The following is a 72089-nucleotide window of genomic DNA, read 5'->3' as shown; positions in this document are numbered from 1 at the left end:
CTCATCTATTTTAAGAATGTCTGATTTTCCATATAATTAACTTCTGACTAAATTAATAAGATAGATTTATACTGTCGATTATAATAATTCATTTTATCTATAACTCAGTTAGGCGACTTTTTCATATATTACACTATTAATCAATATAAGTACTTATTGTAACCATGACTTGAACAATATTAAAACAGATACAAATAAACACAAGAGGCAATAATAAAGTTTTGGTTTTAGTTAACATGTATTCTAATGATACAAGTTAACATTATAATTAAAAAATTTATTATAAAACATGTATAATAAAAAACATAATTAAAATTAGTGTATAAAAAAATATTGAGAATTTTAAATTTATAAAAAAATGAGAAAAAATTGATGAAGGGACTAATTTGGTGCACGACATTCAATTTCAAAGACTAAAATGAGTCATTTGATACAAAGTAAGGGACCAATTTAGTGCACATGTAACAATGACATAGTGGATGACACGTGGACAAATAGCATTGCGACACATGGCATAAGCTAACACGTGGCAAAATAGCATTGTGACACGTGGCATACCCATCCATGTCAGCATGCCACGTGTCGTTGACCGACACGTCATTATACCGTTACACGTGGCCAAATCATGAGGTGATACGTGTCACCAAAAGTCCACATCATTAAGCCACGTTAGCGCGTCGTTAACGGAAAATGGGTCAGGGACTACTATGGTACAATTTTTTTAATCTTAGGGATATAATTGATGCAATTAGAATCTCAGGAACGATTTTAGTGCACGACGTTAATTTCAGAGACCACTATGGGATTTACTCTACTTTACTTGCATTGTCTATAATCACTTTTTCCTATAATCAATTATGTAATCACTTTGGTTGCCTAATCGGTCATTAATTACAATATTAACTACCGATTTAACGACTAACAATTTTATAGTTTAATTTTTATATTGGCTGCTAAATTTATCGTGAATTTTATCCTTAATAATTTGAAGTTTTCATAGCTAATATTTTTTGTCAACTACTAATGTTACCATTAACAAACTATTTAGGGACCAATTTGTTAATGATCGATTTAAAGACCAACCGTTTTCATAACTTAAATTCTTGTTGCTCACTAAATCGATTGATAACTTCTCATTTAACAACTAACTTAACCAAAAGTTTACACATTCTAATTTCCGTCATGATTACTAAATTTAGTGATCAATTAACTACAAAATAGTTTTTGTTGGTTCTTATTTCGATAACTTTTTATAGTGAACCATATGAAAAAGATATATTTTATAAAACAAAAGAATAAATTACTATTTCAGATCATGAAAAATTAAAGCATCGAGAGATCATAATCATGAAAAGTTGAAAACTAATCATAGAATTAGTATCTTAGTTAAAGCGGTTCAATAAAAAAAAATTAAAAAGATACAAGTCTTCAAATATAAATTGCATTTACATCGAGGATTTGTCTATGATAAAAAAAGAGAGTATAAACAGATTCTTTAAAAATAAAATTATAATGAATGAATTGAGAGATGGTCCAATAATACTAGTAATTTTACTGTATAAATTTAGTGGAAAAATGTGAATTTATTTGTAATAAATATATATTTACTAAAATTAATTTATTATATATATAAGTAAATATCAAATTTAAGTAAAAAAGTAATCGGTTGTCTCTTTATTTTTTATATTGATAAAAAAATTCGTATTAATTTTCTTTGCTTTGCTTTGTTTTATTAGTACCAAAAAAAAATATAGTTAATTCAAATTTTTTAACAAAATTATTAGTAAAAATAAATATCAAATTTAAAAGTCTTATTTATAAACAGTGTAATTTGTATATGAAAAATAGTAGAGAGTCGATAAATTTTATTATTTTTAGTTATTAGTAATTAGTCATTAATATTTAAAAATATGAACTAAAAGTATGTTGTTAGATTAATTAAAAAGAATTAGACTTATAATTAAAAATGTTAGTAAAAAATAATAAAATCTGCCCGTTCTTAAATTTTTTTTCTTTGTATTTATTCAAACTGAGCACTAAATATTAGTTACATAGGTCATGAGTAATACAAATATTAAAAATACAGTGATATTATTTAATTGCTCTATTTATTATTTGTATAATGCTATTAGTTAAGTAAATATAGTCAAGTCTTTAATTGTTTTAATATATTTAACATGAAAAAATTTCAACCTTTCTATGATTTTAAATTAATATATTAATTAAAAATAAAGAGATTACACATATGTTGATTACGGTCTAATTTTAGTCTTTCTAAAATTAACGAAACAAAAATATATTAGCTAAACCTACACTCTTAATATAAAATTTAAATGTTTACACAAACACATATATATATAAAATTAAATTTTTATATATATAAGTAGGTGAGTCATGAACGAATGAAACTTTGTTTAAATTAAAATGGGTTGAAAAAATTGTAAGGACGCCCACCATAAATATTTTTATAAAATTTAAAATTTTTTATTATAACATTTTTTTATATCTGTTGTAATTATTTGTATAAAGTTTAAAAATTTTAATTGTATTTATTATATTTCATAACAGGTACAACTAAGATAATGAATAAAATTGAAAATAATGAGCAAAAGAAAAAATTTTTGAACTTTATAAAGAAAATTAGTTGTAATTGATAATTTAGTTGTAATTGTTGTTTTAGTTTTATTGATAATCAAGATTCTAATATATATTTATAATTATTGTAATTATTTTTATAAAATTTAAAAGTTTTTATTGTACTAGTAGTTACAGTTAAAATAATGAGTAAATTAAGTTTTATTCAATTATGTGAATTTAAAGGAATTTTTTTAAAAACGAAATTAGTTGACAAATTAAAAAGATGGCATTTAAAATTTAAATACATGATTAACTATGATGTTTTAATACTATTTATATTTATACTTAGAATTGTGTATATCAATTTAAATTAAATAGTATTTAATTGTTAGTTATAATTTAGTAAATCTTTAGTAATGGTAAATAAGTAGTAATCAATTAAAATTGTTTATGACCGAAGTAATTACTAAATTATTTTAGTCTTGTACAAATAAAAATACAAGTATTTTTGTAGCAGTAAAGTACAAAAAAGTTTTTATTTTGTACCATAATAAACAAATTTTTAATAAATCAGATGGAGATATTTAATTTTTTGATGATGAAGAAATATGTTATATCTATAGATCAGCCCCCTAATTTTCTCTAATTCTTTTTTACACCAAGTCTTCTAAGGTCCAAAGCTCCTTACATCAATTCACCTTTACTATAAATAAAGTAATAAACTTTGAAGCATCTAAATAACTCTGTAGCGAACTTTTTTTTTTTTGGTAAACAGAGAACCTTTTTATATAAAATTATAAATACAACTAAAAGAAAAAGAACCATGTGAAAATTTCAAAAAAGAAAAAATGTTTGCAGATGCAATTTTATTTTTGGTCAACCATGTAGTTAAGGGGCTAGAGTGGCCCAAATGGTATCATTTAATATAAGCTCAAAGAAAAAAAATATAAAAACCTAACACCATAAAACACCCAACACCCCCACCAGAAAAAAAAAAAAAAAAAAAAAAAAAGAAAGCAGCAGCAGACTCCAACGCTTTTTCTCACGTACAGTTCTGAAATCAAGGATTAATTCGTTAAAAATGGCGGATTTTGATTTTCTCTTCGTTGTTAATTAAGTGTCCATTTTTAAATATTCATTATAAAATTTTATTCAGATTGAGAAAATAATTAGAATAAAAATTAATCCACAAAATTATTTTTACTACTAATAATTACTCCATTTAATTATTTTTGTTGTAAAATAAATAAATAAGAAAAAAATAAATATAAAATAAAAAAATACAAATAGAGGACTCTTGTATTAATATTCACCAATATTAATATCTCAATAGAATGCAATGATTCATATATATATATTGACTAATTATATATTGTGGCGTATAAAGAGAAGAGTGTTTTTATATATATTGTTGTTGTGTATATAGTCTTAGACTTAGCCTCCTATTTATAGCCGTACTAAGTTTTTTATTTTCAATTTTTATTAATGTAATCCATTTGAAAATTTAAGCATTCTCCTTTTTGAGAAAATGAGCTGCCCAAATATTAATAGGCATCCACATCCATTCTTATCACAATACTCTCCTTTAGATGTCCATTTAGAATTATGTTTCGTTAAAACCTTACGAAAGAAAAACTCATTAAAAAAAACTTTAGTGAAGGAAAAAGAGTACAATATCTTTTATGATGAGGACTACCTCGTTAAAAACTTTGTCAAAAAAAACCCAATAGCGATAAAAATATGACCAAGTTAAAAAGAGTATAGTCTCCCGCACTTGTCGACATTATTTAATATATTGAAATCGGCGCATCCCAATCTGATGTACCAATTTTTTAAAGGATGATTTTGGAAGTGACTTTGTAAATAAATCTGCTAGATTATCGCTTGAGCGAATCTGTTGGACATCAATTGTTCTTTGATTTTAAAGATCATGAGTGAAGAATAATTTGGGAGAAATATGCTTTGTTCTATCACTTTTGATGTATTCACCCTTAAGTTGAGTAATACATGCTGTATTATCTTCAAACAGAACAGTTGGAGCTATTTCTCTATCAGTCAGTCCACAAGATGATAGAATATATTGGATTAAACTTCTGAGCCAAAAACACTCGCGACTTGCTTCATGTATCGCTAGTATTTCAGCATGGTTAGAGGATGTTGTTGTTATCGTCTGTTTCATGGACCTCCATGATATAATTGTATCAACATATATGAATAGGTATCCTGTTTGAGATCTTCTTTTGTGTAGATCAGACAAGTATCCTGCATCTGTATAACAACTAATTGTGACTTGGATTCATATAGATAAAACAGTCTCATATCAACTGTTCCATGAAGATATCAAAAGATTTATTTGATTACATTCGAATGTCTTCTGATTGGAGAGGAACTATACCTTACTAGTAAATTTACAGCAAATGATATGTTAGGTCGTGCATTATTAGCAAGATACATTAATGCTCCAATAACACTAAGATATGGTACTTCAGGATAAAGGATATCTTCATTTTCTTCTTTAGGATAAAATTGATCATTTTCCACATCCAAAGACCTTACGATAATTGGGGTACTTAATAGATGTGACTTATCCATATAAAATCTCTTAAGATCTTTTCTGTGTATGTTGTTTGATGAATAAAGATCCCAGTTTTTGTATGCTTGATCTAGAAGTCGAGACAAAATTTAGTCTTTCTAAGATCTTTCATCTCAAACTCTTCTTTTAGAGCTTTTATCATTGTTGGAATCTCTTCAGGGTTCCAATAATATTTAAATCATCAACGTATACAATAATTATAATGAATCCATATGCAGATTTCTTTATAAAAATACATAGGCATATATCATCATTCTTAAATCTGTTTTTGACCAGATACTCAGTAAGACGATTATACCACATTCGTCCAGATTGCTTTAAACCATATAAAGATCTTTGCAATTTGACTGAGTATAACCCCTGCGAATATTTACTGGATAGTTTAGATATCTTTAGTCCTTCAAGAATTTTCATATAGATATCACGATCTAATGATCTGTATAAATAAGTTGTCACCACATCCATTAGATGCATATGTAGTTTATGGTTTGCGGATAAACTGACCAAATAACGCAATGTTATTACATCTACTACAGGAAAATATGTTTCTTCATAATCTATATCGGGTCTTTGTCAAAAACCTTGTGCCACATCGAGCTGTGTAGCGTACAACTTCATTTTTCTCATTTCATTTTCTCACAAATACACATTTGTATCCAACAGGTTTTACATCTTCTGGTGTATGGACTACAGGTCCAAAGACTTCACACTTTGCAAATGAGTCTAACTCAGTCTTCATAGCTTCTTTTCATTTTGGCCTATCATTCTTTTGTCGGCATTTTTCGAGTGTTCTTGTCTCAAGATCCTTACTTTCATGCATGATGTGTAATACCACATTATATGCAAATATTTCATTGACAATTGTTTTATTTTGGTTCTATTTTTCTCCTGTAAAGACATAATTTATCGAGATCTCATCATTTTCACAATTTTCACAATTTTTAGAATTTTTAGGTACTTGGACGTCTTCTGCCATCAAAACTATATCAGAATTTCAGACACTTGCTGGTGTCTTTATCTTTTTTAAAAGGAATACCATTTGTCTTAGTAATATCAAATGTCTCTCTTCTTTTTCGAGAATTTTTATTTTTGGAACAAATTGGTCTACTACACTTCTGACATGTACTCGTTTCAGTAGATATCTGTTCAACTGGAACATCAATTCAAATTGGGACATGTTTAGCTAGTATATAGGATTTAGTTATCCTTTTAGTATCAAAAAATGCATCAGAAAATTTATTTGTTATTCTTTGCAAATATATAATCTTTTAAATTTCTAGTTCATATTGCTCTAACCATGGGTCTAGATGCATTAACGATGATGCATTCCAATTAAGTTCTTTTTCAAGTGACTTATTCTCTCCCCCCAATGTTAAAAATATTGATTCATTAAAATGCCAATGTGCAAATCGAGCGTTAAACACATCTCTTATTTATATCTCAAGATACCTTACTATAGAGGGAGAATCATATCTAACATATATCCCCAATTTTCTTTGGAATCCCATTTTGGTGCGATAAGGCAGAGCAACTAGAACATATATCACATACCCAAATATTCTCAAATAGAAAATATTTGGCTGTTGGCCAAAAGCCAATTGCAGATGAGAGAATTGGTGATAGTATTGGCCTTAAGCGAATAAGTATTGCAGCATGTAAAATGGCATGTCCCTAAGCAGAGGTTGGAAGATTTGTTTTTATAAGTAAGGGTCTAGCAATCAATTGGAGCTATTTAATAAGTGACTCTACTAGCCCATTTTGTGTATGAACATGAGCTATTGGATGTTCAACACTTATATCATTAGCCATACAATGAGCATCAAAATCTTGGGAAGTGATTTTATCAGCACTATCAAAGCAATTTGTTTTGATTGGATTTTTTGAAAAATGTGCTTTTAATCGAATAATTTGAGCAAGTAATCTCATGAATGCCAGGTTGCGAGAAGATAGCACACATGGGACAATCTCGAAGATGCGTCTAATAGGGCCATAAAATATCTAAAAGATTCACATGGTGGATGAATAGGTCTACATATATTGCCTTGAATCCTTTCTAGAAATTCAGGAGACTCAAATCTAATCTTTACTCGTGATGGTCTTAAAATTAGCTTTTTCTGAAAACATGCAGCACAACAAAATTCACTAGATTTGAGAATCTTCTGATTTTTTAGTGAATGTCCATGAAATTTTTCAATAATTCTACACGTCATGGTTATTTTAGGATGACCCAATTGATTATGCCAAATTATGAATTCATTTGGGATGGTAAATTTCTGGTTTACAATGGCATGTGATTCGATAGCACTAATTTTAGTATAATATAACGCAGATAAAAGTGAGGGTAACTTTTATTATATAACCTTTATATTTGAATTATGAGTTGCGATATAAAAGTACTCATGATTTCTCTTATTCATTGTTTCAATATGATATCCATTTCGACGAATATCTTTAAAACTCAACAAGTTTCTTAGAGACTTAGTAGACAATAGTGCATTATTTATTATGAGTTTTGTTCCTTTAGGAAAAAAATTATAGCTCTTTCGGAGCCTTCTATCACATTACCTGAGTCAATAATGGTATTAACATATTCTTCTTTTGGTACAAAATGAGTAAAATATATATTACTTTTGAGAATGGTATGTGAACTTGCACTATCCGCAAGGAAAACATCTTTATTATATGTCCTTGCATTTTTTTCAAAGACAAATAATAATAATAAAATGAGTAAAAGTACATACATAGTAAAATTGTATTCCTGATTGAAATTTTTTTAAGAAGCACTGTATATAGGGATTTTTATTTAAATAAATAAAATAAAAGTATTAATTACCGAAATAAATAAATTTAAAAATATTTATCGATTTACGTTCTCCAGTCATATCTCGTTTACAGTGTAAACGAGATATGACACATCAGCTGCGTCATGGCTATCTCGTTTACACTGTAGATGAGATACATTAATTGTTCATCACGTTTACAGTGTAAATGAGATACTTGGAGTTGTGTCCCACCGGCTATAAAAGGATGTGTAACCCTTTGTATTCCTCACAAACTTTTCATATCATATTTCTCACAAATACAGGGCATTAATGGCCAGTAGTAGTCCGTACATAGTTGTGCTTGTGTATCCCGATTGCCGTATGAGAAATGGCAACAATGGGGTGACATTTGAGTGTGAGGATCCGATATTATTTCGCACTCAACGTGTGAATACGTTGTCGGATTTGAAGAGTATGATATTGAGCAGGCTCGGTGGAACATTAGCGAGGGAGATCGGAAGGGTGGCGTATAGGTTACTGGCCCCATGGGTAACGGAGTCTTCCGGTTTCGACTATTCTGACTACAAGGCGATGAGCATGTGCGAGTGATGTTCGACATCCATGGGAGGATCATGGTGGAGCAAGTGATGGAGCTATCTGCAGAGGTAGGACACAGTGGCGGTGGTCCTTCCGTACACTCGTCCTATGTGCAGGACGACCGACCCCTCGCACCACTGCCCATTCATGTCGTTATTCCATTGGATCAGGCCGAGGAGTGCGAGGAGGAGTCGAACGAGGATTACCTGGCAGACAGTGGTGATAGTGACTTGTCCGATAGTGGGATGAGAATGAGTGTGTTCCGGAGACACCCGTTTCGACTGCTGCCCGCCACGTTCTGCCTCCACCTCTTCCAATACCGGCGCTTTCAGCAGTTTCGTCTCACTATCATAGTCTGGATACCTTCCTTAGGTGTCAAATGTGATGCTGTACCTTGTCCGAAAGAATCACAAAGTCCCGTAACCCGCCTAAGCGTGTGAGACGCGGGTATGAGGGCTGATGAGTTAAGGTATGTTCTCTAAGATTGGAATCTATCCGTTGCAAACGGTTAAGCTGCCAACATTGACTTGTGAAGAGATTGAAGCTCACAGTAGATCTTTTATCTGGGGGTCTACGAATGAGAAGAGCCGAATAAGCATGATACTATACTTGACTGAACCTCCTTACGCCGGTTCAAATCACATAAGGGCAATAAGAAAGAGCGGAGCCACCCATTAATGGTAATGGAACTCTGCGCAAAGTTTTCTCACTCAATTCTAAGCTTGAAATCTTGACCCGATCTGGAAATGCTTATCTTATATGGCACCATAGGTCTTAATGCATGAGAGGACTACGTTTCTTGACACGGGTGAAGAGGATTACAACCTAGACGGCAGTGTAGAGTTTCGGATCGGCCATAAGTTTAGAAGCCAAGAGGACAGTATTCGGAGGAGTGCGGAGTACCGAGTGATCGAATCAGACCGGTTAAAGTACCATGTGCAGTGCTGTCAAGATGATAATGGGTGTCAATGGAGCCTCCGTGTGGCCCTTCATCAGAACCTTGGATACTGGTAAGCTTAAGTTTACCTGTGCCTTTCATTACTTCTATACGATATACTAAGTAGGTATACGACATGGCTGAAGCAATACTGTGTTGTTGTGTTCAGGGAGGTTCGGAGGGTGGGTGGAGTGCATAGTTGTCTAGCACCCACCATGTCTCAAGACCATTGTCAGCTAGACAGCAGTCTGATCTGCCGGGTCATCTTGCCGTTGATTCAGTCCAACCCATCTGTCAGCATTCTGGTTTTGCAAGGAGCGGTCCAAGCAAGCTATCAGTTTAAACCGTCCTACAGAAAGGTGTGGATGGCTAAGCAGAAGGCAATCGCACAAATCTATGGGGATTGGGAAGAGTCGTACAACAAGGTTCCCAAGTTGCTTCAGGTACTGCAGAGCTGTTTTCCTGGTACCATTTGTGACCTACGCATCAAACCATTCTACGATGGACACCTCCTAGTACGTGAATGCAGTATGTTCGACAAGGTATTTTGGTCTTTTCCGTCATGTGTCGAAGCCTTCAAGCATTGCAAGCCTTTTGTCTCTGTAGATGGTACGCATCTGTATGGCAGATATGACCTACAGTGTAAACGAGATAAGGGTCTATCTCATTTACAGTGTAAACGAGATAGCCATGACGTAGCTGACATGTCATATCTCGTTTACACTGTAAATGAGATACATGCAATGCCATCTTGTTTACACTGTAAACGAGATTTGACTGGAGAATGCAAATCGGTAAATATTTTTAAATTTATTTATTTCGGTAATTAATGCTTTTATTTTATTTATTTAAATAAAAAATTCCTATATATAGTAGTATTATATACTAAAAATTTTATTATTATTATTGTTATTATTATTATTATTATTATTATTATTATTATTATTTGACACGTTTAGTGATCATAAACATTAATATTTTATTAAACATTATTTATATACATCATACTTGAAATTCAAATACATAGAAAATAAAAATTAACAAAAAATTTCTTACATTATTTATTTACATAAGTACTTAACAAATTCAAATATTAAGCTTTTCCATCATTGATTAAATCATCAATATTTCCTTCAAGATCCTCAAAAAGATCAGATACTTCATAATGAGTGGTGTAATTTTCATCAACATCCCTTGAAACAAAATTTGCCTCCTTTCTTTTATCATTCTTTTCCAAAAATTCTTGATAAAGATCAACTAAGTGCCTTGGGGTGCGACAGGTATACCAATGGCCCTTTCTACTACAACAGAAATATTTATCCTCTGTTGGTTTATTTTTCCCATTATTTCTTTCTTTATCCCACTTCTGGTGAGATCTTGTGAAAATAATTTTTCTTTCTTCCATAACTTTTCTTATTACCAAAACCTTGTCATTTACCTCTTCTGGAATTATGATTTGCCACATTTACTTCAAAAAATAGGGCGGCACGCCGGCACCAGTTGGACGCACTTCATGATTTCTTTAAAGCAATTCATTGTTACATTCAGCAATAAGAAGGTAAGAAATTAGCTCAGAATATTTTTTAAATTCTTTTTCTCGATACTGCTGCTGCAGGAGTACATTCGAGACATGAAAGGTGGAGAAAGTTTTTCTAACATGTCATTATCAGTTATCTTGTCCCCACATAATTTCATTCATGAGGTAATTTGAAACATTGCTGAATTGTATTTATTTATGGATTTAAAATCCTGTAGACACAAGTGTGTTCACTCATATCGAGTTTGAAAAATTATCACTATCTTTTAATAATTATACCTTTTTTCAAGGTTCTTCCACAGATTTGCAGGATCTTTTGGTGTAAGATATTCATTTTTTAATCCTTTGTCAAGATGGCCATGAAGGAAAATCATGGCTTTGTCTTTATCCTTATGTGATGCTTTATTTTCAGTCTTAATGGTATCTCCAAGATCCATTGAATCAAGATGAATTTCGACATCTAATATCCATGATAAGTAGTTATTTTCAGATATATCAAGAGAATTAAATTCAAGATGAGAGAGTTTTGACATAATAAAAATTTATTACCTGAGTCTTTCTAAATTTTGACAGAATCTCGTATTGATAATGTGTTGTAAAATAAATAAAAATAAATAAATATAAAATAAAGAAGTATAAATAGAAGACTCTCATATTAATATTCACCAATATTAATATCTCAACATAATTGAGATGATTCATATATATTGACTAATTATATATTGCAGCGTATAAAGAGATATGAGTGTTTTTATATATATTGTTGTTGTATATATAGTGGGAGGTTTAACCTCCTATTTTAATTGTACTAAGTTTCTCATTTTCAATCTTTATTAATGTAATCCATTTGAAAACTTAAGCATTCTCCTTCCTAAGAAATTGAGCCGTCCAAATATTAATTGATATCCACATCCATCTTTATCACAACAATTTTATCCATATATACTTTGTATTGTTTATTATTAAGGGGTAACAACCATTGAGATAGAGTAAATAATTGGAAACTAAGTGCCTTAGGGTGCGACAGGTATACCAATGGCCCTTTCCACTACAACGGAAATATTTATTCTCTGTTGGTTTATTTTGCCCATTATTTCTTTCTTTATCCTACTTCTGGTGAGATCTTGTGAAAATATTTTTTCTTTCTTCCATAACATTTCTTATTACCAAAACCTTGTCATTTACCTCTTCTGGAATTATGATTTGCCACATTTACTTCAAAAAATGGGGCGGCGCCAGTTGGACGCACTTCATGATTTCTTAAAAGCAATTCATCGTTACATTCAGCAATAAGAAGGCAAGAAATTAGCTCAGAAGATTTTTTAAATTCTTTTTCTCGATACTGCTGCTGCAGGAGCACATTCGAGGCATGGAAGGTGGAGAAAGTTTTTTCTAACATGTGATTATCAGTTATCTTGTTCCCACATAATTTCATTCATGAGGTAATTTAGAACATTGCTGAATTGTATTTATTTATGGATTTAAAATCCTGTATACACAAGTGTGTTCACTCATATCGGGCTTGAAAAAGTATCACTATCTTTGTAGAAGAACCTTGAAAAAGTATCACTATCTTTTAATAATTGTACCTTTTTTCAAGGTTCTTCCACAGATTTGCAGGATCTTTTAGTATGAGATATTCATTTTTTAATCTTTTGTCAAGATGGCCATGAAGGAAAATCATGGCTATGTCTTTATCCTTATGTGATGCTTTATTTTCAGCCTTAATGGTATCTTCAAGATCTATTAAATCAAGATAATTTTGACATCTAATATCCATGATAAGTAGTTATTTTCAGATATATCAAGAGAATTAAATTCAAGATGAGAAAGTTTTGACATAATAAAAATTTATTACCTGAGTCTTCCTAAATTTTAACAGAATCTCGCATTGATAACGTGTTATAAAATAAATAAATTAAAAAAAAGAAATAAATATAAAATAAAGAATTATAAATATAAGACTCTCGTATTAATATTCACCAATATTAATATCTCAACATAATAGAGATGATTCATATATATTGACTAATTATATATTGCGGCGTATAAAGAGATATGAGTGTTTTTATATATATTGTTGTTGTGCATATAGTGTGAGGTTTAACCTCCTATTTATAATTGTACTAAGTTTCTCATTTTCAAACTTTATTAATGTAATCCATTTGAAAACTTAAGCATTCTCCTTCTTAAGAAATTGAGCAGTCCAAATATTAATGGGTATCCACATCCATCTTTATCACAACAATTTTATCCATATATACTTTGCATTGTTTATTATTAAGAGGTAACAACAATTGAGATAGAATAAATAATTGGAAGCATGAGAGTGTTCTCATTCACTGACGCAGAAAATAGAATTAGAGAAGAAGACTTGAGACACGGAAGTGAAACAGAAACTCATACATTGTAATTGTAGCATCTGTACTGGGTAATGGAGTAATACAACATATACATAGTAAAATTACCTATAGTGTAACAACAATCAAAACTAATAGAGAGTAACTAATTCACTTATATTCACTCACAACCCCCCTCAAACTTTGCAATGGGTTGAAGAACCATTATAAGTTTGTCTCGATATTTGTGAAATAAAGGTGATAAGAGGGGTTTGATGAAAATATCCCCAATCTGATCTATAGAGGGTATATGGAGGACATAGAGTTGCTTTTGATTCACCATCTCTCTTAGGCAGTGAAGGTCAATTTTCATGTGTTTGCACGTAGTATGAAGGATCGGGTTAGCAGCTAATGAGCAAGCACTTTGATTATCACAATAAATAGTAGGTGCCATTGGTTGTGGAATTCGAAGCTCCTTTAGAAGCTGCTGTATAGACACTAGTTTTGACTGAGATGCTGCCATGCTCCTATACTCTGCCTCAGTGCTCTTGCGACTAACTTTGGCTTATTTATTGCTTCTCCATGATACCAAATTGCTTCCTAAGTATACACAATAGCCAGTAATTGATTTTCTACCCTCCAAATTCTCTGCCCCGTCTGCATCTACGAATGCAAGTAATCTCAAGTAAGCACATTTTTGAAATTTAATGCCTGCTGATATTGTACCTGCAATATATCTGAGGATACGTTTGACAGTTTTCCAATGCTCTATTGTTGGAGAGTGCATGTATTAAGAGACTTTGTTCACAGAGAAAGGAAGATCTGGTCTTAAAATAGTCAAATACTAAAGTGATTCAACAATCTCTCTATACAATTTTGGATCCTGAAAATGCTCAGCACCATTTGATGTAAACTTTAAGGCTGAGACCATAGGAGTAGACATTAAATTTGCAGTGTCCATTTTGACTTTTTGTAACATATCTCGAGCATACTTTTATTGAGAAACTAGAATGGATCCATCTGTTAAATAAGAGAATTCTAACCCAAGAAAATAACTGAGTTTTCCAAGATCTTTAAGCGGAAAGATTTTATTGAGATCAGAGATAAGTTTGTCTATTTCACTAGTATCACTTCCAGTGACAACAATGTCATCTACATAGGCTAAGAGAAAGGTGGTAGATGTACTAGTGTGTTTAACAAACAATGAAATATCACTTTTGGTTCTGGTGAAACCAAACTGTAATAACATAGCAGTCAATGTATTGAACCAAGCTCTTAGAGCTTACTTCAATCCATAGATTGCTTTATTCAACTTACAAACCTGTGATGTATTTCCAAATTGATAACCTGCTGGTGGAGACATGTATACCTCTTCTTCAAGAATACCATTCAGAAAGACATTATCAAAATCAAATTGCCTTAGTGTCCATACACGTGATAGAGCTATAGTAATTACAATCTTCACAGTAGTAGGTCTCACAACTGGACTGTATACTTGGCTGTAATCTATACCTTCAACTTGCAAAAAAACCTTTGCAACTAACCTGGCTTTGTACCTAATGATGTTGCCTAACGGATCTCTTTTTATAGCAAATACCCATTTAGAATCAATAACAATTTTATGCTTTGATGGTTCAACTAAATCATAGGTGTTACATCTTACTAAAACCTGAATTTCAGCATCCATTTCATTTTTTTAGTGTAAACACTGAAAAGCTTGTTTAACATTCTTTGGGGTATTGTTAATAAAATCATAAGGTTATACTGAAGTTGCTAATGCTTGAGGTCTATTGTTTCTGATTTTTTTTATCTTGTGAGCATATTGTGAATATTAGAAGATGTAGTACAACTAGTGTTTGTAGCATTTTCAAAAGGTGGACAGATTTTAAGGCCTGAAATTAGGATGGAATGATTCTGATTGAGGCTAGTACTAGAAGAGGTATGCTCAGTAATTTAAGTGTCAAGGCAAGTAGTCGATGAGGGAGAATCTGAGATATCTAGAGGAGGTAGAGTTTGGGGAGGGTTAGAAGTCTTGGGTGAAATGTTGAATGTAAAAATTGGCAGATCTTTAACTGTATCCTGGTTCACTACTATATTTTTATTGTAAAATAGAGAATTGTAAGAAAATTCAGTTTCATCAAATATCATATGTCTCGAATAGAGAATTTTTCCAGCTTTAGTCATGTACTTATAACCCTTGTAGTTACTATTATAGCCAAGAAATAAGCACTTTTTTTATTTGAATGCAAAATTTACTTTGTTAGAAGATCTTAAATAAGGAAAGCAAGCACATCCAAATATTTTAAAGTCTTATAATCTGGTAATTTTCCAAATAAAGTTTCAAAAGGTGATTTATTTTCTAATGCAGAACTTGGTAATTTATTGATGATATATACTGCTGATGTAAAGGAGTCTTCCGAAAATAATATTGGTAATGCAGCAATAGCCAAAAGTGACAATCCTACTTCAGTTATATGCCTAAATCTTCTCTCTACACTACATTGTTGTTGATGTGTATAAGGGCATGAGATTATATGCATAATACCATGTTCAGTTAAAAATTGAGTGAAGGAGTGTGACATGAATTTCATACCTCTATCAGTTTGCAAAGCCTTAATCTTCAATCCTGTTTGAGTTTTCATAAACATTTTACAATTTTTCAATACTTGTAGTGACTGAGATTTATGAGTTAGTAAGAAAATAATTATGTATTTTGTATGAGCATCCACAAATGAGATGTAGTATCTATATCCATTTCTAGACATCATAGAGGCAGGCCCCCAAATATCAACAAAAACAAGGTCTAATGGTGCTTTATAGATTGATTCAGATTTTACAAAAGGCAACTGATACATTTTTTCCATAGCACAATATTCACATATTTGAACAAAATTAGAATCAAATTGAGCAGAAACTCTCCATGTTTTCAAGACAGAAAGTATAGTTTTTATTAAACTATGACCCAGGCATTTATACCAAAGGTCAAGGGTTACATTTTTGTTGCTTTGAGCTACAAATGTTTTCTTAATAGAAGAATCTGTAATGCTATGCTTACAAGAAACAGAATTATTCAAAGAACTATGCATTAAGGACTTATTAGGCACAGGAACAAACAAATTTTTAAAAGAGTATATGCCATTTCTAGCTTTGCCTTGGAGAAAATTTCTTGAGAGTCTTGATCACACACAATACAATCATAAGGCCAAAATTCAAAATAGACATGGTTATCTAAAGTAAATTGAGATACACTTAATAAATTCTATGTGATTTCAAAGACATAGAAGTAATTTTTTTAAAAGAAACTTGATTTCACTGTCTTTATCACAAAGAATTGAAGTTCTTTGAGCTAGAATTTTTGTACCTTGGCCATTACCTACAAACAATTGATCAGAATTTGGAATTGAAGAGTTGGAATTCAGCAAGTTGAGTGAATCTGGTGCGACATAGTGACTTGCTCCTGAATTTGGGTACCATACAAATTCTTGATAATTCTAAGGATTTGAGAAATAAGATCTTGGTTGATGAAACTATGATGATGGTGGTAGTGGTTGTGTGTTAGAGTAAGGGAATGTGGATTGTGGTGATTGTGAGCTATTTCCATAAGCTTGAAAGTTAGGATCGAATCTATGAAAGTAAGTTTGAACCACATGGCCTTGGCGACCACAAAGTTGACACTGAGGTCGATTACTTTGATTAGAAAAATGACCTCCTCTTCCAAATCTTCCCCCTCTTCCTCTTCGAATAAAAGAGCCTCTCTGAGATTGAATGTTATACGGTGATGATACTTGTGCCAGATTTGCCATAGGGATGCCACCTTGTGGTTTCTTGTATCTTTCCAACATATCATCATAGGCTTTGAGGAAAAACTCAACTTCAGGCACATTGTAGGTTGATAATTTTGACATTATAGAAGTAATAAAGACGGTATACTCCTCAGGTAAACCACCAAGAATTGCTGAGATATGGTCATCTTATTGAATTTGATATCCAATGGATTGTAGAAAGTCAACAAGATCTTGGATTTTTGAGAAATAATCTGGTATCAATCCAATTTTTTTTACTGATTTCAGTTGAGCTTTTAAGCTTTGAATTCTTGTGGTAGAGGTCTCAGCAAAATAGTCATTAAGTGCATTCCAAATTTAATAAAATTGATGGCGCTGAAGGATCTTGTTCTTGACGAACTTTGTGGCTAATGCAAGAACCCAACTTGATAGAGTAAGATCATCTAACCTCCATTGTTTGAAGGCTTCAGTTTTTGTTTTAGTCTTCTTAGCAGCATCTTCTTCGTATTGTTGTGAAATCTTGCTTTGGTACAAGACTTAAATTCTGAATTGTAAGCAAAGCTTGGTGTCTCCATGTATTATCATTGTTGTGATCCAACTTCTCAGAAATTGGGGAGATCGATATCTTGGTTGAAGATTCTGATAGAATAATTGATATTATAGAACACCAAATTGAAGAAATCAAGAAAGGAAAAAAAGGGGGAAGAATAGAGACAAAAGGGAAAAAAAATAGGGCAAAAATTGGGGTAAAATTAGGACAAAATTTGAAAGAAAATGAAAAAGGAATCAGAATTTGAAAAGAAGCAGGATCTCAGGCTCTAGATACATAACAACAATTGAGATAGAGTAAAGAATTGGAAGCATGAGAGTGTTTTCATTCACTGACGCAGAAAATAGAATTAGAGAAGAAGACTTTAGACACGAAAGTAAAACTGAAACTCATACGACATTGTGATTGTAGTACCTGTACTCGGTAATGGAGTAATACAACATATATAGTGAAATTACCTATAGTGTAACAACAATAATAACCAATAAATACCAACTAATTCACTTATATTCACTCACAAGGGGTATGAGTGAAAAGAAAAAAAAATATATTGATTTGTTAAGTAGATAAATATTACCAAGGTTCTGAAAATCGAACAGATTATTGAACTGTTCTAGTCACTAATTTTTTAATTTATTGGTTCAACCGGTCTAACCGTAGTTCAACTGAAAAAATCGTTTAATAATAAAATAATAAATAAATAATAAATAAACATCCTAAAATATTTTTCAAATTTAAAATCTTACATAAAATATCACCAATTAAATGTAATTAATCATCAAAATATACAAAAACTTGCTACAAATTTGTTGACAATTAATATAATTATACTTCCATAAAAAATAGTTGGATTGAATTATAATGAACAAGTTAAAAATAGAGAATATTGCCTTAATGTGGGTGAGTCAAAAAGTAAAACAAAAAATGATAGTGTTGCATAACAAACACATAACAGAGCCTAAACAAAAATACCACGGAACCTGAAATAAAAAGAATCCAACACGGAAGAGGGGCAGCGAGTCAACAGAAATTGAGAACAGGGACAGTGCAACCAAACAATGAAAAAAAATAATGAAAACAGAATTTTTTTTATGCAACAAAATAATCAAAACATGAATCATACAATCACTAATTGCAAATTTTTCTTCATAAGAACAAAATAATAAAAACATGAAGCATATAATAAATCAAAAGATCACCCATTGTAAAATTTTTAATAAGAACAAAAGTTAGAACGGTGGAATAAAAATGAAGAAAGATTAACAATTTTCAACTCAATTTTAACAAAGCTCATCACAATAATTAACAACAAAAAAAAAAGCAACGAAGAAACAGTGAATCAGTAACATAGGCAGTACAAATTCAAGAAACTTTAATAAAATTTAACTACAGAAACAGACAATAAAACAGTAATAGAGTTATCAATTTAAAATTTATCATCAAATACAATTATTGAGCAACTGGACATTCGAAAAAAAAAAAGAATGAAAAGAACATTTAAATCACAACAACAACACAACAACACCAATAGAAACATATAAAATAAAGCAACTAAAAATTATCTAAAATTCACCATTGTTGAAAACAATAATTTATATCTCAAAGAATTAAAATCTAAGCTTCCAGCAAAGTGAAGAATACCTAAATCACTAAAAATATTTATTTGTTTGTGGAAGTTTTTTAGTGAGAGTTATTAGAACCTCCACAATATTTTTTATTTGTAGCAATTTTAAAGAATTAACAAAAACTCCCACTGTTTATTTTCAACCCAATTAATTATAAAAAATCCAACCCAAACAAATATTTACCAAGCCCATACCAAAAATAAAAAGATAAAAGAGTTACTCGAGAGAGAGAGAGAACGAGGGAGAGTCTGAAACCCTAAGATCGTGATTCCATCGCAACCGTCGTTCATCTCCTTGCCGCCGTTGCCGCCAAGTCTCCTCCGTCAACGCATCACCCGCTGGAGTTATAAATGGTGGCCAGGTTCACACATTCATCCACTATTTTCTCTCTCTTTCTCTCTCTGATTTTTCGAATTTTTTTCTAATTATCGCTTTTCGTTGTTTGCATTGAGGCCAGCTCACGGAGGAAGAAGCTTAGACTCTTTCAAAGAGGTAAATAAAACGCTCTTTCTCTCAAATTAGATCTATTTTTAGGTTTTTTTTTTTTCTCTATTTTTGAGTTCTTCGTTCTCTGATCTGATTCGCCTACTAGAAAATGTGTTTTTCTTGTGTTTTCTTCGATTCCCTTCGATCTTTGTGTTATTCTTCAATCTTTGTGTTTTCTATTTTTCATTCAGTTATTTTCGTTCACTTAGTTGTACTTTTGTTATCTGAGTTGAATTTGTCAATCTAACTTTTACTTTTTCTTCAATGCAACATCAGTTGCTACAGATGGTTGAGAGCAGTGAAATTAACAGATCTCTGTTGGCACTTCTTGATGAAAACATAGCCGATGCACATAGGAGTAGCCAAGTAAATATATACCAATTGTGTTTCTGGAGAATAATGCTTGTTTTGACATAACATGTTTCCATGTTATTTTGTTGCAGAAACAAGCTGCAGAATATATGGAGAAGCTTCGCGGGGCTCTACTCAAGTACATTACAGTTTAGTGTGCATATTTTTTTTCTTTGTTACAAGTCTGTGAAAAATATTTGTTGTTGATAATTGTAGTACTTTATTATACTAAAGAATTGTGTTGTAGCAGATTTCTCCAATGGGATATGGTATCAAACAATTGTCAATTTTGAATTACAACTACGATTGGGTTCTCTAGTTGATCAAGTATGAAATCTAATTTGAAAACCACTTATGTACTTCATGCTCAGAATCTTATCGCAATGAATTTCCCTTAATTACTATCAATTTTTTTTCTTTGGTTATAGCAACTAGCCAACTACACCATTTTCGTCAGAACAAGTAGACTTCATATAGCAAAGTTACCATATTGACTGAATAGGCCAAGTGTGCTGATTTCATTGAAACCCATTGTAATAGGTTTGAGAACTTGATAAATGTTAATAGAGAAACTTCATTGACAAATAACAAGATTTATGTTATAATAAAGGTAGGCATAAAGGAGGTATGGCTTTTCTTTTTCTCTTTGGTCAAGATGCCATTGCTTTTTCTTCTTTTTTTAAGGTCACTAACTAGGCATGCTAGTAACTAACTGAGGCTGGCCCAATCATGCCTTGATTTGATGCTCGAATTCCGCTTGGTAAGTAGCTGATATGTCATCTTAGAGAAATTCCAAACTTGGTAAGGTTCTTTCCTACCGGTAGAAATTCTAGACTTGGAAATCTTGAAGTTGTTTTCAATCAAGATTCACAAGATATAGAACAATCCACCTTCAAATGGTTGGTTTCAGAACTTAATAAAGTTAACTCTGGAAAGTTTGTAATAGATTTTTATTATAATTTATTTATTCACTGATCTAGTTAGCCATATATCAATGCATTTTATTTGCTAATGTTCATCATTATTAAGTGACCCTTATTGAATGACTTTTTATTACATCAAAACAGGTTCGTATCTTTCCTCAGTTAGAGGAGATCCAATTGAGGAGAATGGAGAAGTTAAAAGACATATGGCCACATGAAGACGAAGTCAGTGCAGATTCATTTCCAAGTCTCATTTCTGTTGAATTGCTAGTTATATAGTTCAATTTTGATGTCACTGTAAAAGCAAATCAGTTTTGATCTCACTGTAAATTGATCAATTATATTGTACTTCTTGATTGTTTACTGTAAAGATCATATTCTTTTGCAGGATGGAAGACTCAAAGATCAACTTCGTAATGATAATTTTTCTTCTTTACAGGTAAGTCTTCTGCTGAGGTTTGATTTTGTGGAAAAATAAATGTATGTGTAGATTAGGATGACAACAAATAATAAATAGAGGTTTGATATGCTGTTGTGATCTCTTTCATTTGTTGCCTGCTCCTCTAGATCCCAATGAACTGATTTATATACCATGTTAATATTTATTACTTAGTGTTTAATTCCATGTCATTAATATTTTGGTATTTATATAAAGAATTTGTCATATCGCAGAGCATGTAAATTCCTTCTGATTGTAGGCCTCTTTTTTATGGCTAAAATTGAAACCTTGCCTATGAGAAGGTTGCATTTTAAATAATACATACATGAATTCTGTTGTCTTTTGATTTTTTATTTTCATTTATTTACTTTTATAGAGACAACTAATAGAAACAAAGGAGGCAATTGAACGTCAGCGCAAATTATTTAAGAAAATACAATATGGTATTATCCTATTACCCCTTCTCTATTTAGTTCATTGTTTCCTAAAGTTGGAGGGGAGGGCTTGACCGCTTGAGTGGATCAAATGTAGGGTTGTTTTTCATCTTACCATTTTTCATTCCCCTTCTTTTTTATGCGTACTAGTTATATGAACATATGATGGCTATGTGTCAATCAAGGCATTTAGTACTTTGTATTTATTGACATCTAATGGCTTTCATTATGTATTCACTTTTCAGATATATAAATAATAACTAATATTATGCTCCTTTTGACAGCACAATTACTTGTATAAATAATAACTAATTAATTAACATTTCAATTATTTGTATATACTTGTGTAGTTATAGTTGATTAATGGGCTTAGTAATGTAGAGTAAATAACGGTCTCTATTCTCATGTCCTCTCTAATTTTATTATGTTAAAGGATCTAACAAATCCAAATCAAAGGAGCCACCAGCCAAGAATAAAAAGTTAGATAATGTCAGTGTAATTATTATGTTTATTAATCTGCAAAATACAAATTGCATGGTTGATTGTCTCTGCATAAGGTGTCATCATATTTTCAAGTAACAGCTAGAATGCTTTAATCGGCCAAATTGATTTTAGTGCTTTGTATAGTTGAAATACAATCTTTATTTCATCCAATTAGGATGTGAAGGGGTTCTTATATTAGTTTACTACCCAGTTTGGTCGAGGTTATATTGACAGACCTTGTTTTATATTTCAAATTATTCATGTTAAATTTTGTTCAAATATGTAATATTTTAATTTCCTTCAAATTTATAATGTGTCTTATTTAAAGATTTCTTTTAAATGATAATTGATTAGTAGTATAATAATGTAATTCTAGTATTTAAATTAATTGTCTTAAGATTAATACTGACATGTTTGTGGAGGTTGAAACACCACATGAATGTCTTTTTTTTAAAAATATAAAATTCTTTTTATGGGGGTTCTAAACCGCCACAATGATTAACCAAGAATTGCCACAAAACACAAGCATAGAACCCCCACAAAAGGTATAGAAAACTGCCACTGAATGGAATTGTGGGGGTTGTGAAAAACTGCCACAAAGGAGCTCGTGGCACCTCAAATTTTGGGGGTTTCTAAAACTGCCACGATCCTTTTTGTGGGGGTTTGAAACCGCCACAAATAGAAAAAAAACCGTCACAAATGAACAAAATCCTTGTAGTGAAACCAAAGAACCTTCAATCACAGCTTAAACTAAAATTCACAATTTCCTCAAATTGAAGCATCAAGCAACTTGAAAATTAAAGTACAAAAAAATAATTTTCAAGTAAAAGATTCAAATCACCAATCCTAACAAAAAACAAAATCAAATTCTAAGAACAAAGCAATCTAGAAGCCTAGAACAGAGCAGAGCAGATCTTGAGTAAGAGAGGGAACATCGCTGACCAGTGAAACAGAGTTGGCGCCAGCGACGATGAAACAGAGCTACGCGACGGAGGCAGGAGGCAAGCCCAACGACGGTGCTTCCAAAGCTGAATTGGTAGCTGCATGAGAACAAAGCTGCACAATGGCGACAGTGGTTTCGAAGCTCTAACTTGCGACGGCGGAAGGAGCAGTCTGACAGTTGGACAAAAGTGAGGGAATGAGCTCGCTAGTGGTGAGAGAAAGGACGAGCTCAAGGGTGATGGAAGGGAGTGTGTGCTGCGCCGTTGTGTAGAGTTAGGGTTGCTGGGTTAGGCAATGGTTAGGGGCTTAAGACATCAGCTATCAAAACGGTGGCGTTTTTTTATAAAATTTAGAAAACTGGCCGAGTCCTAATTTGATTCAACTGATCGGTTCTCGACTAATTTAAAAGTCTAACGTTGATTTTTAAATTTTTCGGTTTTGGCATATGTCCAAACTGTTATTCTCATCCATTCGTAATTCGACCGGTCAATTCGAATCAGTTTTCAAAACCTTGAATATTATTGAAAAATAAAAATTTTAAAAGTGGTCATCACTTAGTTAAGAATTAATTTTTTAATAAGTACCTTTTTTTCCTTACAAGTACTATAAACACTAATTAATTAATGGGTTAAGTATGATTTTGGTTTCTAAAGTTTTTTCATCTTCAATCTTTTTTTACATACAAAATCTTTAAAAAAAAATTGAAGATGAAAAAAATTTTTGATCTATACCTTAGAAACTAAAATCGTACATAACCCTTAATTAATTAACAAAACTTGTAATCAAATTCAAAGGAAAATAAAAGGTACCCAAAGTCTTAAACTACCGAGACACGAAAAGTATAGTGTTACGGTGAGTGACATTAATGCTAATGACATTAATGCTAATATATATATATATATATATATATATATATATATATATATATATATATATAATGCGTAATCTAACAAGTTTAACTAATCTCGTCTAATATCATAATTATGGAGAAAGACCCAAGTAGTAATTAATGCTTTAATTGTTTATTAATAGTCTATTCACGCAGTCAAAGTATATTTCAAAGGAATCATACTAATAGTACAGTATCCAAGTAAAAAGATGCTCCGTGTGACATGCATTATTAACCCACATATAAAGTTGAAACACCTTAATAAAAGAAAGCACATGCTTAAATATTTGGTTAACTCCAATAACAATAATACTATTATTGGTTTGTCTCATACATAGAATATTTTGATGTAGAATACTAGAATTATTCTTCAATCAACTAAATTGAAAGGAAAATTGTGGATTTATGACTTGAAAACTTTTCTATTATTCAAACAGTCAAACGGAAGAAGCCATGGAGTAATTTGCCAAAATCTGTGTGTGGAAGCAAACCCATTAACAATTATTTAAGGTTGATCTTGAATCTTGATGAGTTAATTGTTCATTAATCAACTTTTTATGATAGCTCGCCCATTCTTATAACAACAATGTTATTTATAGACCAAAACCGTTAGTGTCTATATATTTATATCTAATTTATACATTAATTTTATTACAGTAATTAAATTAAAATTTTAAACTTCACTCATTTTTTCCATTAAATTTGAAAGATGTTTAAATGGGCAGCTAGGAACTTCGGAATAAAAAAAAATAAACTTTATTTTGTCATAAATTAATTTTATTATCATAAAAAAATGCTGATAAAAAATGTTTATATATTCGAGAAAGAATGTATATTTTAGAAAAGAAGTTAGAAATTGTATGTGAATATATAAACATTCTTTTCTAAAATATACATTCTTTTATAAACATTCTTTTCTAAAATATACATTCTTTCTAAAAAATTTATAACATACAATTTAGAATTCTTTTACGGATTGACGAATCTGTAAGTTAGTCAATTCTTTTAATTAATAAAGTTAATTAAAATTAATCTAAAAATTTGATATTTAAAAATTAAATAAAAATAAAAAAATAGTTAAACTATAACATAATTTTTTCATTTTTTTAGATTTTTAACTTTAATAGAATAATTCACAACGATATCCGTCAATAGAATCATTTTTATTTTAAGAAATAAGTCATATAATTTGAGCACATATACAAAAAAGTAAAACAAATTAAAATAACTCAAGTTAATAACAAAAATAAAAATAAAAAAGTGAAAGAAGTGTGTTTGAAAATTATATAATTATCAATTTTTGTATATATTTTTGTTACTAATCACTCTTTTATATAAAAAAAAGAAGAAAATATATTTTAGCCTGGCAAACCGGTCTGCATATCTTGTTTCGTCAAAATCTATGAATTTGATGGTACCGATTTGATGAGTTTTTTTTTTAATTGACGAGTTTCAAATTTTAGTCCAACTCATTTTTTTTATTGATAAACACAGAAAATTCGATCCATTTTGTCACCCCTAACAAAAAAACTCACCCTCTTATTTGTAATTATTAATTTTTTATTTTTTAAAATAAAAAATCTCACCTTTTTATTTGTGACTATTAATTTTTTTATTTTTTTAAAATAAGAAATTTTACCTTTTGATTTTTGTTTTTATTTTTTATTTTTGTTCTTCTTGTTTAGATTAAGAATTTTGCTAACTAAGAGCATGCCAATTTGATTTTATGAGGGTTTAACTTAGAGGAGAGGAAAACTAAAAGACATAGGATTTGACTTTGTTTATGAATTTTGTTACTATTTGAAAAATGAATAATTTTGGACGATACTAAAGATAAATATTATTGTATTTTAAAAAAAAAAGTATTAACACAAAAAATATAAACCTTCTTATTTAGTATGGAATATTTAAGAATGAGATTAATTTTTGTTTAGGCAAGAACATGTCGTTCATGCGAAAATCTTGCTTAAGCGAAAAAATTTTGTTTAAGTGAGTTGTTAGATAACTTTTTTTCTAAATTATTTTTTGAATTCACTTATTTGTTATGTTCTTTTTTATTTTTTGAGGCCGTTGATACACCTGCACTTAAAATTTTTCATCATAGTTAAATGACATAAAAAGAGATTAAAAAATTAATAATTAGAAGCACGAAAAATATGTTTTTACTTGCGACTTTATCGAAAGCAAGCAGACGATAAACTCAATTAATTAAATAAAAATGATATAAATTAGTTAATAAATTTCATATTTTTAACACAATTTAAAATAATAAAATGGAGTTTATCCATTGAAACTCTTAAATTTTTTTTGAGTAAAGTATCGTTTTTGTCCTTAACGTTTGGGGTAAGTCCTATTTTTGTCCCTAACATTTAAATCGTTCTATTTGTATCCCGGCCCTAACGTTTATAAAAGTGATTCAATGTTATCCTACTATCAATTATATTAACAAATCAAATTATATTTTTCAATTATTCTCACTTAGATGTATTCATTCTCAATTAGGTCTCATTTGGATGTGTTTGATTTTAATATTATAGCCACTATTTGTGTTTAGATTCAATTATGTCCCTAGAAAAGTGAATTATATAAATGTTGTAGGAATTAGTTTCAACTTTTGATGAGTTATTTTTTGGAGTGGATCATCGATTCTATCTCAGACATTTGTATTCTAACTTAAAGAAGAGATTTTTAAAACTCAAACTAAAGTGCTCATGATGTGTAATTGACAGCAGGATAACTATAAATCACTTTTACAAACATTATGGATACAAATAGGACGATTTAAACGTTAGGGACACAAATAAGATTTACCCCAAATATTGGTGACAAAAACGATACTTTACTCAATTTTTTCTCTTTACTTTCCCTTTATTTAAGAAGCAAACCCATAACATTGACTTTAATATCGTGAGTTGTATTGAGTGCTTATCATTAGATTAAAAATTATGGATATAAATTAAGTGGAATGAAACCCTTTATTTAAACTTAATTACTTGATTGTTACCAAGCAACGTAGTTTAATTTAACTCGAATGCCATCCGAAATTGCCAATACAAAATAGTGATTCATGTAAATTCTAATTCAACACATCATAAAGCATATTCCGATCATAATTGTGCATAGATTGTTCTTCTCGATTTTAACCAAAAAAAAAGTAGTAGTAGCTTGTTGGCGCAGACAAAACGAAATTGCTTTGAAGATGAGAAGAAAAAGAAGGGGACATAGCACAGTAGATGGTGTCTCTTTGTCTCTTATAATATTAATGGAAGTCCAACCCATAATACGGACAAGGTACCTTTTTCTATGTTGTTCAAAAATCAAAGCAATCAACTTCGTGCTTCATATTTCATCATCGTCTATGTTCCCACATCAAAGCATTTGAAAACTTTTAATTAATTGTGTATTCTTACTTTTTTTACTTTTTATAAAGGGAGAAATGACTATTATTTACTTAATAGTTTTTTTTAGGGTTAACACATAAAATTAAAGGATTTAATTTTTATATATTTTATTAAGTCGAGTCCCGGCCCGTTAAATCAAACTTAATTTTAGTTCACAACTTAACTCAAAACAATTGCATTAAGTTCAATTCACCTAAATTCATGAACTTACATAAATAGTAGATACATTATTTATATAAATTATAACTTTTATATAATAAACAACATTATATATAAAAGACAATTATAAATTTTATATGAAAAGATAAATACAAGCATGTTACATTCTTCTACCATAAACAATCAAAATATATATATATATATATATATATATATATATATATATATATATATATATATATGAGTCTATTCTTTCTAAAATAAGAAGTAAATTATTCCTTATGATATATACAGTGATTATTGATAAATTATTTTTCTACCAAATCTCTAAGATTAACGTTATCTTCTCTTTTTTTTTTTTTTTCAATTGACGCTATATTTCTCTTGAAACTTGATAACAGTATCATTTTCATCATCCCCACCAAATACATCTCTTCTTCTCCAATTTTAAAACCATAATTCCTTTCAAATTCAATCACCATTTCCAATCAATTAGGTTAGGATTTTGAACTTGTTCGTACGCTTTCAATCTCCAATTTCAATGAGTACATCTATTAATTTTCCAGCTCTCTCATTTCTAAGATTTTCTTTCTAGTATTTTTCTTAAAATTCAGCCGGATCAACAATGATACTCCTTTTCAGATAACCAATCCCATAGCCTTGTATAACTATATAACAAAAACAAACCAAAATATTAGTTAGTCATAAAAACAATGAGTTAATAATTACCATCTTAGAATTTTTATTATCTGAATAATAATTGAAAGATAATTTAAGAATAATTAAAGATAAAAATAAAATAAAATACCTTAGTGTCCTTTTTCACGCACCAATTACCATCATTTTTAACTAATATATCACAAATTTCTATCAGTTTTCCAGCTCTCCCCTTTTTAGAATTTTCTAGTGATCATATTAGAGATAACGATCAAATTTGCTCATTCGAAACTTGGAACTTTGGTTAAAAGATAATTTATCAATAATCACTGTATATGTTACAAGAAGTAATTTAACTTTTATTTCAGAGAGGGCATGGTAAAATTCACTTATATATATATATATATACAAAAATAATATTCGTATATCAAAATCTGCTATTAAAATCAGTTATTAATGTATTTATGTATAAATATATGTGTAGTTTAATTTATTTTCAATATATATTTATATTCTAACATATATTTTAGGAAGAGTTTTAAGTGTACTGGGAACACCGGTATTCCAGTTATTTTAACCGTTGATTTGAATTATAAAAAATATAATAATATATATTACTTAAAATCAACGGTTAAAACAACTGAAACACTAGTGTTCTCCATACATTTGAAATATATTTTATAGTGATAACCAATTTTGGTGTATATATATATGTATTCTCATTTATCAATCATTTAAACTACAATAAATAGATAAAAGCATTATGATTTAGATATGACATAAATAAAAGACATTTTATCTTTATATATTTAATAAACATGCATGTCATATAAATTAAAAGTATAAAATAAGTAAGTATATTAATATTTAATAAATAACATATATAATTATAATTGAATCAGTCTATATGTAAAACCAATAATTAAGCTTACTTAAATTAAATTTGACTCATTAAATACAATAACTCATTAAATTTAACTTATGAAACTACTATTAATAATAAGTTGAGTTGATCTAATTCTCTAACAAGTTTGCCTCACTTCTAATCCTAGATGAAAAGAAGAAAGCTAAGGAAGTAAGATTAACCTTTTACCCTAGTGTTTTTGAATTGTTTATATATTATGTGACCCTAACAATTCTAGATTGTTTCCATTTCATTCTTACATTTTTGTATATATATAGAAACATTAACTACTAATAATAAAAAAAGTTAACTATTAATAAAATTTGAATAAAAGAATAAAATTGAAATATGTAATACGTATATATATCACACATGCAGAAAGAGAAGTCCACGACGTGTTTGAAGGGGTATACTCCTTAATTAGTATAGAGCCTAGAGTGAGTCAAAATTACTGATTAGCCCCACTTCCACAGTCTAACAAAAGATCCTTTACAAGTGTTTGAATTTCAATGCTTTATTTTCCATTTATACTCGCTTTCAAAATCAATCCAACATTGAACAACGCACCAAGCTAAGAGACAAGTTTAAATAAATAAATAAATAAAGGAAATACACACAACAAATTCATCTACCGCAACTATAAAAAGGCATCAGAACCATTGTTACAACTCCATTTCACAATCATCACATTCATAGCATATATACAAAAATTCCAAAAAAAAAATACCTAGCTATCTTCACATCCATTTTTTATTTTCTTTCTTCTTTAATTATCAAGAAATTAGTTAAGCATTATTATTAAGCAGCATGCAACGTGTTATGGCAGCGAACTTGTTGCAACGCAGATTCTTTACCCGACAAAGGCAAATATATGAAATGACAAACATGGCGGCAGCAACAATAACAACAACAAGAAAGCGAGTAACGGAGCCATGTGACGTGTTCCTGAACCATAGGTGCAGGGACACGAAGAAAACAGTGGCTTCGTTACTCTACGATCACCTAAGGAGGAACGGCTTCAACCCTTTCTTGGACAACAAAAACATGAAGCCAGGGGACAAACTCTTTGATAAGATAAATAGAGGAGTTCTCGAATGCAAGATCGGTGTTGCCGTCTTCTCCCCTCGTTATTGTGAGTCCTTATTTATTTTCATAATAACTCATCTAAAATATTCCACACAAAATTAATTAAATATTTAAAATATATATTCAAATTAATTTTTTAAAAATTATAAATTAGACTTGCTTCTTAACAAATTTTTATTATCTAAAAGTCTTTAAAAATTATTTGCGTCGAATAAATTAGTTTCTGTCTTATTTTGAAGGAGATTAATTTATTTCATAATGTTTTTTTTTAAACTTAATTGTCTTGTAATAAAATTTGTTAGAAACTTATATATATAACACGCATATTAATTTGATTGAAAGAAATAAAAGAATCAATTTATACAACGAGAATAATTCTTAAAGATTTCTAGAAAATATAAATTTATCAATGACTAAAATATCGGATATAAAATTGTTTGAAAACTAATTTGGGTGTTGGCTCAATTATCTAATATATATTTATTGAAAATTATTTGAGTGGTATTGGTGTTTGTGCAACATAGGTGAATCATACTTTTGCCTACACGAGCTAGCGCTTCTAATGGAGTGTAGGAAGAAGGTGATACCCATCTTCTGCGATGTGAAACCTTCTCAGCTTCGTGTTCTTAACAATGGCAAATGGTCCCATGAAGATTTTCGCAGGTTTCGTTGGGCTCTTGACGAGGCCAAACATATTGTTGGACTCACCTACAATTCCTCAAAAGGGTATCATTATTTTAATATTAATATTCTTAATAAAAATGTATACGTGTTTTTTTCTTAATTACATATCTCAAGATTCGAGTGTTTGGTGTACGAAATATTAAAAAAAAAAAAAAGCAATATATCTGTGGTCAAGATTAATCATCAAATACAACATTATATTGTGCTATGTGTTAATAATATTATATTATTATTTTCTTAAATTAATTAATTGAAACAAGTTTTGTCCTTGTGGAATGCAGGAACTTATCAGAAATCGTGAATAGTGCGACTGAAATCATTATTGGAAGCATGATAGAGCTTGAAAATGAAGAGCATGTGCAGATGCACCATCATCAGAACATGCCCATTATTGCTCTTTAGTCATAATATAATATAATTACCTAATAATAATTTAATGTCATTTGTTTATAGCTTCATTTAATTAATTTGATTCTTGTTATTTTCAATAAAGTCTCTAAAGACTGTATAAATTAAATAACATTAATTAGATTCTTTTATTTATACAGTGCAAGATATATATAACAAACTTTAGTGGCACATATTCATCAGAATTTCAGGTGCTTTTAGTTGTTTTTCTGTAAATTGTTGGCATTATATGTTGTTACTAATGTGTCTAATGTTGTATGTTGATGTACTCCTATCAATTAGTTGAATGTAAATAAAAGGGTCTATCTTCTAATAGTCCTTCTCATTATTAGTTCCTTCGTTAATATATTTTTTCTTTTTTTTTTTGGAAGAATATTTTGTTGTTGTTGTTGTTTTCAATTTGGGAATTAAATTTAGAAATGAGGTTTATTTGCATAATATTTTTTTCAATTTCAATTTTTAAAATTTTTCACAGTTAAATAGTTTATAATAAATTATAAAAAAATAATATATAAAAAATTTATTTCTCAGTATTATAATTTTTATTATAATAATAAATCTTCAAATTTAATTAAAGATTTATAGTGTTAATTCTTTAATTGAATAATACATATAATAATTGTGAGGGATAAAACATAAAAGCTATGAAGCATGGACACTTCACTGAGTTGCCGTGTCTACGTGTCAGACACATTTTGGACACGACACTCACCGACATTCGTTCGACACACGTGTTACCGTGTTTTAATAAAAAATAAAAAAAATTTTTCCAGACATGCTTGGACACACCTAAATACCATCAGGTGTCGGTGTGTCCAATCTTATTCTTAATATATATTCTTGAAATAAATTTAGATATAGTATATATTATTATTTATTAAAATAAAAAAATATTTTAAATATTTGATATAATTAAAATAAGATATTAAAAATAATTAAAAAATTAATTTATATTTTAATATCAATAAAATATCAAAATATCTTTACGATTTATCTAACAAATATTTTATATTATATATATATACGTGTTCCTATATATTATAAACATTTTAAAATTCGCGTGTCGGCATGTCTGATGTCCGTGCATCATAGCATAAAAGTGTGATTAAAGAAAAAGTTTGTTATAGTTAGTTAGTTATAGGGAAGTTAGATCAGTTATAGATATTTTCTATAATTAGCATAGCAGCTCGCTACTTGCAGTATATATATATATAGTATGCTTTGTAAGCTGGCTATTCATTACACACTTAATTTGCTTCATTCTCATTATTGTTAATAAGATTCATCAACCCTTCTTCTCTTCTCTGTTCGTACGACTTTCCATCATCAACTTAATCATTTCTTGCTTGACAAGCTTGGTTAAACAACCTCTTAAAAAATAACTAGCAAATTATTTGCCACGTAATAAAGTATTTTCAACATCAATTTTATCAGAATTAAATTTTTATAATAAGTCACATAATATTACCATTTTTCTATTAATCGCATTCTTATCAATATATATCCTCACATTTTAGTTCACTCCATTTTACCACGTGTGTCCAACTAGGAAACTAATCTTTTTTATCAACCAATAAAAAATTTCAAAGACAATTTCCTTTAAGCCAACAATTAAGAGATGAGAAAGAGAGAGGAAAACAGAAAGTTCAAAGTTGGTTAAGAAAATGTTGTTTTTCAAATATTTTACTTCTTCTTCGAATTTTTATTGGATGTGAAAATATTTGGGGGAAAAAGCATAAAATTACCAGAAATGCGAGAGAATTTCTTCTAAATTTAAAAACTACGCATATAGATTAGGTTTTCAATTACTTAAGTTTTAGTTTAATTTATACTTGTCAACAGAGTTAAGATATAGACTGAAAAAGGAAGGATTGAATTTATTATTAGCTTGATTTTCCGTTAACATCATGTAACCCATTAAACTTGATCTAGTTCGCTAATAGTATTGTTCTGAAAACTGGACCGGACCGGCTAGTTCAACTGGATTAACTGAAAATCGGTCACCTAGTCGGTCCGGTCCACCAACAAAACCGTTTTGTAAAATATCGATTGAAAAATTGGCAAACCGGGCGAATCGGGTCGGTTTCTGCAGGTACCGGTTTTCTCTCCTGATAATGAAACGGCGTCGTTTTGCTTTTAAAAAAAAAAAAGTTAAGAACGCGTGATGAATTGATGAGCCATCCACTTTAGCATACCCTAATCCCTAATCTGCTAATCCAGGAAGCCTGCCCCCAAGCCTAGCCTCCACCACTGCCTTGTGCCTCTATTGCCGCCGCGCCGTCCGTCGCACCGACCCCTGTTCGCTTTCAGACTCATCAGTCGCTGGCACGCTGTTTCTTTCTCGAGCGTCCGTCGTCTTCCTCTTCCCCTGTCATTGCCGTTGCTCACCTTCCTCCTCGCCGCCGGTGAGTACTAACTAGTGACTACTGAGTTCTTCTGTTCTTCAATCTTTTTGAGTTTTTGTTTTTGTTCTTCTGTTCTTCTGTGCTCTGGCCTTTTGTTTCTGTTCTTTTGTTTGTCTGTTCTTCAATTATTAATTTTTTATTCATTGAAGAATTTAGGACAGATTTGAAGTAGGTTGATGTTCTTCAGATGCAGAGTTCTTCTCTTGACATCTTGTTCTGTTTTTTAGTTGTTTTTATGTTGTTAATTATATGATTAATCATTCTGTTATTTTAAAAGCATTTGATGTAGGTTCAATTTCAGAATTCTGCTCTGTTGATGTAGGTTCAATTTTCTCAATCTGCGACTTTCTATCTCTGAGTCGAAGCTGAGCCTCTGTTCCATCCTCTTTTCGTAGAGTTTCTTGGTGTGCGGCGACCTCTCATTGCCGTCTCTGGTCGTGGCAGCATCATAGTACGACAGCAACTCTTTCCTCCCTTCTTCATTTCCATCTTTGACTAGTACTTCAAGTTTTTGCTCTGTTTTCTCTTGCTGTTTTGTTTAGCTTTAATTCTATAGTTTGTTCTACATTAGTTTAGTTGGATTTTTTCATTTCCGTTAGTGGATTCTAGGTTGTTGGAATAAGGTAGTTCAGTTTGTAGATTCTAGGTTTGTTGCAAGTTTTGAGAATTGGAAATTTCTCGGTTAGCTGATGCTTTGCTTGCTTATATAAGCTTGGTTACTTCTATTTATTATTGTGTTTGGCTGTATTAAGTGTGGAAGTTGTTGAATGGGTAAGCATTGCAGCTGAAGTTTGTTTGTTTATGCTGAATTTGTACATTGCATGCTAGGTGTTCGATTAAATGCCTCTGTGATGCTTTGAGTTTGAATTATATGTTGTAGTTACCATATAGTTTGAACCACTCTTTGTTTAGGCAAATTGTTCAAGAATAATGCACTTTGGGTTGTCTCTTGATGCTTGTTTAATTTATGAAACTCATGTTTATCATTGCTCATGGTAGCTCTTCATGCTTATGCTTGATGTTATTTTTGTCATGAAAACACCTAAATGAGTGGAATTTTCAAATTTCTTGCAATTTAGGTGATTTCATAAACAGAATGCTTTAATTTTGTGAACTGGTGGTGACTTTTAATGATAAATTATGAATAATTTATTTTGTGAAATTATTAAATTTTAAATTTTATTAGTTTAGAAATGATTGAATTTAAATTTTTAAAATTACGTATTGAATTTTTTATAATTTTACTCTTTATTTAATTAAACCGGTTCAACCACGGTTCAATCCCAGTTGAACCCTTGGCTAATAGTGAGAACTAGGAGTAGTGTTAAAATATATATATATATATATATATATAAACCAAACTGAACTGAACCAAATCATCTAGTTCGCTAATAATAAGAACTAGGAGTAGTGTTAATATATATATATATTATAACCAAACTGAACTGAACCAAATCATTTTAAATAAACAAGCTTATGTGATTTCGCTTGGTTTAAATCTAAATAAAACTGGTTTTATTAAAAAAAAAATCTTTTTTTTTCACAAGAAGCTCATACAACTGTAGCAAGAAGTTCATGCAGCTGTAGCAAATTTGAACCACAGATAAAGCAGATTTAGCTGAAGAGAAGAAGCAGGGGAGCACCATTTTGGAGTCAGGGCCAGCAGAAGTAGCGCCAATCGAAGCTCATGGAGTAAGGTTAGGGTTAATAAGATTTGGAGGGCTCATGGAGCACTTTTATGTTTGTAATCTTGAAAATTCTCTGTTTAGTAAACAATTCTAAAACCCAATCAAGAAAATAAAAAAGAAAATAAAACAAAATTGAAAGACGAATTTTTTGGATACCAATAATCTGAACCAAGAAGCTGAGCAGACCTAAGAACGGGACCAGAAGAAGTAGGGGGCAGATTGGCGATGGACCCACCAGCAAAGGGAAACGCGATGCAACTGGTACTGACGAGCGGAGGTACACAGCGGCAAGGATTCGTGCGCGAAAGTGTGCTTCATACCTCTGCTCCCATTTGTATTTGCCCGAGGAACAAAAGAAGGAAATCTACTGATTCTTCACTATATATACCCAAAACGATTGAATTGCAACAATTTTTACTGAATAGCTGCTATCCAACACAGTACCGCAGCTAAAGCCAAATTGCAGCTCAAAACCGATGCGACTCTACCAATTTGCGGCGAGTTCAAACACGGACGCTAATTTTTGGCCGCTATCCTCCACTTCTCTTGTAGTGTCTTGTTGGTCGCCCTTGTTGGCCGCCCTAGCTGACCTCGCCAGCCGCCCTTGCCATGACGAATGGTTGCACCACCCGCCCATGAAGGAGTTGTTAGAGACTAGAGATTAAAGTTATTAAGTGAATCAAATCGGTTAGAATTTCTGTGATGATGCCATATTTGATTTATTGGGATTTGAATTTAATCATATTCCTTTATCTATAAATTTATTCTTTTAAAGTTATGATGACTAAAACATCTTACTTGATGAACTCAATATAAATATTGAGGTTGCAAAATATATAAATTCTATGCAAATCTCTGAGTATTGTAGAAATAAAATTTTCATAATCCTAACCTTCATAGTTAGCATAGTTCAAAGAGGATACATTCTCAAATAATATATGAATGGAATTTGTAAATATTTTGGCAAAAGATTTAGAATGAAAGTAAGTGAAGAAAGATAAGAGGCTTTTTGTAATGAAGTGGAGAAAGTATATGAATAACAATATGTAGAGATAATAGAAGATAGAAAAAAGGGATAAGTATGATTTTGGTCCCCAACGTAGGGGATGAAAATTTATTTCGTCCCTCGCCTTTTTTTCGCTCTAAAATGATCCCAAAGTTTTAGTTTGTTTTAAAATCGTCCTTTTTACCAATTATAATTTTTTTATTACCAAATTACCCTTTATTAAAAAAATTATAAAATAAAATAAATATAAAATAAATAAATAAAAAAAGAAAAAAAGAAGAAAGGGGGGGGGGATACAGAAGCGGGGTGGGTGGGGAGAAAGGGGGGGGAGGGGGAGGGTGGAGGGGGGAGAGAAAGGGGACCCATGCCGCCGCACCGCCGCACCGCCGCCCCCGCCCGCCACTTCTTCTTCTTCTTCCCGTCGCCGCACCGCCGCCCGACACCCACCGCCGTCCGCCACTTCTTCTTCTTCTTCTTCTTCCCGCCGCCGCACCCACCGCCGCACCGCACCGCGCCGCCACCACCACCTCCTTCTTCTTCTTCTTCTTCTTCTTCTTCTTCTTCTTCTTCTTCTTCTTCTTCTTCCACCGCACCATCGCCCCTGCCGCACCCCCACCATCTTCTTCTTCTTCTTCTTCTTCCGCCTCACCACCGCACCACCAATTCTTCTTCTTCTTCTTTCTTCTTCTTCTGTGAACTTGATTTGTTTGTGAAATTTTTGGATTTTTTTTTAAATTTGTTGTGGAATATTGTTGTTGTTGAAATTTGTTATGGAATATTGTTGTTGTTGTTGTTGTTGTGGATTTCTGATGATGATGATGATGATGATAACCATGATGATAATGTGGTGGTGGTGGGTTCTGGTGGTAGTGGTGGTTTTGTTCTGGTGGTTTAGGTGCTGTTCTTCTTCTGATGATGATGATGATGATGACCATGATGATAATGTGGTGGTGGTGGTGGGTTCTGGTGGTGGTGGTGGGAGAAAACACAGCGCTGCCGAGACGGGGGGAGGGGGAGAAAGAGAAGCGGGAGGGGGGTGTTGTTTCGGGAAGAGGGGAAAGGGGGAAGGGGGAAGGTCGCCGTCGCAGCAGCTCCACGCCGCCGCCGCTCCACGCCGCTGCTCCTCCTCTGCCTGCATTTGCGATTCTGCTTCTGTTTCTGGTTGAGGAAGAAGAGGGGAGGTAGGGAGGGAGGGGTATTTTTGTCCGAAGGACCATTTTACAATAAACTGGAATATTGGGGACCATTTTGGAGCGAAAAAAAGGTGAGGGACGAAATAAATTTTCAGCCCCTACGTTGGGGACCAAAATCATACTTATCCCTAGAAAAAATAAGTCATCTAGCAAAAAAGAGAAATAGAATGAGAAAGGAAGGACTCAAATAGCTCTTAGGCATGTGCAGATTGTGTTAGAAAAATCTAACTCGTGTTTAGATGAAATCTTTAATATGAATTGGCACTTTGCAATTCCTATAATATTTTCTACGTTTGAAATTTGAAAATAGCTATTAAAGACAAATTTATACAGAATTGAGTTATCTTCCAAACTATCTTTGAGTAAAGTCAATTAAATATCTATAGCTTGAGATATTTAGGAAATACTGTTTGTATATCAGATTGGTTGTAGGTAGGGGTGGCAAACGGGGCTAAATCTGCTAGGCCGGCCTGCGTAACCCGCCAAAAAAGGCGGGCTGAGCTGGAAAATTAGGACCGCCAAATAGCAAAAGCCCGCCTAACCCACACCGCTTAAACCACGGGCTTTGGCGGGGCGGGGCAGGCTTTCCCGCCGGGCTTAATATTTTTTGGCAAGGGTATTTTTACAATTTTTTTTTGTCAAAATCCAACTTTTTCCAACCCAACATACAAGAGAATGAAGATGAAAATTGAGTGTTTTAGATTATGTTTATTTTATTTTAGAGACAATATTTATAATTATGTTTTGGATTATGTTTATTTTGCTTTGGGAACAATATTTATAATTATGTTTTTGATGAAAACTTGGTTTATAATTATGTTTATTAGATATTTATAATTACAAAGACTTTAATGTTTGTGAATATAAAAATTATAATTTGTTTATACTTTTAGAAATTATAATAGTTAAAAGTAAAAAATAGAAGAGATTTTTTTATGCCTTTATATATATTATTTCATAGTTAAAAAGTTAAAAAAAAAAAGAGGATATTTGGCGGGCTTAGCCCGCCGTTAGGCGGGGTGGGTGGGATTCTGGGACTGCCTCACTAGGCGGGGCGGAGCGGGTAGGCAGGCTTCTGGCGGGACAGGGCGGGGCGGGGCGAGCTCCCCCGCTTGCCACCCCTAGTTGTAGGGCTAGAAGTGAGTCAAGTCAGTTCATGAGCTAGCTCGAGCTCGACTTGTTAATAACTCAATAAGCTGAACTCGTGAATCGGTGATGAGTCGAGCTTGAGCTTAAAATTGAGCACATAAATTAAACGAGACGAGCTTCAACTTGGATATATATATATATATATATATATATATATATATATATATATATATATATATATATATATATATATAGCAAAGCGAGGGGATAGGGAAAAAGGACGGAAATCGATGAAATGAGCAAGTTGCTCCATCGAGAACGCGTTTTCGACTTAACTCAATCTGGCCTGAGAGTGAAATAGAGAAGTGAGATAGAGTTATCGCCCGATAATGTTAAATTGATTCAAAATAAGTTTGGGGATCTATCCTAAGGGGTTCCTAAACAAGCCCTTACTCCTCCAACACCTAAATCGCTGGCAATTTGGATCTATCCTAAAAGAAAGAATTGACTTACAGGTCGACCCCATGGCAGCAAGAAAAAAAGGTGATCTTGTGCTATATTCCGGTGATCTCTTTCCTACTTATATATATATGATCTTAATTATTTAAAATTTTATATTTATTTTTTATATATAATTTTAATATAAGATATAAATAAAAAATTTATAATTTATTGATAGATAGACAATATATAAAATTGATCTTTTTAAATATTTTTTTAAAATATATAAATTATAATTTATTGATATAGAATTATAGATTATGTTTCTATTATTTGAGCCAACTCCTGAGCTCGGCTAACTCATGAGCTTTCGGTGACTCGAGCTTGAACTTAAGAAATAGGCTTGATTGTTAATTAGTCAAGCCGTGAGCTGCCAAACTCAATTTTCATGGGCCGAACTTGAGTTTGGTCTAGTTCGGCTCAACTCAGCTCACTTCTAACCTTAGCTAATTGGTTACAGTGCGATTTTCTACTATGAACTTATAACAAATTGATCTACCTAATTGAATTTGAATTTAATTTTATACTGAATTCCAAGAATAAGGATAATTTTCTTATCTTTTCATGTAGTCAAAGATGATTCAAATCCAATAAATATGAAATTATTTATGAATATATCTTTAAAAGGTTATTTATTGTCGATTAAAAATTCATTATAATTAGTATTTTCATATTTTCAAATTTTGAATTAGATATATATGTTATTTTTTAAGTGTATTATCTTTTAATTTTTTATAAAGTTAAATTTAAATTATTATAAATTTAATTAATTAATTAATTATTAAATAATAAACATGATTCAAAAAAATTGAGATATTTTTTTTTCAAAGATAAATGTTATTTTATTAATATAAAATAAAAGTGTTTCCATAAGGAAGTAAAAAAGAATTGGGTATTTCCATTTATCACAAACTGTGACTGAAAGACTAAGAGTTTAGAAAAGAGTAAAGTAAAGTAAGAGTAAAGAAAATTAGCAGCATCTATCAGGTATGGCTCACGAGTTCACGCACTAAATTGCTGGCTTCTTTCATTATCTATGGTGCCGGGCTTATTACCTTCTCAAAAACACACCGATTCCTCGCTTTCCAAGTGCTCCAACACAGCGCCGCTATGAGGAGGGTCTTTTATCTACCGTCAAATTGAGTCGCTGCCCAGGATAAGACTCGTTGCCACCAATTGAAAAAGGTCTCTTCTTTTCTCATCCATAGGTCAGGGGTTATTAAGCTTAGACTCTATATTATTGAAGACAGGGGGCATTGGAACAAAGCATGAGAAATTAATTCAACCTTCAACATACATCTTGGACAAGTGGCAGGAGTGGATGCGAACCGGCTGTGAACTTGTTGCAACACCGGAAGCTTTTCATGAAGACTTTTCCATAGAAAACCTTAATTTTATGAGGTAATTTCAATTCTCAAATGCTATTCCAGACTCTATTGTTCTGTATGTTCTGGGGCCTCAATGAAGTAGAAAAATGAAAGAATCCATAAGCAATTTTGTATCCTGACCCAACTTCATATATACCAGATTTTGTCCAGCACCAATTAACTTCATCCTCCTCCTCTGTTGGTTTGATTGAAAAAATTTTATTGCATATATCAACTGAAAAAATTGACTCAATCAGATTTCTATTCCAGCTTCTATCAGGATTTAGTAACGCACTAACGTAATACACTTGCAGATTTGGCGGGATTGTGATTGCATTTTGAAGGACATTAAGGGGCACTGATGGTGGGAGCCAGTGGTCATGGAAGATGCGAACATTAGTAACAGAGCATATTTTCCATAACAAGCCTTTCTCGATCACCTTGCGCCCTTCAAGAATACTTCTCCAGCCCATGACAGTACGCTTCCTATCTCTGCATGTAGGAATATGTATATCTGAAATATTTAGCTTTGAGCATTCTTGATAGAGTAGAATTAGGGTATTTCATTAGACGCCAACATTGCTTGCCCAATAAAGCCAAATTTTGCGCCCTTAGGTCCTTGATCCCCAGCCCTCCATCTTTCTTCGGTCTCGTCATTGTGCCCCATTTAATCCAAACCATTCTTCGTTCTACGCCTTTTTGACTCCACCAAAATTGAGAGAGCATGCTATGAATCTCAGTCAACAGCGTGTCCGGGAGCTTGAAACAAGAGAGTGTATAAATAGGAATCGCGTCCCCCACCGTTCTCAATAGTATGTGCCTGCCACCTGATGACAATAGACTTCTTTTCCAACTCATAATTCCCTTCTGAACTTTATCCTTGATAGCTCCAAAGGTTGCTTTCTTTGATTTTTGAACTATAGAGGGCAGTCCCAGGTATTTGTCTTGTGCTCCGATATGTTCAATATTTAGTGTCTGAGCAACTGCTAGTCTTGTGTTCTGAGGTGTGTTGTGACTGAAAAAGATAGCCGACTTATTCAAATTGACTTTTTGTCCACTGAAACTCTCCTAGATCTCTAGCAATTCTAGAATACTTTGGCTTGTATTAGGTGCGCTCTTGCAAAAAAGGATTGAATCATCAGCAAACAAAAGGTGATTAACTATTTGGCATCTCCGATTAACTTGAACTCCTTGAATTAATCTGTTTTGCTCTGCCTTGTGTAGCAAGAAGGAAAGCCCTTCTGCACAAAAAAAGAAAGAGATATAGAGATAGGGGGTCACCCTGTCGGATGTCCCTATTGGGCCTAAAATAGTCAAAAGGTTGACCTTTCACAACGACAGAGTAAGAAACATTCGTTACCAATTCCTTAGTCCAGTTAATCCATTTAGCATCAAAGCCCACCTTATCCATAATATACCATAAGAAATGCTATTCAACCCTATCATAAGCCTTACTCATGTCTAGTTTAATAGTCATTTCATGCTCTACTCCACTTCTTTTATTTTTCAAATAGTGCATACATTCGTGGGCAATTAGAATATTATCTGAAATGAGTCTACCTTTGAGAAACACACTCTGATTTGGGCTTATAATTTTATTCATAATACTTTGTAATCGGTGCACCATAACTTTAGAAATAATTTTATATATAACTGAAGACAAACTGATCGGTCGTACCTGAGTCATGTCACTGGCATCTGGCACCTTTGGAATCAAACAAATTTGAGTATGATTGAAGCTTTTTAGAATTCTGCTATTATAAAAAAAACTTCTCACTGCCTTAAAAATATCACCTCTAACTATATCCCAGAAAAAATGAAAAAACTTAACTATAAATCTGTCATCATCAGAAACACTCTGAGTATGAACACTAAATGTAGCTCTTTTGATTTCGTTCATAGTTACTGGCCTTTGAAACCTACGATTCATGAAAACTATAACCTTAGACTCTAAATCCTCTAAGTATGGATTCGGATCGTAAAAATTGAGATATTACAAATGACTTGGTCATCATGTGAAATGATCTTATCAAATCATGGTGATGAGTTGTTATTTTTCATTTTCTGAAAGTTATCCTAAAATGGACGGTTATTTCATTCTAGTCTATGTAATTGAAGTAGTGAGAATAGAATTCTTGCTTACTCTCCAAGTTGGATCAGAGTCGGTTATGAATCCCAAACTCCCAATTGATCGGATTGGACGACTCGCACATCACTGAGGTAGTGAGGTGCTCAATGTCAGTTTTTGGGTTGACTTCTTGGGTGCATAACCTATTTGATGTAATGGATTTGTTTTTGGTTTAGGCTTTAATGATTTGGATGATAGTATGAACATCTTTTATATTGGTTTGTTATTTAATTAAAATAATTTATTACATATAATAAATTTAGAGTAATTATTTAAATTATTTTTTTAAATTTTTAATATTAGACACTTTAATCTTTTAAGTTCTAAAATATATAAAAAAATATTAATATTTATCTCTGTTTAATAATATAATCTCACTCCAATTTAATCTGTTTAATCGAAATAACTGTTTTAAAATTTTTAAATTTTTTTTTTAAAATTCTTTTAAACACTTCGAAAATTATTTATATACTCATTAAATTAAATTAGAAGAAATTATATTGTCTAATAAAAATAAATATTAAAAAAATATTTTTTATATTTTAAAATCTAAAAAATTAAAATATTTGATTTTAAAAACATGAAGAACTAATTTGAATAATCATTCGTAAATTTAATAGTATAACATTTAAATTCATCCAGTCTTCGATTCAAAACTTCTCCCGAAATACCATGTTGGGAACTAAGTTTTAGAAACAAAAGCAATGTCATCCATATGATACACAACAAAGACTTGTTAAAGCAACTCAATAATGGAATAAAAAAAGGGTTTCTTAACAAACATAGTTACTGTTTGAAAAAAATATTCAAAAGAAAATACTGGCTGGTCCTACTATATGGGACTACTTTTTAACTAACATTAGTAAAATAAATATTTAATTTTTCAGTTAGTCGGTCATGGCGGGTTTTAATAATCTCCTTAAAGTTAATTACATAATTAAAGTCAAGTGGCATTCAAGTTTAGGTCAAGTATGTTTTGGTCCATTTGGACTTGATTATGATTATAAAGCACCCATTCATTATACCGACCACATTAATCAAAAGTTAAAAATTCATATTCATATATTTTTATGTGAAATTAATATTTAAAAATTATTCAGGGGTGGATCTCCAGTACTTCAGGATGACAACGATACAATGCATCGTCTGCTTATCCCAATCACTCTTTCCAACCATTATAACGAGTGAGATCAAAGGGTCCGAGCAAAACTTAGCATTATAACATTGAGTCCCTTTTTCACTATGAGAAATTCCCGTGGATCTGATACATGCCATGTTCTGATGAGCAGGATCCTCTTAAAGAGGCAAGCTCAGAGCATACTTTTATGGCACTGGACTGAGGAAGAAGGAAATAGCACTAGCTAAGCTTTCAGAGAGAGAAAGAGAATTCAGAACATTTTGAGAGATAGAAAAAGTGGATATATTACAATGTTTCTTGAGATCTGATTACAACTGGGGTGAGCACCTCCTTATATAGAGGCCTCTACATAGAAGCGAAATCTAAACAAGCCTATCATACAATGCCACCTGGAGGATAAGGATAAGCCTTATCTTTTTTGGCATTTTCTAAGCATGTGACTGAGGTCACTTTATTCTAGCACACTCATAATTATACATAGTGGGAACAACAGTGTTCTAATAAAGAGACGGTTTGAAATAGTCTTCTGGTAGGGTCCCATCACCGTTTGAGAAGGATGAATCAGAAGCTAGATTGACAGCTCTGAAATCCGTATCTGGGTCTTGGAGGTAGAGAAACGGGTCTTCAGTGTTTTCTTCATTTGGATCTTGGGCATCTTGCAGATATGGGTCATATGGGTCTGATTTTGGGCCTTCAGCATCATCGGGTATTCCTACATCAATTCTAGTTGGGCTTGGTGGTAAAGCATACACTCTTCCACCTGGATCTTCAGAATTCAGATCTTCTCCAGAATATCTGCTTGGAGCTTGTGTGGACGTACTGGGCTGGTCTATTGGAGCATAAAAGGAGTATTGTCCAAACTGGTTGATTATCCCTAAAGTTATGAATCTGGACTGAAACTCTTGGAGAGTTATTGGTGGTACATCTGATTGAAATGGGAGTCCTTCAACTACATCTTTTTCTCCATATAGTCCAGGTTGCCAAAGTTGACAAAGGTATTTGGCCAAGGCATTTAGGACTGTTTTTTCATCTGTGGGCCATATGGTAGAATATCCAACAATATCGACCTTGTTCTTGGTATGTGTCTTCTCATTATGGGCTTTACATCCAGCAAAGTAATCTCTCTGTAGGGTGACAAAACAACAGAATTTCCGTTTTGTCCTGGAGGGTTTATCCCATAATTGGTGCTGCTCGATCATGTTATATAACATTCCTCTCCATGTCCCAAGTGGTGCATACATAGCAAATAACCTGACTAGATGAGACTGGGCTTGAGTACTGTTACACAGAATGTGATATACTGGGAAGAGTGGTATTATGATAGCACATGGATATAGGGAAGACAGAGCCCAGATATACCACATCATTTCCTCTGGTATAGGTCCTTGGATTATTGGTATAGTGCAAAAAGGGGTATCCACATCAAAGTACTTCGGATTTGGATGTATTTGGGTTATGGTAAGGAGCTGGTGTAACCAGTAGAACAAAGTTTGCCTGGCTAGACAGACTATTTGAAACACTGTCTGGGGTCTTGCTTTGAAAGGAAAAGGGCCAATTTTTCTTCTGTATGGGTTATTGTGGGGTGGACAATCAGGAAATGGAATGGTGTATGAAGGGTTGTAGGTGCTCATGGTGTAAATGTAATGGATTGGTTTAGGAAGTGATTCTACTGGTTTGGGGGGTGGTTCTTTGGTTGGCCTAGATAGGAAATCTGCAAGTATGTTTTGATGTCCTTTGATGTGTCTTACCTCGAATTTATAGCGAGAGAACCAGTCCTTCCATCTTAGCAATTGAGAGTCTGGCAGGATTTTTTTCTTGATTTCTAGCATTGATGGGAAAGAGGTGTTATCCATTTCCACAGTGAAATGATAAGAACTGAGGTGGAAATTGAATTTTTCTATCCCTCTTTTGACAGCAAGAATCTCTTTGTAAGTGGCATGGTAATGTTTTTCAGATTCTTTGAACTGTCCACTAGCATGCGCGCAATAGTGTCTTGTCCCATCAATCTCTTCAAGTAGCACAGCTCCCCAGAATTCATCACTAGCATCTGTCTGCAATATTCTTTTTTCTGTGCTGGGAAACTTTAAAGGTGGGGGTCTTGTGCTATCTTCTTCAGAGTTTTGACAGCTGTGGTTTGCTCAGGTCCCCATGGTGGGGGCTTCTTTTTTAGGAGTTTTGACAGCTGGCTGGTGTGTCTGGTCACATCTGGGATAAAGTCTCTGATGTAGTTGACGATTCCCAAGAATTGTTGGACTTGTTTGACTGTCAAGTTTTCATCAGGAAAATGGATTAATTCTTTGGCAAGGTGGTCCCCTGGTTGGAAATATCCATTCTCGAAAATCATCCCAAGGAATTCAATTTTTGTCTTAGCAATAGAGCTCTTTTTGCTGATAGCATGATTCCCTGGTCTTTGATGATCTGAGTAAATTGGGCCAGGAGTGCCTTGTGGGCTTCACTGTCTTTTGAGAACAGTAAGATGTCATCAATGTAGATGAGTGTGGAGTGTAGTATGGGCTCAAAAATTTTGGTCATTGCTTTTTGGAAGAGAGAGGGGGCTACTTTGAGTCCAAATGGCATTACTGTCCATTGGTATTGGGCTTCAGGTATACAGAACGCTGTTTTATACCTATCTTCAGGATGGAGCCCAATTTGCCAAAATCCAGCTTTCAAGTCAAACTTGCTGAATATTTTTGCTCCACTTAATCTTTGTGTAATAACTGAGATTCTTGGTAGAGGAAACTTGTCGTCTTGTAAGAAGACATTAAGTGGCTTATAATCAATGACAAGTCTCTTTTTCCCTCTATTTTGCTCAGCTCTTTTTTCAACATAGAATGCTTGACATGCCCAGTTGGAGTTGGTTGGTTCAATGAGTCCTTGAACAAGAAGGGCTGCACATTCAGCTCTTGCCAACTTAAGATCTTCGGGGTTCATTCCTGAATGCGTGGCCTTTGTAGGGTTGATGTCTTCATTCTTTTTGAAGGGGAGTCGGACATAAAATTCTGGATTTTTCCATAAAGGAGCAGGGTGGTTGAATTGATCATGACTATCACAGCAAGCACTGAGGAGTAGCTGTTGAATCTCCTTATATTCTTCTGGAGCTTCTTGGATTTCGAGGATACTTTGTATCCCTGTAAAAGGCAAAAACTGCCCTTTGTAACTTAGACCAGTGGGTTTGATATGTAGCCCATGAGTTCGGAAGAAGGCATCGAATCCGAACAAAACATCTTTGTCAGGGAGGTAGCTTCCCAGCACTCTAAGCCAAGTGGTCTGGCCTGCAAATATCTCCAGTCCAACTGGTTTTTTGGAGATAAGATTGATGGTGAAGACTTCACTGTTAGCTGCTGCGAATTTCTTGGAAAAAGGTGCCCACATTTCTTTTGGTAAGACATGTGGTTTTACGACAGTAGCACAAGATCCAGTGTCCATTAATGCAACGGCCTTTATTGGTTTATCATAGACAGATGTCTTGACTTTTAGATCAAAATGAGGTCTAGGAGTACCATCAATCTGTTTTACTCCTAAAGATCCGAGATACCCAAGTTCTTCTTCTGGCATACTCGTTAGTTTAGGAATTCTTGTGGTGATGGAAGCAATAGATGATATGGTAAAGATAGACCTTTTTGGTGGGAGGTCTTCTTCTGAACTATTCTCTTCTGAGTCAGAGTCCTGGAAAACGTATTCAGTTTCATCATCTTTGCTTCTCTGTTCCTCAAGTACTGACTCTAGATCTTCCTCATCACCAATGGAGGCAGCATCCATTAAAGACTGGAGCATTTTTATTTCCTTCTTTGTCTTGTGAGGACATGACTTAGCAAAGTGTCATTGTTTTCCACAAATGAAGCATTTGTTTGACTTGGTATGGGGTTTCCTCCTTTTGAAGTAACGATATTTTTGCTTGCTTCTTCTCCTTCTGAATGCTTTCTGATGAAATGTATTGGTTGATGATCGCCAATGCGTCTTTTTCTTTGGCTTGCATTCACACATACTTGACTCTTTGCACTTAATTTTCAGATGGGATTTGCTGCATGCTCCTTTGAGTTTGCCTGAGTTTTTGTTAAGCTGTTTGAACATTTGTTGTTGTTCACACAACTTGTCCAAGGCAGCTAGGGCTAACTGGTATATTTCTCCAATGGTTGTGGTAGCCACTTCTTTGCGAAGAGTCATCATCATTCGCTGTATTTCAGGCTGAAGCTCATCTGGCAAGGATGCTATAAAGACTTGCTTAAGTGGCGGATTATTATTTCCTCCAAGAGGATAATATTTAGCAGCCATCTTTTTGTAGTGTTTTTCCAAGTCTTTTCTGTTGAGGGAACAGCACTTCATCTCAAAGTATTCTTGAGAATTTCTTTTTTGGATAATTGCAATGTCTCCTAGAAATTCTTGATGTATTATCCCAGAAATTGTGAAGAGGTCTCCAGTACTTCAGGATGACAACGATACAATGCATCGTCTGCTTATCCCAATCACTCTTTCCAACCATTATAACGAGTGAGATCAAAGGGTCCGAGCAAAAGTTAGCATTATAACATTGAGTCCCTTTTCCACTATGAGAAATTCCCGTGGATCTGATCCATGCCATGTTCTGATGAGCAGGATCCTCTTAAAGAGGCAAGCTCAGAGCATACTTTTATGGCATTGGACTGAGGAAGAAGGAAATAGCACTAGCTAAGCTTTCAGAGAGAGAAAGAGAATTCAGAACATTTTGAGAGATAGGAAAAGTGGATATATTACAATGTTTCTTGAGATCTGATTACAACTGGGGTGAGCACCTCCTTATATAGAGGCCTCTAGATAGAAGCGAAATCTAAACAAGCCTATCATACAATGCCACCTGGAGGATAAGGATAAGCCTTATCTTTTTTGGCATTTTCTAAGCATGTGACTGAGGTCACTTTATTCTAGCACACTCATAATTATACATAGTGGAAACAACAGTGTTCTAATAAAGAGACGGTTTGAAATAGTCTTCTGGTAGGGTCCCATCACCGTCTGAGAAGGATGAATCAGAAGCTAGATTGACAGCTCTGAAATCCGTATCTGGGTCTTGGAGGTAGAGAAACGGGTCTTCAGTGTTTTCTTCATTTGGATCTTGGGCATCTTGCAGATATGGGTCATATGGGTCTGATTTTGGGCCTTCAGCATCATCGGGTATTCCTGCATCAATTCTAGTTGGGCTTGGTGGTAAAGCATACACTCTTCCACCTGGATCTTCAGAATTCAGATCTTCTCCAGAATATCTGCTTGGAGCTTGTGTGGACGTACTGGGCTGGTCTGTTGGAGCATAAAAGGAGTATTGTCCTAACTGGTTGATTATCCCTGAAGTTATGAATCTGGACTGAAACTCTTGGAGAGTTATTGGTGGTACATCTGATTGAAATGGGAGTCCTTCAACAACATCTTTTTCTCCATATAGTCCAGGTTGCCAAAGTTGACAAAGGTATTTGGCCAAGGCATTTAGGACTGTTTTTTCATCTGTGGGCCATATGGTAGAATATCCAATAATATCGACCTTGTTCTTGGTATGTGTCTTCTCATTATGGGCTTTACATCCAGTAAAGTAATCTCTCTGTAGGGTGACAAAACAACAGAATTTCCGTTTTGTCCTGGAGGGTTTATCCCATAATTGGTGTTGCTCGATCATGTTATATAACATTCCTCTCCATGCCCCAAGTGGTGCATACATAGCAAATAACCTGACTAGATGAGACTGGGCTTGAGTACTGTTACACAGAATGTGATATACTGGGAAGAGTGGTATTATGATAGCACATGGATATAGGGAAGACAGAGCCCAGATATACCACATCATTTCCTCTGGTATAGGTCCTTGGATTATTGGTATAGTGCAAAAAGGGGTATCCACATCAAAGTACTTCGGATTTGGATGTATTTGGGTTATGGTAAGGAGCTGGTGTAACCAGTAGAACAAAGTTTGCCTGGCTAGACAGACTATTTGAAACACTGTCTGGGGTCTTGCTTTGAAAGGAAAAGGGCCAATTTTTCTTCTGTATGGGTTATTGTAGGGTGGACAATCAGGAAATGGAATGGTGTATGAAGGGTTGTAGGTGCTCATGGTGTAAATGTAATGGATTGGTTTAGGAAGTGATTCTACTGGTTTGGGGGGTGGCTCTTTGGTTGGCCTAGATAGGAAATCTGCAAGTATGTTTTGATGTTCTTTGATGTGTCTTACCTCGAATTTATAGCGAGAGAACCAGTCCTTCCATCTTAGCAATTGAGAGTCTGGCAGGAGTTTTTTCTTGATTTCTAGCATTGATGGGAAAGAGGTGTTATCCATTTCCACAGTGAAATGATAAGAACTGAGGTGGAAATTGAATTTTTCTATCCCTCTTTTGACAGCAAGAATCTCTTTGTAAGTGGCATGGTAATGTTTTTCAGATTCTTTGAACTGTCCACTAGCATGCGCGCAATAGTGTCTTGTCCCATCAATCTCTTCAAGTAGCACAGCTCCCCAGAATTCATCACTAGCATCTGTCTGCAATATTCTTTTTCCTGTGCTGGGAATCTTTAAAGGTGGGGGGTCTTGTGCTATCTTCTTCAGAGTTTTGACAGCTGTGGTTTGCTCAGGTCCCCATGGTGGGGGCTTCTTTTTTAGGAGTTTTGACAGCTGGCTGGTGTGTCTGGTCACATCTGGGATAAAGTCTCTGATGTAGTTGACGATTCCCAAGAATTGTTGGACTTGTTTGACTGTCAAGTTTTCATCAGGAAAATGGATTAATTCTTTGGCAAGGTGGTCCCCTGGTTGGAAATATCCATTCTCGAAAATCATCCCAAGGAATTCAATTTTTGTCTTAGCAATAGAGCTCTTTTTGCTGATAGCATGATTCCCTGGTCTTTGATGATCTGAGTAAATTGGGCCAGGAGTGCCTTGTGGGCTTCACTGTCTTTTGAGAACAGTAAGATGTCATCAATGTAGATGAGTGTGGAGTGTAGTATGGGCTCAAAAATTTTGGTCATTGCTTTTTGGAAGAGAGAGGGGGCTACTTTGAGTCCAAATGGCATTACTGTCCATTGGTATTGGGCTTCAGGTATACAGAACGCTGTTTTATACCTATCTTCAGGATGGAGCCCAATTTGCCAAAATCCAGCTTTCAAGTCAAACTTGCTGAATATTTTTGCTCCACTTAATCTTTGTGTAATAACTGAGATTCTTGGTAGAGGAAACTTGTCGTCTTGTAAGAAGACATTAAGTGGCTTATAATCAATGACAAGTCTCTTTTTCCCTCTATTTTGCTCAGCTCTTTTTTCAACATAGAATGCTTGACATGCCCAGTTGGAGTTGGTTGGTTCAATGAGTCCTTGAACAAGAAGGGCTGCACATTCAGCTCTTGCCAACTTAAGATCTTCGGGGTTCATTCCTGAATGCGTGGCCTTTGTAGGGTTGATGTCTTCATTCTTTTTGAAGGGGAGTCGGACATAAAATTCTGGATTTTTCCATAAAGGAGCAGGGTGGTTGAATTGATCATGACTATCACAGCAAGCACTGAGGAGTAGCTGTTGAATCTCCTTATATTCTTCTGGAGCTTCTTGGATTTCGAGGATACTTTGTATCCCTGTAAAAGGCAAAAACTGCCCTTTGTAACTTAGACCAGTGGGTTTGATATGTAGCCCATGAGTTCGGAAGAAGGCATCGAATCCGAACAAAACATCTTTGTCAGGGAGGTAGCTTCCCAGCACTCTAAGCCAAGTGGTCTGGCCTGCAAATATCTCCAGTCCAACTGGTTTTTTGGAGATAAGATTGATGGTGAAGACTTCACTGTTAGCTGCTGCGAATTTCTTGGAAAAAGGTGCCCACATTTCTTTTGGTAAGACATGTGGTTTTACGACAGTAGCACAAGATCCAGTGTCCATTAATGCAACGGCCTTTATTGGTTTATCATAGACAGATGTCTTGACTTTTAGATCAAAATGAGGTCTAGGAGTACCATCAATCTGTTTTACTCCTAAAGATCCGAGATACCCAAGTTCTTCTTCTGGCATACTCGTTAGTTTAGGAATTCTTGTGGTGATGGAAGCAATAGATGATATGGTAAAGATAGACCTTTTTGGTGGGAGGTCTTCTTCTGAACTATTCTCTTCTGAGTCAGAGTCCTGGAAAACGTATTCAGTTTCATCATCTTTGCTTCTCTGTTCCTCAAGTACTGACTCTAGATCTTCCTCATCACCAATGGAGGCAGCATCCATTAAAGACTGGAGCATTTTTATTTCCTTCTTTGTCTTGTGAGGACATGACTTAGCAAAGTGTCATTGTTTTCCACAAATGAAGCATTTGTTTGACTTGGTATGGGGTTTCCTCCTTTTGAAGTAACGATATTTTTGCTTGCTTCTTCTCCTTCTGAATGCTTTCTGATGAAATGTATTGGTTGATGATCGCCAATGCGTCTTTTTCTTTGGCTTGCATTCACACATACTTGACTCTTTGCACTTAATTTTCAGATGGGATTTGCTGCATGCTCCTTTGAGTTTGCCTGAGTTTTTGTTAAGCTGTTTGAACATTTGTTGTTGTTCACACAACTTGTCCAAGGCAGCTAGGGCTAACTGGTATATTTCTCCAATGGTTGTGGTAGCCACTTCTTTGCGAAGAGTCATCATCATTCGCTGTATTTCAGGCTGAAGCTCATCTGGCAAGGATGCTATAAAGACTTGCTTAAGTGGCGGATTATTATTTCCTCCAAGAGGATAATATTTAGCAGCCATCTTTTTGTAGTGTTTTTCCAAGTCTTTTCTGTTGAGGGAACAGCACTTCATCTCAAAGTATTCTTGAGAATTTCTTTTTTGGATAATTGCAATGTCTCCTAGAAATTCTTGATGTATTATCCCCAGAAATTGTGAAGAGGTCTCCAGTACTTCAGGATGACAACGATACAATGCATCGTCTGCTTATCCCAATCACTCTTTCCAACCATTATAACGAGTGAGATCAAAGGGTCCGAGCAAAAGTTAGCATTATAACATTGAGTCCCTTTTCCACTATGAGAAATTCCCGTGGATCTGATCCATGCCATGTTCTGATGAGCAGGATCCTCTTAAAGAGGCAAGCTCAGAGCATACTTTTATGGCACTGGACTGAGGAAGAAGGAAATAGCACTAGCTAAGCTTTCAGAGAGAGAAAGAGAATTCAGAACATTTTGAGAGATAGGAAAAGTGGATATATTACAATGTTTCTTGAGATCTGATTACAACTGGGGTGAGCACCTCCTTATATAGAGGCCTCTAGATAGAAGCGAAATCTAAACAAGCCTATCATACAATGCCACCTGGAGGATAAGGATAAGCCTTATCTTTTTTGGCATTTTCTAAGCATGTGACTGAGGTCACTTTATTCTAGCACACTCATAATTATACATAGTGGAAACAACAGTGTTCTAATAAAGAGACGGTTTGAAATAGTCTTCTGGTAGGGTCCCATCACCGTCTGAGAAGGATGAATCAGAAGCTAGATTGACAGCTCTGAAATCCGTATCTGGGTCTTGGAGGTAGAGAAACGGGTCTTCAGTGTTTTCTTCATTTGGATCTTGGGCATCTTGCAGATATGGGTCATATGGGTCTGATTTTGGGCCTTCAGCATCATCGGGTATTCCTGCATCAATTCTAGTTGGGCTTGGTGGTAAAGCATACACTCTTCCACCTGGATCTTCAGAATTCAGATCTTCTCCAGAATATCTGCTTGGAGCTTGTGTGGACGTACTGGGCTGGTCTGTTGGAGCATAAAAGGAGTATTGTCCTAACTGGTTGATTATCCCTGAAGTTATGAATCTGGACTGAAACTCTTGGAGAGTTATTGGTGGTACATCTGATTGAAATGGGAGTCCTTCAACAACATCTTTTTCTCCATATAGTCCAGGTTGCCAAAGTTGACAAAGGTATTTGGCCAAGGCATTTAGGACTGTTTTTTCATCTGTGGGCCATATGGTAGAATATCCAATAATATCGACCTTGTTCTTGGTATGTGTCTTCTCATTATGGGCTTTACATCCAGTAAAGTAATCTCTCTGTAGGGTGACAAAACAACAGAATTTCCGTTTTGTCCTGGAGGGTTTATCCCATAATTGGTGTTGCTCGATCATGTTATATAACATTCCTCTCCATGCCCCAAGTGGTGCATACATAGCAAATAACCTGACTAGATGAGACTGGGCTTGAGTACTGTTACACAGAATGTGATATACTGGGAAGAGTGGTATTATGATAGCACATGGATATAGGGAAGACAGAGCCCAGATATACCACATCATTTCCTCTGGTATAGGTCCTTGGATTATTGGTATAGTGCAAAAAGGGGTATCCACATCAAAGTACTTCGGATTTGGATGTATTTGGGTTATGGTAAGGAGCTGGTGTAACCAGTAGAACAAAGTTTGCCTGGCTAGACAGACTATTTGAAACACTGTCTGGGGTCTTGCTTTGAAAGGAAAAGGGCCAATTTTTCTTCTGTATGGGTTATTGTGGGGTGGACAATCAGGAAATGGAATGGTGTATGAAGGGTTGTAGGTGCTCATGGTGTAAATGTAATGGATTGGTTTAGGAAGTGATTCTACTGGTTTGGGGGGTGGCTCTTTGGTTGGCCTAGATAGGAAATCTGCAAGTATGTTTTGATGTTCTTTGATGTGTCTTACCTCGAATTTATAGCGAGAGAACCAGTCCTTCCATCTTAGCAATTGAGAGTCTGGAAGGAGTTTTTTCTTGATTTCTAGCATTGATGGGAAAGAGGTGTTATCCATTTCCACAGTGAAATGATAAGAACTGAGGTGGAAATTGAATTTTTCTATCCCTCTTTTGACAGCAAGAATCTCTTTGTAAGTGGCATGGTAATGTTTTTCAGATTCTTTGAACTGTCCACTAGCATGCGCGCAATAGTGTCTTGTCCCATCAATCTCTTCAAGTAGCACAGCTCCCCAGAATTCATCACTAGCATCTGTCTGCAATATTCTTTTTCCTGTGCTGGGAATCTTTAAAGGTGGGGGGTCTTGTGCTATCTTCTTCAGAGTTTTGACAGCTGTGGTTTGCTCAGGTCCCCATGGTGGGGGCTTCTTTTTTAGGAGTTTTGACAGCTGGCTGGTGTGTCTGGTCACATCTGGGATAAAGTCTCTGATGTAGTTGACGATTCCCAATAATTGTTGGACTTGTTTGACTGTCAAGTTTTCATCAGGAAAATGGATTAATTCTTTGGCAAGGTGGTCCCCTGGTTGGAAAAATCCATTCTTGAAAATCATCCCAAGGAATTCAATTTTTGTCTTAGCAATAGAGCTCTTTTTTGCTGATAGCATGATTCCCTGGTCTTTGATGATCTGAGTAAATTGGGCCAGGAGTGCCTTGTGGGCTTCACTGTCTTTTGAGAACAGTAAGATGTCATCAATGTAGATGAGTGTGGAGTGTAGTATGGGCTCAAAGATTTTGGTCATTGCTTTTTGGAAGAGAGAGGGGGCTACTTTGAGTCCAAATGGCATTACTGTCCATTGGTATTGGGCTTCAGGTATACAGAACGCTGTTTTATACCTATCTTCAGGATGGAGCCCAATTTGCCAAAATCCAGCTTTCAAGTCAAACTTGCTGAATATTTTTGCTCCACTTAATCTTTGTGTAATAACTGAGATTCTTGGTAGAGGAAACTTGTCGTCTTGTAAGAAGACATTAAGTGGCTTATAATCAATGACAAGTCTCTTTTTTCCTCTATTTTGCTCAGCTCTTTTTTCAACATAGAATGCTTGACATGCCCAGTTGGAGTTGGTTGGTTCAATGAGTCCTTGAACAAGAAGGGCTGCACATTCAGCTCTTGCCAACTTAAGATCTTCGGGGTTCATTCCTGAATGCGTGGCCTTTGTAGGGTTGATGTCTTCATTCTTTTTGAAGGGGAGTCGGACATAAAATTCTGGATTTTTCCATAAAGGAGCAGGGTGGTTGAATTGATCATGACTATCACAGCAAGCACTGAGGAGTAGCTGTTGAATCTCCTTATATTCTTCTGGAGCTTCTTGGATTTCGAGGATACTTTGTATCCCTGTAAAAGGCAAAAACTGCCCTTTGTAACTTAGACCAGTGGGTTTGATATGTAGCCCATGAGTTCGGAAGAAGGCATCGAATCCGAACAAAACATCTTTGTCAGGGAGGTAGCTTCCCAGCACTCTAAGCCAAGTGGTCTGGCCTGCAAATATCTCCAGTCCAACTGGTTTTTTGGAGATAAGATTGATGGTGAAGACTTCACTGTTAGCTGCTGCGAATTTCTTGGAAAAAGGTGCCCACATTTCTTTTGGTAAGACATGTGGTTTTACGACAGTAGCACAAGATCCAGTGTCCATTAATGCAACGGCCTTTATTGGTTTATCATAGACAGATGTCTTGACTTTTAGATCAAAATGAGGTCTAGGAGTACCATCAATCTGTTTTACTCCTAAAGATCCGAGATACCCAAGTTCTTCTTCTGGCATACTCGTTAGTTTAGGAATTCTTGTGGTGATGGAAGCAATAGATGATATGGTAAAGATAGACCTTTTTGGTGGGAGGTCTTCTTCTGAACTATTCTCTTCTGAGTCAGAGTCCTGGAAAACGTATTCAGTTTCATCATCTTTGCTTCTCTGTTCCTCAAGTACTGACTCTAGATCTTCCTCATCACCAATGGAGGCAGCATCCATTAAAGACTGGAGCATTTTTATTTCCTTCTTTGTCTTGTGAGGACATGACTTAGCAAAGTGTCATTGTTTTCCACAAATGAAGCATTTGTTTGACTTGGTATGGGGTTTCCTCCTTTTGAAGTAACGATATTTTTGCTTGCTTCTTCTCCTTCTGAATGCTTTCTGATGAAATGTATTGGTTGATGATCGCCAATGCGTCTTTTTCTTTGGCTTGCATTCACACATACTTGACTCTTTGCACTTAATTTTCAGATGGGATTTGCTGCATGCTCCTTTGAGTTTGCCTGAGTTTTTGTTAAGCTGTTTGAACATTTGTTGTTGTTCACACAACTTGTCCAAGGCAGCTAGGGCTAACTGGTATATTTCTCCAATGGTTGTGGTAGCCACTTCTTTGCGAAGAGTCATCATCATTCGCTGTATTTCAGGCTGAAGCTCATCTGGCAAGGATGCTATAAAGACTTGCTTAAGTGGCGGATTATTATTTCCTCCAAGAGGATAATATTTAGCAGCCATCTTTTTGTAGTGTTTTTCCAAGTCTTTTCTGTTGAGGGAACAGCACTTCATCTCAAAGTATTCTTGAGAATTTCTTTTTTGGATAATTGCAATGTCTCCTAGAAATTCTTGATGTATTATCCCCAGAAATTGTGAAGAGGTCTCCAGTACTTCAGGATGACAACGATACAATGCATCGTCTGCTTATCCCAATCACTCTTTCCAACCATTATAACGAGTGAGATCAAAGGGTCCGAGCAAAAGTTAGCATTATAACATTGAGTCCCTTTTCCACTATGAGAAATTCCCGTGGATCTGATCCATGCCATGTTCTGATGAGCAGGATCCTCTTAAAGAGGCAAGCTCAGAGCATACTTTTATGGCACTGGACTGAGGAAGAAGGAAATAGCACTAGCTAAGCTTTCAGAGAGAGAAAGAGAATTCAGAACATTTTGAGAGATAGGAAAAGTGGATATATTACAATGTTTCTTGAGATCTGATTACAACTGGGGTGAGCACCTCCTTATATAGAGGCCTCTAGATAGAAGCGAAATCTAAATAAGCCTATCATACAATGCCACCTGGAGGATAAGGATAAGCCTTATCTTTTTTGGCATTTTCTAAGCATGTGACTGAGGTCACTTTATTCTAGCACACTCATAATTATACATAGTGGGAACAATAGTGTTCTAATAAAGAGACGGTTTGAAATAGTCTTCTGGTAGGGTCCCATCACCGTCTGAGAAGGATGAATCAGAAGCTAGATTGACAGCTCTGAAATCCGTATCTGGGTCTTGGAGGTAGAGAAACGGGTCTTCAGTGTTTTCTTCATTTGGATCTTGGGCATCTTGCAGATATGGGTCATATGGGTCTGATTTTGGGCCTTGCAGATATGGTATCACATAAGGTCTCCTTGTGATTTTCTTTTCATCAGTTTGGGTCACTAAAGGTGGGAATTCTTCCTCATAAGATCTGAGGGTGGCGATACATGGGATTGTATTGACTGGCTGAAAAGGATAATCTGCGAAGCTTTTCCTAGACAGTTTCGTCCTCTTGATCATTGGTTTCTTTCTGAGCATTGGAGCTGATTCAGCATCATCAGGAGGCTCAGGTCTTTTATAGGAGCATGGGGCTTGTAACGACTTCTTCTTCTTTTTCTTGTTCCTCCGTCTTCTAGCATAATCTTCATCATCAGTGTCACTCCATTGATTAGCACAGTCACAGTCAGAATCACACATAGAGGGATCAACATCCCAAATGAAGTGGCCATTTACGTGAGAGACGTAAACAGATTTTCCATTCTCATAGAAATGCACTGGTGGATCATTTTGATCATGAGTTGTTTGCACCTGAACAGGAGAGATCATATTGATCCTTCTGAAAGATGATCTTCGCAGTGAAATTTGTTTGGTCATTCCAGGTTTCTGAAAGACAGTCGTCACCGTACGATCACTATTATGAGTAATAGTTGGAGGTGCTGTAGTATGAACATCAACCTGTTCTTTTGGGAAAGCTTTCTCATAATCAGTAATCCATTCCAATGGAATGATAGAAGAAAGTTCTTCAGTAGTGATCATCCTTGGAATATTTACTATTGCAGGTCCTCCAGCACTGTCTGTGAACATGAATAGGGCTTCTCCAGTAGTGTTTGGGAGATTAAGATCAAGAGCATGATCTTGGACTCTGTAGAGGACTTGGTGATGTAAGGTGGCCTGTTCAACATTAGAGTCTTGAATTACTCCTACCAATTGTATTTGGATTTTCAGCCTTTGACTTATCGTAGGATCTGATAATCTCATGGTGAAATTAGGAGCTATAGTAAGAATGACACTTCCATTTGAGAGTGTTGTTACTAATGCTCCGATCAAGGCATGTTGGTATTCTTTGAAAGTAGTATCTAAAAGAGCAACTTTGGCTGTTACCGGAAGAGATCTCCTTCCATGAAGGGTAAGAATGAGCCTGACTGCCCCTAGATGCATATGAGTGTAGCCTTGGTTTTGGTAGTTTTGGATGAGTTCTTGTGGGATTTCTAAGGTTATGTATTGTTCAGCAGTAGTGGCTTTTAAACCACACTGTTGGAGATTAGAGGACTGGATGACTTCTTTGGGAGGAGGAGAAGGGTTTCTATGGATGAGATGGCGAATAGAAGTGAGGGTTGATTTCTTTTGTCTGTGGTATCAGAGCCTCAGGTTGATAAGAGGAAGAAGAAGGTACTACTAGTAAAAGCAAGTAAGAGAGAATCACTAAATATAATCATGAATATCACAGACTCATCAAGCTCTTCTCAGCCTATACATCACTCTACCCCTCTGAGCATAGACCGATTACCCTCCAGTTTAAAGAAAACTCTTGGAAATAAAATTGATCAGTTGGTAGAATTCACTCATGTTCCAGAAGACTCTCGTACCCCGGCCACTGAATACCCTCTCATAAGTAATAATTTTTAATTATTAATTTTATATTAAGATAATTGTATATAAATCTTTGACATTAATAAAAATGCATATAATAACAAGAAAAATCACAGCTCGAATATGAAAAGGTGGCCGCCGGAAAGGAAGCTTTGCAAAAACCCTTTGACCAAAACAATATTCATCAATATTTATGATGAAAATATTTATGATGAAAATAAGACTATAAGAGTATACTTTGAATGACGATATATATGAAGGGAAAAAAAGTAAAATACACACAATCAATTCTCATGAAGTTGAGTTTCATAAGGGAATTGAATGATAACAATATAAAGAGGAAATCACCAAAATAATATCCGAAAAATGTTGACATCACTACAAGAAACATGGTTAAAATTGACGGCAAAATCGACGGTTAAGTTGTCGATAATATTAAAAATTGACGGCAAAATGGACGATAGAGGTGGTCGCTATTAAACATGTCGATTTTTCAAAATTCGAATAAAATCGACGGCTTGTCTAGTCGTCGATAATAATTTAATAAAATCGACATCATTTCTGTCTATAATATGAGTTTGAAAATTTTACCTTCTTACTAAAATTGACAACGTTGCCATCGATGTTATTATATAAAATTGACGCCTTTTTTGTCGATATTTGATTCAATAAAATCGACAATATTGTCGTCAATATTTGATTAAATAAAATCGACATAACTACCGTCGATTTAATTATTTAGATACCGATTAATTCTTTGTCTATATTTTATTTTTTTGTCAATTTTAAATTTAAAAAGCGACAACGCTACCGTCGAGTTTAATAGCTATATTTTTTAATTATTTTTTCTATTTGAAAATTAGTAAACAATTAATGCAAATAAATTTTTAAATATAAAAATAAAATTTATACTAAATATTAGATAATGAATTTACAAACTTATTAAAATAATAAATAATCCTCTAACATAAAGACTTAAGACAAGATAAATTTTCACAGTAGCTCTTTTTTATTAGTCAACTTAATTCTTAACAAAAGCACTAATATATTAAACTACAAAACTTTAAAAGAATCATTATTACAAAAATTAACTATTATAGTTGAAGGATCAAATTCCTCTAAAATAAAAAGGTTAATAAGATGATGAAATAATACTCTAATTATCTTGGAATACCCTTTGCTCGCATCATTTACTTGTCCAAGTAACTCAAATAGATAACAGAGGTAAATCCTATATAATAGACTACAGTCACAGAATGCCAGTTACAAACACCAACCCAAAAGTGAGTCAACTAATTAACTGAACTATCAAATTCCAACCATGAAAAACTACCATTCCATTGCAAGAAAATTGGTACAAACTAGGAACTGTTACCTTCTATAAAAATGATCCTATCAAACCATGTTGGGCCTCTGTGGTAGAAGGAGATTATAAAACTTATCATGCAAGAAGATATTCTTTTCCTTGCTATCAACAGCTTTCTTCTACCCACACCAGCCACCATTAACGATCTTTTTCAGATCATCTGTGCCTGTATAGTATGGATCGAGTATTAAAAACGCGCAATCTCCACTTGCTTCATTGTAATCCACTCCCAAGAGTGTAGATGCAAGTACACCACTACCTGTATTTAGATGCTAGAGGATTAAGAGTAACTCATTCTGAAAATATCAGAGAGCAAAAGACAAATCATTGAAGCAAATATACAACTGAAAAAATATATACTTTGGAATTTAAGCCAATCATTTTGAGAAATATTGTAGATGAATGACAGATGGAAAGTATAAAAGTATATTATTGATTAACCAACCATAATAGGTGTTCCTTGGGTCTCAAAATGCAATGCTAGCTCTCGACATTTTTCTGGAAGCTCAACTCCGGATCTAACGTTGATCACTTTGCATGTGACCTGTTTCAGAAAGAAAACAACCTAGTCAAGTCAAATAATTTATCTAGAACCCAAATAAGTGATTTAGAAAGAGGAAACAAAAAAAAGGTTTGCACTCTGTTCAGATCAAATCAAGTATCTAGATAGCCTTCTTTGCCTAGGGCTCAGCATATGTTGTCCAGTTGGAATAGAAAAATCAAAGGTTAACGTTTAATCAATTAGCGTTTAATTAACCTAAAGGTTAATGTTACCAAATACTGTAATAAGGAGAATACTTGCGCCAAGAAGTTTGTCCAAAACAAAGGTCAACTCCATGGCACCAATCCAATCCCGTGTCCCAACAAAAGAAGAATCTTTATCACCAATCACCACAAGTGACTGCTGTATTTCTCTGAGAAAGGTTGCATCTTTGTCAGTCTGAATCATTCGCACAAGTATGACATGCCAAAATTTTTATGTGATATGAATGAATTTTGGCTGGAATAGTGGATTTATAAAATCTCTTCAATGATATATATTTACTACTACATCAAACCGAAAAAAATAAAGTGCAGTATAATTTTAAACCTGAAGAGAAAATACGGAAATAAGCTAAGATTAAATTACTTCTAAGAAATATTAAAATGAAATGACATATCCCCTAGTAACAAAATCCATCCTTAAGATGAGGCAAACTGAAAATACCTATGAGAAGGAACCTCTATAGATGAGTAGTTTTGGAGTCTGAACCATGAAATGATAGTTTGGAGAGAGCGATAAGCACAACCCCATCCCTATAAAATCAAAGTAAGTGATTTAATTTGTGATACTACAAAGAAATAGAGTTAAGAGCCATTTTGCTTTAATTATATTCATTTTCAAGTAGTGATTTACAACTGCATAAAACCAGATTATCTTTGTCTGATAATTTAAAACCAGTTACTCAGTAATTACAAATGGAGTGTATTTGGTTATGTCATTGCAATAAAGGTCAACATGAAAAAGAAGACATGTAATTTCAAAACTATTGGGAAGCAGAAAGATGGAAATTACCGAATCATTAAAACCATCCTGAAGATAATGAAAGTATTCATAGGAACCTTGAACAAGAGAAACACTTCCCCCAAAAACTGCAAAAACCATAACATTTTTAGATGAGTCAGAGAAAAATTACACTGAGATACAGAGCAAAACAACACTTAACCCCACTGTTTGAAATCCCAACTGTACATCCCTGAGTAAAGTTAAACCTAATATTACGAAAAGAATATTAAGTAAATGACGGCATAAAACAGAGGAAAGTATAGGAGTTATTACTAAAAAATAAACAATGAAAATGCAGATGAAATCATAATTCTCAGTACTTATAAAGAATTACAAAATAAATAAATAAATTAGATCTACTTATTACCCTTTTGTTGAGAGCCAAGACCACCAATTTTCAATTTTGAAAAATCCAAGGCGTTAGCGATTTTCAGAAGGGGTCGATCAAAAGGTAATCCAACCCTTGTGTGTAAGGATCTCCTAATTTCAACTGCAGAGAGCAAAATATTTCATATAACAGAGATGCATGATAAGATCATAATGATAAACAGAAAAAGTCTGGAGATAGAATACATAAATTCTTCTATGAAACTTAACAATAGCAGACAAAATAGCCTTGTGATAGTATTTTCTAAAAGAGACAGGTAAATGTTAAAAGAATTATCCTATCCATGTCAGATTACAGAAGCATACCTTGCTTCATTTCTGTCTCCCCGAAACTCAGTTCATAGAAAACAGTAATTGGATGCAGAACATGAGGAAGAGTGAAGTGATAAGGTTTTATCTGACAATTCAAAAAACTTGTTAGTCAATAAAAAAGAAAAGTATGTATTAAATACACGTGAAAATAAAATTTTGAAGTATAAAAATTAGCAAAATAGATAACTATAAAAAGAAAACCAGAAATTATGTTGACGTATTATCCACAAAAGTAAAATCAATATCAATATTCTTTCATAAATTGCATCTGATATATCCCAGTAGCACAGACAAGCATTTGCAGAAGAAAGATCTGTTTTTTTAATCATATCTTGATCTACTATAACATAATATCTGTTGGAAAATTTTAGACACATTGGTATCTGTTAGCACTTATACATATATATCCAAATATGCAATTACTAATGCTGTCATCACTCATACAAACAACAACAATAACAAAACCTTATCCCACTGGGTAGAAAATCATCACTCATAAATAAATGAGAATCCAGTAACCCATTAATCATTGTCATGACCTTATTTAGAGATCATAAACCATTTCAAAACAATAAAACCAATTTCTAATGAAATCTTATGAAAAGTCAGACAAGCACAATTACACATAATCCTGGTGCAACATATAGGACAAAAAAATGAATATGTACCTCTACATCCATTAACCATAGGAATATGTTCTTGCGAAATGTTTAGACTCAAGGTGGAATGAAAAATCAAGCTGCCTATATGAATGCATTGCCTTACCTGAGGGTGTTGTCCTAAAAGGTTAGGCAACATTGAATTCTGCAATGCATTTAACTGATCAGCTAAACGAGGGATGATTAATCTTGAAACTGCATGCCTCAAGGGGAGCTTCTTAGAAGCATAGCAGAGTACATCTAGTTTAATATCCATAACAAGGAGCCTGGCTTCATCCTGGGCTGAAGGTAATAATTCAACTTCAGTTAAAAAAATACCCAAAAAAAATCATGCTAACATATAGGATATAGGACATCAATTTGACCCTAACTCTTGATTCCTGACCTGGAATGTACTCTGCAACAGGCACAGCAGACGCTGATGATGGCCCTAAGCTGTTAAAGAGAACACTAACTTAGATGGTATCTGTATTCTAAGAAGAAGAAAATATCACAAAATGGATGATTGAAGTCATTTCACAATTCACAATGCGCATGATTCATGGTAGCAGGCCAAAAAAAATAATAATAAATAACCACTAAAAATAAATCATAAATACTATCATATAACATCAGCAACAATTAAACAATTAAAACGAAGAATATCATAATCAACAATTTTACTTGGAGCTAAAGTTTTCATTGTATCTCATAAGTCCTGTGCTCTATAACTTCCATCATCAAATTATTATCAATTAACGCTACTAGCTCACAAACTCCAATTTCCAATCCCTAGATTGCTTCATTACATGGCAATGCAAAAAATATGAATTGATTGAAGTTAATTTCAAAATACAACCCCAGCAGAACATGCAAAGCAAAATTAACACCAATCCAAACGAACACTTAGAGATTAGAAGAAACAAAAATTGAATAAAACTAACCACTCGTATTCTTGAGAGGATAATATACTGGCAACTTGATCGGAAGCTCACAACGAATCAAGCAACCATTCTCCCACACATTTCTCCTAATGTTCTTCTTCAACAACTGAATCAACCTCTTCGAGGCTATTCGATTTTCCACTCTCCGACACGAAAAATTTCAGCTCGCCGGAACCGGCGGCGACTGCTCCGATCACCGGTCGATTATCCCCTTCCTCTTCACCGTATAGAAGCTTCCTCAGTCTACGAGCAGCATGAACTGTCGCTTGAGCGTCGGCGCCGGCTCCGTAAGCAAGCTCTCCAATTACTTCAAAGCCTTTAGGAATCAATGTCCGAAACTCCTTTGTTTACAAATTGCAAAACGCGAGACAGAGAAAACAAATTATAGATTTAAGATTCAATCTAAAACAAAAGAAAACAAATTAAAGTTGCTCAACACAAACAGAATCATTGAAAAAAGTAGTGAATAAGAAAACTTGAGTTTATGCTACAGAATAATTGAAGTGAATCTGCGAAATTAGGGATTAAAGAAACTAGATACTAGGTTCTTCTGTGCTTTTTAAGTTGCTTCAGGATCCAAATTAGATTAATGATTAGTACCAAATTAATCTTTGAAGACCTATTCTGTAGTAATGCTGAAACAAATTTTTTATCCAAAAAATTGATGAAAAATCAATGAAGAGCAAAAGAGAGAGAGAGTAAGTGAGTAACTAATTTTGATTGAGCAGCAACAACAACGGTGCAGAGAGACGAAGCGACGGCAGCAGCGGTGCGACGGCAGCAGCGATGTGACGGAAGCAGTGGAGCGGCGGCGATGGAGAAGGAGGGTTGAAGTATGCGAGGTGAATTCAGGGGTAAAATAAGGGTTGATGAAAATTGAAATGGTGAATTTGGGGAAATGAAGGAAATGCGGGGAGTGAGTGGGGGAAAATTTATTTTATTGATAAAAATCGACAGCATACCCGTCGATTTTAATTTGAAAAAAACGACGTCCTAGGCGTCGATTTTAAACATTAAATATGTACCATCCATTTAATTTTAAAAAGTGATCAAGACCATTTAAATTTATCGACGACAAAATGTGTGGATATTTTAAATAATAAAATAGACGATACGTTTGTCGATTTTAAAATAAAAATATTTTCGTTAATGGATTACAAAAAAATCGACGACTTTGCTGTCAATTTTAATATTTTATTTTTAATTATATTTTTTAATAATATCGACAGCAAGCCGTCGAAAAATATCGACGGGAGAGATAACCGACGATTTTTAGCGTCGAAAAATACACTTTTTTTTTCTTGTAATGCATTCACAAGAATACTCTCAAAAGACAAAAACTATAAAATATCTCTCAAAAATTATTAAATTTAACAAAAATATCAACTGTTAATTAATTACTTTCGTTTTATTAATAGAAAATGCATAACCAATTAACGGATTTCATGATTTGGTAAACTTTTGATAATTTATAAAGTTTAATTTTGATGCACTGACAGTATAAAATATTTTACATCGTTGTATAATTATATCTATTTTTTTGGATATCTATTCACACACTCAATATAAAACATAGTTATTTTTATTGATGTGACATAATGTAATTAGATACACGTATAAAATTATTTTACACTGATATCAAAATTAAATTCAATTTAATAATAAGGTGGAATTATTATTTATTTTAACAACTAGATAATCAAAATTCCCCATTCAATTAAAAACTCTAATTTCAAAAATTCCCAAATTAATTGAATGAAAATCGTAATAGATTTAAGAATGCAGCATAAGTTTGAAAAAGAGACTGAACACATGCAACAAGGATCCCAGAATTCCATCTTTACTTATTTATTATTATTATTATTTTGGTCATGGAGAATTCCATCTTTAATTGAAACTTCATCAACTTTTGCTTCCTATTCATCGTTCTCGTGGCTTTATCCCTAACCTTCTCCTTTCCCTCTTCAGTTCCTTAGACTCGTCGGAAACCTAACCCTCTTCTGTTCCTTAAAATTTATTTTCCTTTGTGGCTTTTAATTTTTTTTTTTTTCGTTTTTGGATTCTCCTTTGTGGCTTTTAATTACAATTGAATTATGACAAAAGAAATTTTAATTTTTGAAAAGTTTGTTTTTGGTCTTGAAAAGTTGAATGTAACATTAGGCCCAATTAAACCGCTTTCGGTCTAACGGCCTAACTAAGAGTAGAATATGGTGATCTTCATATATCCATTAATAACACGTCCAAAAAAAAAAAATATATCCATTAATAAGAAAATGTCAAACTTAAAAACAAAAGTCAAAAGACTTCCATAGAGATATAAAAGAAACAAAAAAAAAAAAAAAAAAAATCCCATAAACAAAAGAATTCATCGTAATGGAAAAAAAATGCAATGTAAGAAGATAATATTCATCATTATAAAGGAAAACTCCTAAATTTGACAAGAACCAAGGTCTTTCCAACATTTTTACTCATTCAAATGCTTTTAGTAAAAATCTTTTTAATTTATAAGCTTATTTTCTCAAATTCTCCGTCCGATAATAATACTAGTAATTTAAATTTACTGTTACAAATAATTCCAGAGTTAAGCCCCACTTTGGTCTCTGAGATTGGCGAGTTGCACTGATTTAGTCATCGAGATCCCAATTGTACTAAATTAGTCCCCCAGATTCGAAAAAGTGCACCACATTAGTCCTTCTCCCAATTTCAGTCACCGGAGCACTAACGCCGTCAGTGACGTGGCCATTTCTTGCCACGCTGGACCCAATGAAACGACGTCGTTTCTAATTTGGCGCTAAACATCCCTTTGAACGACGTCGTTTGTATGTAATGGGAAATAAAACGTTAGGCACCCCTTTTTGTTTCTACTCTTCATCTTCTCCTTCTCCATGAGTGACGCAGAGAAAAAAAAAGCTTCTCTTCCATGAGTGACCCAAAATAGCAATTGGTGGCTGCAAAAGGATTTGTCGAGACCATTGGAACATAACGTTTGCTGTGCAACTATCGGAAGAGTTCGTTTGCCACTTCAGAGATCTTTTGTGTCGTCACTGAGGTTAGTGAGCATCAGAATTTTTTTTTTCAAATTTAATGAAATGCTATGATGGTTGTTGATCATGACTAAGTGTTTTATATATTGTCGGTTCACAAGTTTTAAATCTGATTTTGTGTTAGGATTTTGTTTTGATGTTTTGTGGAATTGTGTTAGGGGGTTTCTTTTTATACTCTGTTCCAATGGTGGAAGCATCAGCACCTTCGCATGAGTGATCATGTGTTTTTAATATTGAATTTTGTGTAAGTTTTGTTCCTTTTTCAACTTGTTGCTGATTTGAGTATGATTCGATTCATATAGATTTTTCTGCATATATTCTGATTGCCACGTAAGCATATATATGTGACGGAAAATTCACTAGAACTGATGTGTACCTTGCAATTTTCTTTGATATTGTGGGGTTTTGGAAAAAGAATTTCTGGGCAAGTTTTTGAGATTTAAGATGCAGCAGTTTAGAATTTTGTATTTCTCTTGAGCTTTACGGGAAAAGTAATTGATGTGGAGTTTGATGGCTTTAGCATTAAGAAGTTTTGAGATTGGTTTGAACACTGTTTTTGATGGTTCTTTTTTTTTTTCTGACCCCTCCGAATTGATAAGGTGAGTTGTTCCTTTTCGAATGTTTCCTTTTGATCCCTACCTGTTTGAGAAGAATATGAACCTCATCATTCGCCGTAAATGATAAGTGTCTTTATTTTTTGGCTGTTTGGTATCTTTTGAGGCACTTGTAAAATCACATCTCATTATCTAAACCCAGTGGATATCTCTTTTCTTGATTTTGAGAAAGTTTGAAGGGCTAAACACATTTGAGTTTTGAACGATGCTTTGGCAGTTACTTTAACTTCATCATGTTTATTTACTAGTTAACAGTGCGGGAATTTATTTTAAATTCAGACTCCTGAGTTATTAAATTAAGTGCAGTTCAGCATTGTCTGTCAAAGGCAGAAAAAGTCGAGTTTAAGATATTCATGGTTTAGCTAAGTAGTACGGCTATTGCATTGAGATGTCTCTTTTTGTATTTTGTTTGCGTCAGAAGAAATAGTTAGTTATATGATCTCTCTTATCTTGTAACATTATAGTTGCTTTGGATTTACCAATCTATTGAAATTCCAATTTGTGTGACGTGTATTAATTTGCACCACCCTCTCCTCCCCACCCTTCTCTGTTTTGACTTCTACTCTGACTACTTTTGTTTTCTACATTGTCTGGCCTTTCAGGTAGTAAAGAAACTGCTCAAGACCAGGTTTCTGTCGGAATGGGCCTGCTAGCTGGGTCAACTGTGCTGCTTCTGACTATAATATGGGGTACCTGCGTAATTGTCGGCAAGTGTGATCTGGTGAATTCAGTTGCATTGGATTCAGTAGACACGCGGAGATACAGTTTAACTGGTATATCTATTGATATTGTTCGATATTTAATTTTTTGTAGTATTAAGAGTTACTGGAGTAAACTTCTCTTTGCTCAGAATATTCCAGTATATCTTTGAAATGACTAACTTAGTAATGAAAGCAAGTACCTTTCTTCCATCATTTTGGATCAAGGATTCATAACGCTTTCAAGTTTCGAAGAACTGGATTTGTGCACTGGCAATTGTTGTTGTTGACATTATAGGCTAGAGTACTTTTGAACTTTGTGAAGGATGCTGGTTGAAACTATAAATATAAAATGCGGTTCATGGTTTTCTTATTTATTTATTATTTCTTCAAAACCATGATGTATGTGCATGTGCAATAATGCTGTTTTGTTGCCAGTCCTGAAGATATAATTCTTTTGGATCCTTGGTCTAATAAGATCTTGATGTGCAGGTTCTGGTGTTAGTACCGACATTTGGACCAGTTACGCAGCAAGGATTATGATTATATCTGTACTTTTGTTTTTGATTCTTCAATTACCACAACTTCTCCATTCATCATCAGGAAGGCACTTGGCTGTTTTGATTGCTCTTATTGTCTCTTTGTTGTTACTAGCTTCTTATTACTTTTAGACAAATAAACCACACCACCTTTTTTCACTGACATTATAATTAGGACACCCAAAGAATGGTTTGTTAGGGTTAGCCTCTGTTGTGGACCACCGGAGAACAGGGCGGCATCCACACCCACACCACTCTGGAACACTCGATGCTCTATTGGTTCCTCTGGAGATCCTTCTGTTTGACCGCATGGAAGTGTGGCTCCCACTTGCACTCATGATCCTAAACCTAGAAAGCTGCACAGCGAGAAAGAAGACGAAAAACTAGGAAAAGTGGATAGAAGAAGAAGAGGAAGAAGTTAGGGCAGAAACTTGGTTATAAAAGGGGACAAGGACTAAATTGGAGCTAATCAAATTTGAGTGCCATGTCATCTAACCGTTGCTAGGTCCAGCGTGACAAGAAATGGCCACGTCACTGATGGCGTTAGTGCTCTGGTGACTGAAATTGGGAGAAAGACTAACATGGTGCATTTTTTTGAATTCGGGAGACTAATTTAGTGCAATTAGGATCTCGAGGACTAAATCAGTGTAACTCACTAATCTCAGAGACCAAAGTGAGGCTTAACTCAATAATTCCATTATCATCATTCTGTTGGAGTTGACCGATTAATTAGAAACAGCCAAATTATTGATAATTTGGGAAAAAAATCTTCTTCTTTTTTTTTTCGCCAATTATGTTGTTAACATATAAATGGTGTCTCAATTGCCATTAAATTTATTGACGGTCAGGTCGTCGGTAATAACTAGTTAATTAAATTTATTTTTTAATTTTGAAATAACTTAACAACGTCTTAGTTGATGTTATCATATTTTTATTTTTATTTTTAAATGTAAAATAAGCTTAATAATCAATTAATTAAAATTAATTTTATCAAATACTTTGACTAATATTATATAACTATATGTTATATAAATACTAAAAAAATTGATTAAGTTGTTGTAAGAAAAAAAATTTATTTTGTCATGAATAATTTGATTATTTTGTTATGAGAAGCATTTGATTATTTTGGTACGTAGATGTTTGCTTTCTTTAAAAAAATATATAAAGCAACTTATGTATAAATAATTAAATATACATAAATATGTTGTAGCTGATAATTTGTATTTACAAAATATTTTTTTAAAAAAATTAATTTATTTTTTTCCTCAAAATTTGAACCTTCAAATTTGTAGATATATATATATATATATATATATATATATATATATATATATATATATATAGTTAATTGTCAAATAAATCTCTAAAAAATATGATATTTTTTTAATTCATCTCTAAAATTTTTTTTTAATTAAATTGGTCTATCAAAGATTAAAAATTAATTATATGTGTCATTCAATCATTCCATTAACAATTTTTGTCAACGATTGATATTGTAACTTGTAAAATATTAATTGATTTCATAAACATAGTTAGTTAACGTTCAATTGGACATATTAGGTGTTATGTATACTATTAATTAATATTTCACATAATTAATTGTTGACGAAAATTATTAATAGAGTAACTGAAGGACAAATATGATTAATTTATAATTTTTAAACGACCAATTTAATTAATAAAATATTTCAAAAATAAATTTAAAAAAATTTCATCTTTCAAGAACTAATTTAACTATTAATCATATATAACTATATTAATTCACTTGAGTCTTAACCTAGTTGCTAGCAAATTACCATTCAGGCCAAGTCTATGAATAAAAGATTCAAGTAGTATATAACATTTTAGATTATTCAAGCCTTATTATCATTGAAAATTTTAAAATATATCTTTTTTCTTTAAAAAAATTGTTTTACATTTTGAACAAGTATCTTATTCAATTTGTTATAGTAAAACCTATATATGAATATTAATATTAGAAGAAAAAAAAAACTTTGTATTACATTTAGTAGTCCATATATCTTTATTCACCACATCAATAAGTAGATGTAAAAAATATTTGATCTGACAGTACAACTTTTGTCCACTTCTTTAATTTGTTTGACGCGGCATCTCTTCTTTGTCTTTTTGATACTTTCATGCATTTTCCCAAATGATCACAGTTGAAAGAAAATTTTTCAATGACCCACTACATTTACCCTATTCTCTATTTCTACATCTTTAGCTCCTCTTCCAACAAAAAACTAACACAGTTGATGCATCACCATGATCATGGTCATCACCACTGTCATACCAGCATCTTCCACCGACACTCTTTCAACGAATATTATTCTGTGTCACCACAACAAAAATCATTTTTAATGATAATAGCACAATGATTACTGTATATTT

At 33.4% G+C, this 72089-nt stretch overlaps 2 protein-coding genes and 1 pseudogene across 3 annotated transcripts; 2 read left to right on the top strand and 1 right to left on the bottom strand.

Moving 5' to 3' along the window:
- The first annotated feature begins 19480 nt into the window (after positions 1 to 19480).
- LOC112772503 (uncharacterized) lies at positions 19481 to 22221 on the top strand. 2 transcript variants are annotated; one of them, XR_003187529.3, is made up of 8 exons: positions 19481 to 19660; positions 19757 to 19791; positions 20062 to 20151; positions 20229 to 20285; positions 20387 to 20463; positions 21204 to 21284; positions 21448 to 21498; positions 21875 to 22221. XR_003187529.3 is itself a non-coding variant. In XM_025817468.3 (7 exons), exons 3-7 carry the CDS (start codon positions 20071 to 20073, stop codon positions 22004 to 22006), a joined length of 402 nt encoding a protein of 133 aa, XP_025673253.1. In that variant the 5' UTR covers positions 19481 to 19660; positions 19757 to 19791; positions 20062 to 20070; the 3' UTR covers positions 22007 to 22221. The 2 variants fall into 2 exon arrangements, 1 of the variants encoding a protein (XP_025673253.1); XM_025817468.3 differs by lacking the exon at positions 20387 to 20463.
- A 7835-nt stretch (positions 22222 to 30056) lies between these two features.
- Positions 30057 to 31865, top strand: LOC112772173 (probable 2' cyclic ADP-D-ribose synthase BdTIR). Its single transcript, XM_025817061.2, has 3 exons — positions 30057 to 30499; positions 30978 to 31179; positions 31419 to 31865. The coding sequence occupies exons 1-3, from the start codon at positions 30175 to 30177 to the stop codon at positions 31537 to 31539; spliced, it is 648 nt and encodes a 215-aa protein (XP_025672846.1). The 5' UTR covers positions 30057 to 30174; the 3' UTR covers positions 31540 to 31865.
- A 28894-nt stretch (positions 31866 to 60759) lies between these two features.
- LOC112769760 (probable Ufm1-specific protease) lies at positions 60760 to 64202 on the bottom strand (annotated as a pseudogene).
- Between the last annotated feature and the right edge of the window lie 7887 nt (positions 64203 to 72089).

This window comes from Arachis hypogaea, chromosome 18, assembly GCF_003086295.3.
Source record: "Arachis hypogaea cultivar Tifrunner chromosome 18, arahy.Tifrunner.gnm2.J5K5, whole genome shotgun sequence".
NCBI lineage: Eukaryota > Viridiplantae > Streptophyta > Magnoliopsida > Fabales > Fabaceae > Arachis > Arachis hypogaea.
Note: the sequence above shows the minus strand (reverse complement) of the source record. Positions and strands in the feature narration are given on the sequence as shown.

Bases quoted from the DNA above. Each gene is read 5' to 3' on its own strand.
- LOC112772503 (XM_025817468.3), top strand. From the start codon at position 20,071: ATGGTTGAGAGCAGTGAAATTAACAGATCTCTGTTGGCACTTCTTGAT. The intron at 21,285-21,447 runs GTCAGTGCAGAT...ATTCTTTTGCAG, and splicing joins TATGGCCACATGAAGACGAA to GATGGAAGACTCAAAGATCA. The intron at 21,499-21,874 runs GTAAGTCTTCTG...TTACTTTTATAG, and splicing joins ATAATTTTTCTTCTTTACAG to AGACAACTAATAGAAACAAA.
- LOC112772173 (XM_025817061.2), top strand. From the start codon at position 30,175: ATGCAACGTGTTATGGCAGCGAACTTGTTGCAACGCAGATTCTTTACC. The intron at 30,500-30,977 runs GTGAGTCCTTAT...TGTGCAACATAG, and splicing joins CGTCTTCTCCCCTCGTTATT to GTGAATCATACTTTTGCCTA. The intron at 31,180-31,418 runs GTATCATTATTT...TGTGGAATGCAG, and splicing joins ACCTACAATTCCTCAAAAGG to GAACTTATCAGAAATCGTGA.